Genomic DNA, 72,089 nt, shown 5'->3' with positions numbered 1-72,089 from the left:
AATGGCAATCTCTAGCGTCTGGTTATTCCAGTCTACACAGACAGTATTTATTGCGCATGTTCTCCAGATAAGAATATGGGGTCACCGTTTGACATGACTAGCGGAATATATCTAGCCTCGTTCTTCGAGCCCCTTGTTACAAATGGCACTGAAACGCATTATGGTACACGATTCGTGTATTTTACACTTAGACTGCTGGTTAAAATTCATAAAGATATTATCACCAAAACAAAAATTGAATTAGTTATTGTTCTTTGAATAAAGGTCATTTTGGATCTGAATAATCAATAGATATATTAATTGGCTAGGTCGACTGATTTTTCTTATCCCGGAGATAAATTAAACAATTTTGACAAATGGCTTTACAATTGGGGGTATCAATTAGCAATAATCCAGATAATTGGATAATCCACAGTAATTCAAACGGCTTAAGCAATCTATTATTGTTTAACTTTATGTCTTAGAGATCATAAAATAACGATGTCATTTTATATTTATATTGTATGTATGTCGATTGTCTCTTCTGGAGTGTGTCTATAGCAACCCTGAGTATTTGTATATAATATTCTTGACTTATCCTTCCTTTAAGAAGTTTATTCTCATAGTCCGTATATTTAGCCTAGATATAGCAGCATGAATTGAGACTGGACATGTAAGAAAATTCAAGTAAGTTGTTTCTACTCTAAATTCAACTACTGCATTACATGGACTAAAAATACCGATAGCAAGAATGTATCAAAAATTCTCCAAGCAAAACGCAATTTGTAACCCGTAGTAATTTCAGAAGACATTTTTTTTAATAAAGGGTGGTTGGTCAAGAAATCCAACACATAGACTATAACCTGCATTCATACCGAAATTAAATGGCGTAACAAATGTCCAGTCTAAGATGGTGGGTTGGGTGGAGTTGAGTGGGGTATTATGCATGTATTAAGGGTAGTTACTTGTACAAAGTTGTTTAGTGTCCGCGGGGTCCTCATTTATCAACAACGAATAAAGATTTCTGAATTTAATTGAGCTTGCAACACACACACTACTCCAGGATCATATTGGATCATCTCATTATCTGGTTTACTGTTAGGACAAGATTCTCAAAAAATGGTGTAGCGGCTGCTTTTCCTATCAATGAGAACTCCCCCCCCCCTCCCCGCCCCCTCTCCGCCCCCTCTCAAAAAAGAAAAGAAAACCAAACAACAGTACACGTTGAAATGCGAAATGTTATAGCTTCGCGAAAACCTAGAGTTTTTTGTTTATTTGAATTAATGGACGCCAAGCTTAAGAATTAGTATGTCGATTTCAGGTTGGTCCTATATGTCTCTTGTGACCCATGGAAACGAGTAACACCAACACGATTCCTTTTCCGTTTCTAGTCCATTCTTTTAATGCTAATCAATACTACAAGACCAACAAGTGAGTTGATCGATTCTCTACAAACATGAAGGCTATAAATAATTTTAATACAAAAGAGAATTAAGGTATTCGTATAAACAATTCATAATACAGTCTAAGGGTTTCTGGTATCCAACCATTAGTCAGCATTGATTCATAGATTTACTAAAGAAATCCCAACCTTAAGTCTTAAAGGAATAGCCCTTTTATTGTTTGACATCGATTAACAACGTGTAATTCCGTCTTGGTGCTTTGAGAAAAGTGGGAAGCACATGGTCTGTCGAGTGCCTGGTAAAAAACAATTTCGTTATGGTTCTGAATTTTAAAGGTACCTCCTAACCAATAGCTTCTGAAATTCAAGTCTAGTCTATTATTCTATTTTTCTCTCATTTACGTTAGTAAAATATACTCCCATCACTCATACGTTTCAATGTTGAGAAAATCAGGATTATAGCCTCCTTGGCAGAGTATATTTGTTCTTTGTACAACACCCGAATGTAAACCGATGCTACTAGAAATTTTGTTCCACGTTCACTGCAGTTGTTGTGCCCCTGTCACCAGGTATTCAGAGCAGACGTATTAGCGAAATGTGATGGGATTTCAAGAATGTTTATTAGCCCTTTGATGATATTGTGTTTAAAAATAGACCTAATAAATGGACTTTATTTTTAACATGACTATTTGAATGATTAGATTTCATAGTCTTTGTGTTCGCAATTAAGCAATTACTGGCCACGTAAGATAGATCAATACACACAAAAACTTTTTTTTTTAAATCCCCCCAAAACAAAGAGCATCGTCATTTGGTTGCGTAGATCACATTTTGAAACAACGTTGATATTTTTTTAACTGCTTATCATGCTTTACTTTAATGCATTCGGTGTAAAACGGATGAGTCTATTCTTCAAGGTTACCGCAATAGTCCAACATGTATTTCATTCTCTCTAAATGTAAATGAATAGGTCACCACGTATGAATAAATGATAATATAGTTAAATTATTAGTCATTACATGAAAGTCACACGGTCAGATTATTTGCGTTGTATGTATTATTAAGTCAAGTAGAGCGACATTAATATCTACATATAATATTATTGATTTCCTATGACTTTTCAACGGGATGTTTGTGCATGTCTATGTGTATTTCTTCATACATTTGACATAACTAATTTGTCATTTCATTTGCTATCAATTTAAATTTTGGGTCATATTCTAGAAAGCTGATTAGGGCTAAAAATGTTAAACGTTGAAGCGAACAAAACTTTAAAGTTATTTAACCGTAATCAGCTATCTGGAATATTTTGTCCCTTAATGACGTTTTTTGTTTTATAATCTTGCTAATAGGAGTTTTATAATACAGGTGTCTATATAACTAGGTGTATATTATAATATTATGTACATAACCTTGATCCTAAATACATAGCCTATACAAATAATTATAAAACGATTTGATATAGTGTGGGCTCAAATAGTTTGACCCAATTTTATTTGCCCACGATGTAGGCGGTATTTAAAAATGAACCCACCGAACTCCTCTTCACTTTGTACACATTCATGGCTTTCTTTTAGTACGTGTAGTTCAATGTGCTTTATTTACAAAAAAACCTCCTTAAAGGCACAAGAAGCCAGATAGAGAAACGCACGCACACACACACCCTCACACATATCACACGCTGTTTTAATGTAGGTAAGCATGCGCTAGCTTGTACGAATAAGATACCAATATATTTCTATGACTTTATTTTCTAAGACAAATAAAGATGATGGTGTGGAGTCAGTAGAAATTAATATAAAATTTAAACGAATAAAGACTTTTGATATGGTATTGTCTTAAACTCTGTGCTAAATTCTTTATATGACATGTTTATGCTTTAAGTGAGCAAAGGAAATTTAATTTATTGTACCAAACTGGAATATTAGTTTATATAGAAACATAATTCCCAATCGATACAGAATAGTAAGGCGCTAAACCCCATTTCATTTCACAAACATATCTACTTTTTAACAAAGGGTTTGCTAACGTATATGCAATAAACCGTTTGCAATATAATTACACAAATATTTTAGCCCGATCAATAAAACAAATAGCTTGCAATCTTTAATTACTCTGAAAAATGTCCTTCTCTAATTATTAACAGGAGCAAATCCAGTGGGTGGTGGGTGTGGGGGTATAACCCCCCTCCCCAACCCATACTCAGCTACATAAAAAACGGTAAAAACAACACTGTTTATGAGAAAAATGTAACGGTCGAGTGCCTTATCTTTTATCATCGGATAGTGGGATGGGATGGATATTCTAAGCACCAGATAATGATATAGACATATGTGTTATAATAATAATAATAATAATAATAATAATAGCGAGTTCTTATATTGCGCACAGATCCATTAAAGTTAATGCTCAAGGTGCATGACAATCGTTATGACAATTAATATTTTGCATCAATGAAATTGAATCACAGTGTGGCCCTATTAAATCATTATAAAAATTGACGTCAAACGGTGTTTTGGATTTCTCTCTTCAATGTGTATGTATATCTACGCAATTTGGAGACTATGATGGCATCATGCATTCGGGCCCGTATCTACAGGGGGCGCGGGGGGGGGGGGGGCATGCTAACAATCATTAAAGTATACACAGTTCCTTATATTGACCTAAAAAAAACTAGGATTCCCTAAGCAGGGGGAGGTATAATTCAGGCGACTATGCGCATATTAATCCCACGGTATCTCATTACTTTATAAACCATTTTTTTTGTACTAATCTAAAATAGTTTTAAATAAATTTAAAAAATCACGATTTTTTTTTTGTTTGAATACTTATTTTAAAATGCTTATTAGACGCCTAGGTAACTACATAGCATGATGATTACAACAGTCTGTTAGAATGACCTTTCCGAAAATTTCCTCAAAATGTTCGCCCCCCTACCGAAAGGTAATCCCCCCCCCCCACACTTAATGGTGTCTAGATACGGGCCCGCATGCATTGTCAACTGCAATGTCAAATTTCCATAACAGGACCCTGGCCATACCCCCACCCCCCTTGCAAAAATTCCTGGATCCGCCCCTGATTACTGACTTACATTCTGTCTTGCCAATGATGAATGTTCAGGTGAATCAATAGTTGCAACAGGAAATGATATTTCAGTACTTCACATTATACAAAAGCACAATGTAAATTGCGAAATATGCATACAGTTGTTGTCAGGATTGAATGAGACGCCCCATAAATCACGCAGCTGGACATAGCGACGAATTGTGTAGGCTATAAAGAATTTGGTATTTTTTACTACGCGACCTAGATAGATAAAAGTTTTATATTTCACAGTAGGAATCTGGTAAAACCTGCGAACCACTGGGATGAATCAGACATGCTTATAACCGTCCAGTGTATAGACAAGGATCTCAAATAAAAGAAGTCAACTCGACAACTATATTCTGTTTGTCATTAAATATATATCATATTTTTTACGGAAGAAATACAAACTGTGTGACTATTTATAAAGTGAATAACAAGACTGCCATTGAGGATGGATGTGTTAAACATGTTCAGTGATTTAACTCCATATACTTTACTACTTGGGTTGGTTATGGTGCTTCTAATTGCTGTCATCATGTCCCAGCAAGAACAACCTGGTATTCCTCCTGGACCATCTGCCTGGCCGGTTGTTGGTAATGTCTTCGATATGGGTGGTAAATACAAAGGAAAGCGGCACAAATACTTTGACGACATGCGGAAAAAGTATGGAAGTATCTATAGATTCTATTTCGGCAATCAGCTGTACGTAGTTTTGAATGATGCAGATTCCATTGAAGAAGCATTTGTGAAGCATAAGAGTGAGTTCAGTAACAGACCAGTAGATGCATTCTGGATAGTGAGGGAAAGCAACAAATCTGGAACAGGCATCATCTGGTCAAATGATGACGAATGGAAGGTAAAGCGGGAGTTGGCACTCCAGATTCTCGGAGAATCAAATCTTGAAGATATGGTGAGAGCGGAAACAAAAGTTGTGTTAGATGTTTTATCTCAGTCAGACGGAAAGCCATTGGCGAGTCAAGGCCTGTTCTTAAATGCGACGGTAAACATCATTAGTCGTATACTTTTGGGTTCCAGATTCGACGACAATGATCCTGACTTCCTCCGCATTATCGATGTAGTTTCAACATCTTTTACAAACGAGGGAACGTTTTCAATGCTCAACGTGTTCCCAAAACTACGCTTTTTACCGTTTATAGCATCCAAATTAAGAGTACTTTTTGACAAAGTTGGTAAAGTGCGAAATTATCTTTCTGGACAAATTAGTGAACACAAAAAGCAATACACAAAAGATAAACTAAACGATTTAATCGATGTTTATCTGTCCAAAAATGGTCACGATGACGGAATGAAATTGGTTAGCGAAGGTGATCTTGTAAAACTTATCTTGGAGTTATTCCCAGCAGCTTCTGTTACAACAATGATTTCTTTGAACTGGGCGTTACTTTATATGATTCTACACCCAGAGATACAAAAGAAATGCCAAGATGAGATTGGAAGCGTTGTTGGTACCAATCGAATGGTACATTGGTCAGACAGATCAAAGCTGCCTTACACACAGGCAACTCTTCTGGAAATTCAACGTGTTGCAAGTGTTACCGCAACATCTATTCCACATACACCAACCAAAGATGTCGTTCTATCGGGTTTCTTGATTCCAAAGGATTGTGTAGTTCTTGCTAATTTGTATAGTTGTCACTTTGACGAACAAATATGGGACGAACCCTTAGTTTTTAAGCCCGAAAGGTTTCTAAATGATGCTCGAAACCCGACAAAACCTCCTGCTTTCATGCCGTTCTCTACGGGCCCTAGAAGATGTCCAGGAGAAAGTCTTGTCGTATTGGAGTTATTTGTATTTTTTACTAATATTTTACAGAAGTTCTCTCTGACTGGTAGTGGTGAGTTGAGTACAGATGGTAATTATGCCATCTTCTTGTCGCCGCCTCCATTTCTTATTCATGCAAAAGGTAGACAGTAGTATAACATGTAATTAATAATGAGGTATTCAACATTCAATCAGCATTATATTGTGTTCTTAAACGTTTAAATGATTTCAGTTTCATCGTTACTTTCTATTGTTTAATATAATCCATGGTTTTAATCGCTTTAATATGTACTTTAACTGATAGTTAAACCAAGCTGTATTTGATGTATGTAAATGTTAAATAACTTTCTTATACCTTGTTAATATTGTAATCTGGATTATACATTGTTATTTAAAAAATACCATGGTTTATTGTCTGTTTGGATACATTTAGGTTTGATTTGTGAAGGCAATATAATTATCAGGTCACTGAAATTACCACATATTATTAAGTTTCTTACTTCAACATTTTTAACTCAAAGATACCAAATTCTTGTTTGTTACATTGGTGACGCTCACAAATTCAATGAAAAATAGATTAAGACTACATGAATTAAATTCTGAACACCGTCTTTTGTTACAGTATTGTCTATGGATTAGTTAGTTGTTCGTGGGATCACACCTTACTAATTATAATAATTCCCAGGATTATCGCGACCCACATTATTAAAAGACCTTAATGACTATCATTATTTGTATTCATAATAATGAAGCTAGAAGTTAAGTAACTATGGGGGGGGATGAATGAACACGATTTAAGAATAAATGTAGCGGTGCAGTTGTAAGAAGCACGCGGTGCTGGGATCACATTGGCACCAATTTAAACGCCCTTGATTTAAAGGGGGCAAGTCTTTAACTCAATATCATTCAGTCTTCGAAGTTGCAAACAAAACTTATTGGCCAGTTTAAATCAACAATGATGTTGTTATCTTACCGTGAAAAGATGGGCTGCTGATATCCAAAATGAACATTTTAAAATTGGCACACGAATCGCGTGTCGGGATGAAAATTTAAAATTGGCACACGAATCGCGTGCCAGAATGCGTTCGAGCGCCATTTATTATGAAGCGACCCGATGAACGAGATTAAACAGGAGAATGCTACCGGTGTAAACTGGAATAACCAGACGCTACAGACTGCCATTCAATTTGGACTCTTCGCGTATTTCGCCGAACATAACTGATTAGAAATTAAAGTGAAAACAGAAAAGATTGAATGTTAATCTGTTTATATGCATTCATATTACATTATTAAAGGAGCCAAGTCTCTTACTCAATATTTTCCATAATATTCGAAATAAAAAATACGAATTAGAATTCAATATTGACCAATTTCAATCAGTATTGATGTTGTTATCTTGCCGTGAAACTATATGATCCTAATATCCAATATTTAAGACACAATTAACATTTTATAACCAGTACACGAGTTGTGTACCCTCTTGTTTCAGGTGCCATTTTGTAATGAACAAATAAAAACATATCCTACAGCACAATGTGGAAGTAATTAGTAAAGGCTGATACACAAACGACAAAATAATAATTTAAAAAACGTGAAGAATGGACTAAGCAGGCGTAAACATTTTATAATCAGTACACGAGTCGTGTACCCTATGGTTTCAGGTGCCATTTTGTAATGACCAAATAAAAACATATCCCACAGCACAATGTGGAAGTAATTAGTAAAGGCTGATACACAAACGACAAAATAATAATTTAAAAAACATGAAGAATGGACTAAGCAGGCGTGAACATTTTATAATCAGTACACGAGTCGTGTACCCTATGGTTTCAGGTGCCATTTTTTAATGAACAAATAAAAACATATCCTACAGCACAATGTGGAAGTAATTAGTAAAGGCAGATTCACAAACGACAAAATAATAATGGACTAAGCAGGCGTAAACGACTGTCGTTCAATTTGAACTGTTCACGTATTTCACTGAACATAATTGATTAGAAATTATAATGGGTTTTTTTTTCAAAAATTCAATATAAATCACTTTACATACATTCATATTACATTAATATATGCTTTTGGAACCATTTTCGTCTATTTCAAGGTTCCCAAAAAATAAAGCCATACGCCCTTTAAACATAAAGTTTTACAAAATGTATTTGATTTATACTCCTACATGTCATAGATGAATTATCACCCAATGATTAAGATGACATCAATTTACCATCTCCCAGGTATACTTTTAAATGCCGGCCGATCTTTTAAAGATAAAAAAATGATGTATTTGTGTATGACGAATTAGCTATCTTTGATGTATACACGTGCACCACTGAATAATATGAATGTATTTCATATTTTAATAACATATTGCTTCATAACTGACGTAAACAATCCACCTAAGGTTTTATTTAAGTAGTGAATGCTCATATACCTATATTATAATATACCGTGATATTTGACCTTAACCACTGTAGCGTATCCATCTTAAGAAATCAACCTCGAGCTATGGTATGGATTATATTAATAATGTAAACCTTGGTAGTCTTTACACACAGGGCCGTCGCTATAAACACAACTTCAAATAATATCAATGAATTGACGGTAACATTACCTATAGCTATTTCTATACTGCTGTATATGGATAAAACGTAAGTAAACCTTGTAGATTTAATAGCATATTTTAGAACAGCTGCACATTTTTGTGACTTTAATGGCTAATCAGTCTTGGTTGGTCATTAATCTCTTAGTTACATGTTAAGTATGTTTCCATTTTTATAAATAACACAAACGTATTTCCATTTGTAGAGTCATAAATACTGCTTTATGCCATAGTTAAAGATGCGGAGCGAGAGAAGGTCAATACAAATTTTCCATATTTTTAATGTATCTCCTTGTAATCGATGTTTGTGGTTTGAAATGGGTTATTGGTCAGACAGAAGTATTGTTTTATTCCTTTAGTAAAGATATTACTTAGTTTATTATGTCTGAATTTAAACTCCGAGGTCCCGTGTATACATTGATGTGCACGTGAAAGATCCCTTGGCAGTTTGAATTCGCTATAAGAGTAGGCCATAGTGTCACTGTCCGGGCGAAATTTCCCTTATAGCACATTGTATGACGTATGCCTGTCTTCATTACCCCAGTCAGAGCAGAACAATAGGACGTTAAACCCCATTTCATTTCATTTCATTTCGTTATGAAGTTCCCATCTAAAAAATCAGTGGTGCAGAGAGATTGAGCACAACATCGTGTAATAAACTTATGCAGCCCCACTACCCCATCCCTCTCAGATTCGTGCACAGAGCCCCCTCATTGGACAAATTCTGATTACTATTTACTGCAAATGTACTTTGCCATATCATAACCTTGATTTTGTACTACTCACAGTCGTCAATCAAAAACTCTTAATAAGTAACATATACTTATATCTCCAAGCTAAATAATTAGTAAGGCAAAAAATATTAATCACGGGTTCAACCATTACAGTTGTATTTAACACAACTCAGCAGGACACATAACTTATCTTTCAGATAATAATATATCAATTAATAAAACACTACATAAGGAAGTGTATATTAAGACTTGTGGGCTATTGAAGATACATCATGTAAGATTTAGATAAAGAGCTAACCATTCTTGCTATACTAGTTCGAAACAGATAATGCAAAATGAATATGTTGAAAATTTCATTCAAATTACTCTACTGCGAGCAAAGATATTAACCTATGAAGGTTTGACAAGATGTGTGCAAAACATCGTACTGGTTGTTCGAAGCTAAGCCTCGCTTCTCCATTGTTTAAAATTAAATCAAAATATGGCTGAACCATTCTAATCTACTTAATATCGGAGATATCCGATGGCACCGAGAGTTGATTACGGTCTTGTCATGTTAATAAATGTCTAATTAATAGCCTATATAACATTTCAGGCTTAAAGAAAGACCTGCAATAGACAGATTTAGCTCTCGCATAATGCCTGTTTAATGGAGTCTCACATCCAACATCGTAGGTTTTCTTCGCGTCCCCCTGTTTCCCCCAGTGTTAAAGACCTCTGTTGAAATAAAATTTAACTCTCTCTCTCTCTCTAGAGTCTCGATAAGATGTGCCGTTAATATGGGTACATATAACTACAAATGCAGTCATAAACCATGACTAACAATACAGTGCACATGGGCGTTCCCCCGCTACAATTGACTAAAATATCACCTAAACAAGTATATATTATATATAAGACCCGTGGGCTATTAATGGAGTATGCCATTAAAATCATGTGTTAAGATATGATGTTAATATGGGTACATATTATAACTAATGCAGTCAAAAGCCATACAATGACGAACCATATAATGCACATGGGCGTACCTCTGCTAAAATTATTCAATATTAACGATAAGGCAGTTCGGAACCCATCATAAATTAATCATAAAACCTTTTCTTGTAGGCCGTGAAAGACCAGATTTTGTGAAATGGCGTCACCGAAACCAGCGAGACTTCGACGTCTGACCAAACAGACATCATTTTTTGTTTCTCCTGGCGATGCTTCAGAAGATGGCGATTTTGTTGCGTTGCGCAATATACGAGAGGTAAGAAATATGACATAAATATATTTTGTAACCATTAATTAGAGTTTTAACTCAGGTTTATTAAAATTTCAATTTACCGATTTAGATGAAAAGAGGCACTAGGATATTCCATTTATGAGGCCCCTCCCCACTCCACCCACCCCACCCCTCAACCCTACAAGACTAGAGAAAGGTGAAAGTGTGTACAGCAGGGAATGATGACGGATGTTTAAGACTACAGCGAGTGCAAGAAAGGCCTACACACCTTGGCCGCAAGCTTAAGCCTGCAAAGCCTATAGGTGAATTCGACACTGAAAAGAATAGGTCAGCACCTTATGTGTGGCACAGTATCTGAATAACTATGTAAACACAGAGCGTGTTATATTTTCTTTCATTTGTGTTTCAGCATAAACGATCCATCAAATCATCTAAACCAAGTTTGGATCAGATAGACGAGTCTCCTCTACCTATTAGAAAGGTATCCCAAAGTGAAATAACTTTAAAATCAGAAAGTCAGAACACTAAGGACGTATTAAAAGAAAAGCTGTTCAAATTCATCGAAGTTGGTAAGATAGAACAAGTCAAACAGTGTATAGAGAACAACGTTCCTGCAAATATATCTGCACTGTCAGGAGATGCTTACCGTAGAAAAGTTACAAAAGAAAACATTCTTCATGTCGCTCTTGCTAATAAACATATTGAAATAGCTCGTTATATAATTGATAAAATTAACGAAAGTCAGCCAGACTTACTTTTCCAGGCATGTGAAGTTTCACTGAAAACTACTCAAGGAGTTAAAAATGTTCTACACATGGTAACCGAGCTACACGATTTGCCCTTGGCCAAAATCATCATTCAGAAGATCCATAATAAAGAAAAGATTATGTCAACACTCCGCGAAGAAAGTCCTGTACAAATCCAGGGCCAGAGACCTAGAACCTTCCCGTGTCTTCATTTGGCTGCCTTCAATGGTTTCACAGATATGGTTGAGTTTTACTTAGATTGCGGAATGGATTGTAATTATCTGAACCAAAAGAAAGACACGGCTTTGTTATGGGCAGCCAGGTGGAATCATACCGAGACAGTTAAAGCTTTGTTGGCAAGGAAGGCGAATCCGAATGTTGCGAATGATAAGGGTTCTACTGCCCTTTATTGGGCTGTCAGATACGGTCATACAGAAACCGTGGAGCTGCTACTAACGCAAGGAAAAGCTAAGCCGGACCAAACAAGAAAACTTGGTTTAGTTGCTCCCATAGTGTTGGCGTCAGCACTCGGATACAACGAAATAGTTAAAATCCTACTAAGAAACGGAGCCAATGTTAATCATGTTATTAGGGGGAGGGAAATGCCAATACACCATGCTGCACGAGAGGGGCACGTGGATGTTCTAAAAACCCTGATTACCAGAGGAGCCAGTTTTGACAAACCCGATGAGAGAGGAGACACGGCGCTGCTCTTGGGAGCTAAATATGGGCATCCAGATATCGTTAAGACATTAGTGAAAAATGGTGCCGATATGAAGAAAAAGAACTTGCTAGGTGAAGATGTTTGGTTGAATGCAGTTAACAATTCCAACGAATTCTTCACTTTGCTTCTTAATACTTTGGTAGAAATGGATATGCTTACACCCACTGTGACAGACGATGGTGATAAACTCATTAAAATAGGTTGTTCCAAGTCACCACTCTTTCATGCAGCCGTACTGGGGAAGTGCGATAAGATTGAACATTTTCTTAATTCGAAGCTTGATCCATTGGAACTAGACGAAGATGGAAATACATTTTTGATGGTCGCTGCAAAGCACGATCAACACGAAGTTGTTCAGAAATTCAAAACCAAATGCCCTATTGATGCCCAAAATACAAAAGGTAACACCGCTCTTCACATTGCTTGTCTTAAGGGAAACCATGATACCATAACGACACTTGTTAATAACAAAGCTAAAGCAAACATAAAAAATACCAATGGCGAAACTGCGCTTCATGTGTCAGCTTATTCTAAAAATATTCGCGCCGATACAGTGAAAATATTAATCAACCATGTCATTAAAACGCATGCATGGGAGTGTTTAAATGTACCTGATAAAGAGGGTAAAAATCCCTTGCATATAGCAGCTATGTATGCATCCCCGGAAGTGCTTTGGGAGTTCCGTTTTGTGCGTTATAAGGATTTGGATAGTGATGGTAACAACGCTTTACAAGTTGGTGTTCGTCCAGGAGACGAAGAATCGTTTTTGGTAATGATGGACATCTTTGATACAATGAAGAGAGACGCTGATATCAATAACCAAAATTGCCGAGATGAATCGGTTCTTCATTTGGCCGCATCGGAGTGCTTTGGAGAAGGTGTTCGAAGGTTGGTACTGTTTGGGGCTGATTTATCGCTTAAAGATTCATATGGCGATACTGTGCTTCATCGTTTAACACGGGCATCGTTAGAGAATCCAGATACTTTACCCAAATATCTTGAAGTTTTTGACATCGTCATAGCCGAGTCAGTACGCTGGTGGTGTATCAAGAACAATCTTCATTACCCAGATGATAACAAGCAGGATTACCTAAAATACAAAAGATCTGCTGTGCTGGACCTTACCAAGAATTTATACAACAACAACGATCTAAGTGTACTAGCATTAGCTTGCACCTTGGGAGCTTCTGAAATCATCGAAAGGCTGACTCAGATGAAGGATGTTATGTGCTTTCACACTGGGGCGGACCGAGTGAGGTACGACGTTACCTATTTTACACCCCTGACCAACAATTCTCTGAGAGGGTTATGCAGTAACACTCGTGTTGTACCAAGACCGTCATGTGTAGAGTGGCTGCTGGCAACGGAAAATTTAGAAAAGGCTTCGCATGTGCTAGATCTTCCCCCGGTGTCATATATTGAGAAATCTTATTCCTCTATCGCTGCCTGGACATATGCTCTTCTTATAATATTCCATATCATTTACATGAGTCTGTTTAGTTTTTGTGGAGTGACATTACAAGATAAAATTCGCAGAAACGTCAATGACAGCGATGCTCAAGTTGCAACTGTACTTCTTTACGTGGTAGTCATAATAGAACCCGCTATTATTATAATTTATATGGTTTATGAACTTATTAAATATTTGTGCTGCGGGGAGCAGAAAATGAAACTGAAATTAAAAAGAGGGAAAAGCAGTGTATTCAATACTTCTGTAAGTTATATGGGAACATTTATCAGTTTGCTGTACGCTTTATTGGTTATTGTGTGGATGATCCTATATCTCAGCAGCAGTGTCTATCAAAATTATTTCCTTTCGGTTTCTCTGGCAGTGGGCTGGCTTTACACTATAGTCTTTACTCGTGGATTCAAACTCATCCATTATTTCTGGAGAATGATACAAAACATGATTATCAAGGATGTGGCCAAATTTTTGTTTGTTTATTTATTCGTTTTGCTGGCCTTCTCGTTCGCTTTTCATGTAATGTTTCAAGTCTCCGATGACATCGTTTTAAGTTTTTCCAATCCACTTCACACCATGTTTTTAGTGTTTAACATGATGTTAGGAATGGATGAAATATTCACAGACGAATTTGAAACAAACATGAACGCAGTCGGTTACACGACAGTCTTCACAAAGGTAATCTATTTGTTTTACATGGTTTTGGGGACTATTGTGTTGTTGAATCTGCTCATAGCTATGATGAACGATTCTTATTCCGCTACTCTAACTAAGCAGAAATTACAGTGGAGAATTGAATCAGTTCAGTTAGGAGTCAACATAGAGAAGATGCTGCCAATTGCTAGTAGGTTGTTTAGCCGCATTAAGATGCATCACGGCATAGTGGTTCCAGGTGATGGTGACAATAAAGAAATAGGCTGGTATTTAGAAGTATCGTCTAGTATGTCCACAACCAGTGCCACGAGTAAGACGAATACTGAAACAGAGCTCATCAACCATTTGAATGACAGAATTACGGCCCTCGATACCAAAATATCCGAAAATATGAAAATGTTCCATTCAACTCTACAGGACATGCATCATTTCTTGCAGAAACAAGCCGAACATACTGAAATACGGAAAACAAGCTGAACATACCCAATTCAAGTTCAGCATACCGAAATCAAACTGCACATCGTGGACGAAAGGTTAAACATAGTACAACTCGCGTAAACTAACGCAAACGAGACGTTGTTGGGGGGTGGGGTGGGGGTCAGTTAGGTATCTCGTCTCGTAATGTGCCGAGTGTGGGGTTAATCGTATCTTCATATCAGTCTATCATGTGTCCTCTCGTGGTATTCAATTACACGGTAGGGTTATAGGAGTATGCGGTTGTTTTCTGGCGATTCTGCTATCAAGCACATTTCTATAGCAAGTATAAATCAGTCTGTATTTAAGGTTTTAAAAATATATTCTAGCGAACCGTTGAGCGAGGATACCATTATCGTACTTCTCTAATTATCAACAAATTTTGTATATGGCAGGATTTTATCTACTTGTATATTAAAGCGCAAATATAGAGGACAAATGATTTTTAGGACTTCACGAGTCATAACACTTTGCGCCAAAAAACGTAATACTTTGTAAGTTTTCTGTGATATTTAATTCATTTAAAAACCTTATTTTCTGATTTTCTAACGCGTTTACTTGGAAATGCTGTATTTTTTTTATACCTTTATAGTATATTTAGTATCTGTTATATTGAATCTCAGGGGAAACTAGTGAAGAGTTTGGTCTTAAAAATGCACAGGCTTCGACCACAACGAACACTCTTAAAGTCGCTGATCGTCATTTTGGATTTTTCAGATTGTCTAATATTTCACGGTCTAATCTACGTTAAAATGTACCCAGGTTGATAATTGGCATTTAGATCATCCAAACAAATTACTGATTGTACATACATTTTAATATGAATAGTAACCCATTAACTAGACACACCCTATTACCTGGTCTTGGCGAATATTTTCCATAGGTTTCGTATCAGATTCAGCAAGTTTTGTCTTTTTACAAATATAATGCAATTTTGATGAACTGCTAATTTGTATGTTTGTATAAGATATGACACAAAAACCCCAACGAACAATCAAAAGTTTTTAACTTTTAAATTGATATATTTTGTATAAACAAATGTGATAACATATTTATAATTGTAATATATTTTATAACAAATTTTATAGAATTTGATTAATATGTCCTTATCAACGTTTTAATACGGATGGGCAATTTTATGGATAACAATATATTGATAGTACATAATGTATTCATATGAACATCATTATATTTTCCCATTGTTTTTATTTATTCATATGAACATCATTATATTTTCCTATTGTTTTTATTTCTTGTTGAGAATATTTGTTATTACAGTATTTTAAAACCTGTTAATAATATATACAATAAATAAAAGAAAACCAAATGTAGTTTTCATAATATCTGTTTCTTTACTCTTAAACACTTTTTGAATTTTTCTCAGCCTCTTATAAAGTTGACAGATGTCAGCCTCACCCTCACCTATATCTGATACAGGATTTATGATGGGCGGTGGGGAAAACGAACAAACTCAATTTAAGGTATGCAATGGGATTTAACATCTCGTCAATGCGCAATACTTCGTGAATGCGACAGGGCATACAAATGAGGTTTAACGTCCACACGACACAAATTAGATCATTTCGGCATGGATTTTATATATGTATTTCAATATTTCGCTTAAGCGTAGGGGTCTTTAGCAGTTGGAGGAAAACCATAGGACCCAGGGAAAATCCACGAGGTTGGACAGGCGACCATACTCCTTATCATTTACTATAGTGTGGGCTTAAAACCACACCACTTAGCCCAAAGACATACGGACGGATGGATGAACGGACGGACAGGGTCGACGACAATATACATCCGCATAAAAATGTTGGCGTATAAAATCCCCGGGAAAATGATCCGCATGCTTTACGTGGAAAAGCGAAGTTCTCGCAGTAAAAACCATATACTTGGACTCGTGGGTTTAATTCCATACAGTTAAAAGCTAGTTAAGAGTTATTTAAAAGTCTTTTAAAACAGTTCACAACTTCAGCGTTTAAAATCATTATATTTTGTAGTCCGTTACAGTTTTATCTCTCCACCCAGATAAAAGTTATATTACCTGAAAAGGTAAGAAGAGCCAACAGCAACACAGAACAGAACAGAACAATTAAAACAAATTGAATTAAAACATTAATATCGTATTCTGAATGATTGGGGTATATATACTAGTTTTGGCTGTCGTGTATAATATAAACTAATTAATCGTATAGAATAAGGTATGCTTATCTATGAAAAGGATTAAATAGATTTTTAACCCTGTCAATACTTCATTGCTAACAGAAGTATCCTGGGGATTAAGTAATTATGGTTTAGTTAACGGCTAATCCGTTGGTGTCTGATCATGAAATGTAAATCTGTCAGTGACCACTATATATGACACATACGGGGTGGGGTGATTTAACTACATATACTTTACAAGTTGGGTTGGTTATAGTTCTTCTAATTGCTGTCATCATGACCCAGGAAGAACAACCTGGTATTCCTCCTGGACCATCTGCCTGGCCGATTGTTGGTAATGCCTTTGATATGGGTGGTAAATACAAAGGTAAGCGACACAAATACTTTGACGACATGCGAAAAAAGTATGGAAGTATTTATAGTTTCTATTTCGGCAATCAGCTGCACGTAGTTTTGAATGATGCAGATTCTATTGAAGAAGCATTTGTGAAGCATAAGAGTGAGTTCAGTAACAGACCAGCAGATGCATTCTGGAACGTGAGGGAAATCAACAAATATGGAACAGGCATCGTCTGGTCAAATGATGACGAATGGAGGGCAAAGAGGGGGTTGGCACTCCAGATTCTCGGAGAATCAAATCTTGACGATACGGTGAGGGCGGAAACAAAACTTGTGTTAGATATTTTATCTCAGTCAGACGGAAAGCCATTGGCGAGTCAAGAACTGTTCTTAAATGCGACGGTAAAAATCATTAGTCGTATACTTTTGGGTTCCAGATTCGACGTCAACGATCCCGATTTCCTCCACATTATCGATGTAGTTTCAACATCTTTTACAAACGAGGGAACGTTTTCAATGCTCAACGTGTTCCCAAAACTGGGCTTTTTACCGTGTATAGCATCCAAATTAAGAGTACTTTTTGACAAAGTTGACACAGTACGAAATTATCTGTCTGGACAAATTAGTGAACACGAAAAGCAACACACAAAAGATAAACCAAACGATTTAATTGACGTTTACCTGTTCAAAAAAGATCAAGATGACGGAATGGAATTAGTTAGCAAAGGTGATCTTGTAAGACTTATCTTGGAGGTATTCCAAGCAGCTTCGGTTACAACAACGATTTCTTTGAACTGGGCGTTACTGTATATGATTCTACACCCAGAGATACAAAAGAAATGCCAAGACGAGATTGAAAGCGTTGTTGGTACCAATCGGATGGTACATTGGTCAGACAGATCTAAGCTGCCTTACACACAGGCAACTCTTCTGGAAATTCAACGTGTTGCAAGTGTTACCGCAACATCTATTCCACACACACCAACCAAAGATGTCGTTCTATCAGGTTTCTTGATTCCAAAGGACTGTATAGTTCTTGCTAATTTGTATAGTTGTCACTTTGACGAACAAATATGGGACGAACCCTTAGTTTTTAAGCCCGTAAGGTTTCTAAATGATGCTGGAAACCCGACAAAACCTCCTGCTTTCATGCCGTTCTCTACGGGCCCTAGAAGTTGTCCAGGTCAAACTCTTGCCATATTGGAGTTATTTGTATTTTTTACTAATATTTTACAGAAGTTCTCTCTGACTGGTAGTGGTGAGTTGAGTACAGATGGTAATTATGCCATCTTCTTGTCGCCACCTCCATTTCTTATTCATGCAAAAAGTAGACAATAGTATGACTTGTATCAATAATAAGGTATTCAAAATTCAATCAGCATTACATTGTGTTCTATCGATACTTTCTGTTTAAACATACATTATGCAAGAGCAAAATCTGCCTATTGCAGGTCTTTCTTAAGGCCTTAAATGTTACATAAATTATAAATTGGACATTAGCCCCTTTTACGCCGTGATAAGCGTGCCGTTCTGGGCAACGTACCAGGCCGCGATAAATTTCAAGAAATTGACCCGTTTACATTACTCTAAAATAACCGGTCTCAGAACCGTGCCAAGCACGCCAAATGTGAAACTCTTCACAGAAAAGTTAATTTCTGTATACAAATTACCCAGATGAAAACAATTATGATGGTGGATTTAGTTTGAGCAGCCATTTTGACAGAACTGATGACAGAACTGTCAAAGTTAGCGGGGGAAAAAGGGTCAAGGTTCTTTTCGCGCATGCGCAGTTATCCGTACTGAAACCGTGTTCAGACCGGATAGCGTTTACACTAAGAAAATTTAACCGCGCCGCGTCTGGTACCGTGCCGAGACCACCTCATTTCAGTGGGCTAGATTGGCAAGGTACTCAGTACGGCACGCCTATGTTGGACCCGTTTACACTACAAAAAATTAACCGTACCGTGCCGTGACAGGTACTGTTCCTGGCACGCTTAAAATTTGTAATGTAAACGGGGGTTATTAATTAACTTATCCAAATCATAATCATCTCCCGATCTTATCTTATGTGTCGGATTTTCACTGGATTGGAGCCCAATCAACTGCTCAAAGCTCATTGATGATTAAATCCAAAAATGGATAACCGAAACTATGGTTTTTATAGTACCTACCGACTTCAGTAATGATGATCGAGGCTAGGCTTAAAATTCAAAAAACTAATATCTCGTTTCAACGTGGAGCAATTTGACTGAAATTTTCAACACCTCTATTTACGTTATCTATTTTTTATCTATTACAGCGAGAACAGCCAATCATGTATTTAATGTACCATAATGTATCTTTAAATGATTTTAGTTTTATCGTTACTTTCTATTGTTCAATATAATCCATGGTTTTAATCGCTTTAATATGTACTTAACTGATAGTTAAACCAAACTTAATTTCATGTATGTAAATGTTAAATAACTTTCTTATACTTTGTTAATATTGTAATCCAGATTATATATTGTTATTAAAAAAAATACCATGGTTTATTGTCTGTTTGGATGCATTAAGGTTTGATTTGTGAAGGCAATATAATTATCAGGTCATCAAAATTACCACATATTATAAAAAGGTCCAAAGGCACATGATTTTTATACTTTTTATCACAATCGCGTTCTGTCATAAGACTGATAATTTTCTGTAATTCATCGATCAGTCAGTCATACTCTAATCCGAACAAAACCACAGCCCTATATACCGATATAGGCAATTTCATTGGCCAATATGATCACATGATCCGAACGTTTTTCTGGGGCCATCTATTAACAGCCAACATAAACGCGAGAGATTCATTAGTCCAAAGTCTGATTGGGTTGTCGAGGTTGGTGGGGGCACAGTGGTAAAGGCGTTCATTAAGCTCATTACTTCAGCTTTTTGAACTCAAAGATATCGAATTCTTGGTTTTTACATTGGCCTCCCAGAAATTTAATAACAAATAACGTGACACAACTTCTGAACAAACACCGTCTATAGTTACAACATTGGCCGTGGATTAGTTGTTCGTGGGATCACACTAATTATCCAATAATCCCCAGGATTATCACGATCCACATAAAACTATCATTAAAAGATCTCAATGGCTATCCTTATTTGTATTCATAATATAGAAGCTTGAAGTTATGGAACTTGGCGTTCATGTATATGGACACGACTTCTTTAAGAAATGTAGCGTTGCAGTGGTAAGAAGCATGCGCTGCTGGAATCACATTGCCGCAAAATTCTCGGAAAAATAAACGTACTTGATTGAAGCATAAAGTTTTAAAAGATAGGTTGCCAGGCGAGAACCAGGTATGAAAAATCATTAAATAACAAAATCAATCAATTTCTATATATCTAATATATCACACATGAATCTCTCATTAACAAAATTTAAATTTACTATAAAATTCCAAGACAACACACAACTTATAAAATGTTCTAAAATATTTCAATCAGCCACAACACAGATTTACACATATTAACATTGGATCGGTTTAAAACACCACATCCTACTTTCATTTTAGAAATCTTTTACACAAAAAAAAAAAATCTCCCTATAATACAGTGGTTTCTTTCCGTAGGTAAACTGGGGTCATTATAATAATGTACCCATTTTATTATGACAAAACCGGTTGATAGTGAGTTCGCTGAAACCAATGAATGATTTTCACACTTTTGTACCCTTTCTCAATTCTTCTTGAATATCTTTTGAGGATTCCCATGGTCTTGGACCTCTGATATTTTGCCAGGAATCTAAGTCCTTCTGTTTCATTTCCTGCAATAAGAGGTAAAGGTAAATACATGTTCACAGTGTTGAAAATGACATACATCTGATTCTTCTTTGAATCTAATATAGTAACTTTTTCATAGCCTGAAATACAAGAATTAAGAAACCGCAGCCTTTATAGCTCAGATGACTGGACTGATAATGACCACAATTTCATACTAGTGTTAATATTTATACTATTAAAAATGTGTCTAGCTTGAAATACTTTGCAAAATAAAATGTTTTTACAAACAAATATACTTTTCTTGGTACACTTATTTTGAATATATTTTTCTATTAATGGTTATGTATTAGGATGTATTCATTTTTGAGGTGTTTGGAAACATGTGTACAGTACTTCCACTGAAGCATGTGTTTGTTTGATCAATACACTGTACTTCATCTTGGGCATTCATAGAGAAAGAGAGAGAAATGGGGGTTAGCGTCCCCTTGACACAAACTATGTCATTTCGGGACTAACGTATGGTTTAATTTTATTTCAATAATTCACTTGCGCGTAGGGGTTTTTAGCAGTGGGAGGAAACCAGAGGACCCGGAGAAAACCCACGAGGTTGGACAGGCGACCCTACTCGTTATCACGTACAACCGGGGAATCGAAACCACACTAGCTGACTCAATGACAGACTTTATATTATAGCGCGTACACGCTAACCATTCAGCCATCTAACCCCCCTCTTGGGCCTTCAGGGTTAAACTTTAGATTGGTATGGTGTAGCATCGATGCTGCATATTAATTATACTGTTGGTATTTGTCATCTTGGGAGTTCAGGGTTACACATTATATTTGTATGGCTAAGCATCGGTGTCTGAATTTCGGATCTTACAGGAGATACAGAACTGTTCTTATTAATCATGACCTAACACAATATTGTCAATGCCTTTACTCATTTGCCGATAACATTAGCTTATAGAGCTCTACAAACAAGATTTTTCCAATTAACCATATTGGGAGTATTGGAAATCGTTGAAAATCAATAGGATAAACTTAAAGATACATTATGTAAGATTTAGATAAAGAGCTGACCATTCTTGCTATAATAGTTTGAAAATAGATCATGTAAAATGAATATATTGAAAATTTCATTCAAATTACTCTAATGCGAGCGAATATATTAGCCTATGAAAGTTTGACAAGATGTGTGCAATAATTTCAACCACCGTACTGGTTGTTCGAAGCGAAGTCTCCCTCCTCCATTTTTAGCGTAATTCATAATATGGCTGAACTGTTCTAATCTATTTAATATCGGAGAAATCCCATGCCATCGAGAGTTGATTATGGAGTGGATAAGTTAATTAATGTCTAATTAATAATTTAGAAAACATTTCAGGCCAAAAGAAAGACCTTCAATAGGCAGATTTAGCTCTTGCATAATGTATGTTTAAACACTGCATATAAATTTCAAATCAATTGGATGAGTTCTCAGTATCAAGGGACATAAATCTAGCAGTACATGTAATTAGAAGAAATTTCGATAAATTAATATCAAGAGTCATATTGGGAGTATTAGAAATCATTGAAAATTAATAGGATTCTTCATCTGTAACTTAAACACTGCATATAAATTTCAAATCAATTGGATGATTTCTCAGTATCAAGGGACATAACTCTAGCAGTAATTAGAAGAAATTTCTATAAATCAATAGAATTCTTTGTCTTATGGACAGGGGTGACAACATATATACAACCACATTTCAATGCAAGCGTATAAAAAGGTAATATTTTCATGAAAGTTTTTTCTTCATCAGCTGTAGGAATACTTACTTGATGAAGTGATTCTATTGAAACTGGAGTTTCTTTTTTCTTTATTTTAATACCAAGCTCTTTCTCCGCTTTTTCAAAATCTACCTATAAACAAATATGTATATCAATACATAATGTGTGCAAGCTTCAATTTAATCTATCCATTTCCAATTAGAAATTTTAGTAAAGTCTGCTCTGTATATGTGCGAGAAATGTCCTATCCTTGTAAACTGACATGACAAATAAATTTTTGAAAACATCGATTTCAAATATGGTAATCATCCAACATAACCAATAAAATCTTTCCATTAGAATTGATTTAATGGCTACCAATCAGTAAGCTCAGTAGTTAATTCTGTTTCATTTTATCTTTTTATGTAATACTACATTCATTAAAGATACATTATGGGATATGTGATAATGAGTTGGCAGTTCTCACTATAATAGTTAAAAACTAGATAATATAAAGGCAATTTGCTGAAAATTTCATTCAAATTGATCCACTATGAACCGAGAACAAAGCGATTGAATTTCTGCCTAGCCTTGATCATCATTACTAAAATCAGTCTGATAAACAGCATAGTCTCGATTATCCATTTACTCGTTAAATCGTGAATGAAAATTATGCAGTAAATCGGCTCACAATCCACTAAAGATCGCAGGCTAGCGATGCCATCTAGAGTTGATTGGTCTGGATAGGTTAATTAATGTCTAATTAATAATTTAGATAACATTTCAGGCCTAAAGAAAGACCTGTAATAGACAGATTTAGCTCTTGCATAATGTATGTTTAACATTAACGTAGCGACGTGTGTTTGATCACCAAAACTTTTCACCGGACCAAACTGTTGATATACAATATGTGCTGCATATCGTGGTGAATTATGGGAAAGATGGGAATGATTCTCTGTGTTTTTTATGGAATAGAATTTTCTGATATAAACTGTCACTCCCTCTGGATGAATCTCATGATGATGGAAAGCTTGTTTGAAAGGTAGTGTAAAAATCAGAAAAAAGTAAACAAAACAAAATTGTAACTGAACTGTAACTGGCTTTCACTTTCATTTAGTTCATCAACTCTTTTAACAAGATAGTAAATAATGTACTGATTATAAATTCTCTTACCTCTTTTCTCTGTCTAAATTCATATCTAAGTCTGGTAAGATTCTCTAAGGCAAATGAACCTCCAACTACCAACAGCTTTAAATATTAAAATTAAATTGCCATATTAATGAACTTTCACTGTTTTTTATCGGTCTATTCCATATTTTTCAGGGGAGGGGGATGGACTAATGGTTTAATAAGGCCTGTTGAGTCAAGTGGCACGGTTTGATTCCCCACTTGTACGTAACTAGGGGTAGGGTCGTTTCTTCCAATTCTATAGACGCCTATGTACAAGTGAATTATTGAACTAAACTTGAACCAAATGTTTGTCCCAAAAAGATGACCTACATGTAGTTTGTGTCATGTGGACGTTAAATCACATTTCTCTCCCCCCACACCCCACGCCCTCTCTTGTTGTTTGTGTTTTTCTTATTGTATTGTGACTTTTGTATTGCATTTCCATGAGATTAGTCCATACAGTCATCCCAATTAGCTAGCAGTATGTTAATTGTCAACACATGAGACTTACATGTATCGTTGCTGTCGTAAGCTTTTGACTTTATTGTGGATTGGAAAGGGTTTCCACAATTACTTTTTGACTTTTGCGCCAAAACAATTGACTAATTACCTCTTGATTTTCCCGACTTTGTGGACATACATTCTTTTGGATTTTTTAAGTTAATTAATGGATGAAGTGTACAATCACAAGGATCAAGGCATGAACCTATAATAATCTCTAATATACAGGTCCAGGGTCGACTATGATCCAGACGTTTCAGGGCAAGTCTTACATAGTGCATCACATACAATTACAACTTATTTCCACCCTGTGGTTTAACATATTCTGGTATCGATGATGTTATCTGACTTAATACCTCCATGATTCATGAATTAAATATACCGGTATATACTATATTAATTATTATATTATAATGTATCGGCGATGATAATGCATAAAGTTTTAAGAAAAAGACATTATTTTCGTAATTATAGTTTTTTGGCTGGTTAAAGAGAAAATACAATATTAAGTTCTCGTGATAGAATACATACAATAAATGGAAGTCCATGTTTTAGGAAGCGGTTCTTGGAAAATTGATTTCTGATTTGATCAAAATATTTATCTGCCATGTTCAATGGAAGCTGACATTTTAGTTCAAAGGTCAAACGTCAGTCTCTTACAATAGGTTTCATTGGATGAAAAAGAAAATAAGCCAATCAAATTCGTCTTTATATTTTTTTTTTCGTCTGCTACAAACGGAAGAAAATTACTCATAGGAGATTTAAAAGCAAACGAAGTTTAGTGATTTTGTTTTTGACGAAGTCATGGGAAACAAAATATTTAAATTATGAACAAACATGAGTAAAGAAATATTTCACACAGATCTATTATGGTGGATTTCTGTGCAATAATGTAATTTAAAAGGGGAACAACTCCATTTATTGATTTAGAGACTATGAGAGGCAGGCCTGCATGGATTACCCGTAGGCCTACCATAATAATTTCCCCATTGACTTCCAACGTTAATTTAGTTCTCTTTGCCCAGCTCAGACTTCTTCCAAAATTTTCGTTATGCTGAATGCTTTTCACTACAAACAGAGCAACAAAAATGGCAGTGTGTTCACTAAAAATTCCTATTCTAATGTCATGTTCTGCTCCGACAATTTTAAAACAAGCGGTTGCCATGCAAATATACACCCACATTTTCCAAGAAATGTATGGGGAAGAGGTAAAATATAGGGCCCATCTTCTCATTCAAGATATTTTGCAGTCCCTCTGGAGGACCTAAAAATTCATACATATTTCACATTTTGCGTAAAAAGCAGGGACATAACTCTAGAACTTTTGATCCTTTGCACATTAGTTTAAGTTTCATCTCATGCATCGGACAAAAATTGTTGCCTCATCCAAGACATAGTGATACTTGTTTTAAGTTCATCTAATTCGGATAAAAATTCTGACCTCTAGATGGTCAACAACCTTGGCATTACATGCTTTTATAGTATTTACGTAAAGGGGAGTGGCCATTTGACTGAATGTTTCGGATCACTAGAGAATTCATTTCCTACAATCAGGGGCCATAATCCAGAAAGTTACGACCCAATACGCGCCATATCGAAAGGAATCCAGGCCTTTTGGATATATCAACATTGGATGAAAATTCGAACCTCTGGGTGGCTAACACATGAGGCCTATTTCACGAAATTTTAACTAAGATAAAATCCAAATTTTAGTAATTTGATTGAATAATATTAGATTGATTTTAGTGCTTAGCCAATCAAAATTGAAGTATCTACTAAAATTTGGATTTTGTCTTTAGTTAAGATTTCGAGAAACAGGGCACGGTGTATTGCATGGTTTTAAGGATAGCGGCCATTTTGTCGGTCAGTTTCGGTCCGAATTTTGAAGTCAGTCGTAATATATGGTGATATATATGATCGGTTTTGACAATCAAATAAAAACTGTGAGGTCTAGAGGGTCCACAAGCTACATGTAAATATGCCGAGATATTTCGGTTATAAACATACATTGTCAGTTTCATCAAAATCGTATAAAAATTTTGACCTCTAGAGTGTCCACAACCATGACATTATTATATATTTATTCGTCTCCACAACCATGACATTATTATATATTTATTCGTCAAGTTCAGCATCACAGGAAACCACCATCGACTGTGATCGCTTGGTAAGAGGTTTAGAAAAGAAATAAAATTTCTCTTCATTATGCGTAATTTCATTATCCAGAAAGCGTCTCTGACGATCTAGATCTCCGGGAGCTTCGGGGGCCAGGGGCGTGTTGAGTGGTGACCCATGATTTTGCATGAGGAACAAAACTCAAAACCATGATGCAAATCTCGTCATTACGCCCCTCTCACTTAGCCTCTATCCGGGGCCTAGACGGCCCCTGCAACCTAGGAAGGTAGCCCCGGTCCCCAAATCAAGAATTGCTTCCGTAGGTCCTGAGACTTAAACAGTTCAAGTTCGTTTTTGTGGGATTGTTACTTATATGTATTTTTACTTTAAGGAGCTACACCTCTAACTCAGTATTTAATTTCCATAATATTTGGAATTCAATTTTGGCCCATTTCTATCAATATTGATATTGCAATCGTGCCGTGAAAATATGGGATCCTAATATCCAATATTTAAGACATAATAAACATTTTAAGATCAGTTTGAGGTATTTGATTGAAATTCAGTATAGTAGAGTGTTACAGATCTATTCAATTAAAATTCGGTTTGACAGAATTTATTGCATGTACTTATTTTGATATATTGACAGAAATCTATTCGCATTATCAGCCACTTATAAATACATATACATTGTAAAACTGTTGGGGCCAATACTCCTAGAATGCTTGTTAATGTGTAGTCGGGTAAATATAAGCCATATGGAGTGGATGCTAATTATGCTAATTACTCGAAAACCTATCTTTTTATTTTGGGCGAATTTTGTTTGGGAGACTTTCAGGGACCCCTCTACCAGATTCCGTCGAGAAAAATTCTGGTGCAATTTGTTCTAGTTTATTTATTATATTTACCGGACTAATGTCTGATATTTAATTTATCACGTATATTAAAGATACATTATGGGAGACTAGATACAGAACTGGCAGTTATCACTCTTAATAGTTAAAAACTAGATAATTGAAGGGAATTTGCTGACAATTTCCATCAAATTGATCCACCCTGAACCGATTATTTAGCGATTGAATTTTGGGCCTAGCCTTGATCATCATTACTAAAGTCCGTACGATAAAAAAAACTTAGTCTCGATAGCTTTTGATTTAATCAGAAGCAGCAGCCGGGTTCTAATCCAGTAAATACCATCGGCTAGCGATGCCACGGAGAGTTGATTATGGTCTGGATAAGTTAATTAATGTATAATTAATAATTTAGATAACATTTTACGCATGTTTAACTATTTTTCAGATTGGTTTCACCCAGAACCTTGCTCGTAGCTAGCCTAAATTCTGCTTAAAATTGTCTTCTGTCAGCCTATAGTACGAATATGTGTATTTCATAATTGGCAATAAGTTATTTATGCCGAATAAAATATCGTTTTACTTGTTGTCACCCATTTATTTGTGTTAAGTATATTTATCGTGTCAAGACATCACCATTATTTCAACAACATAATTCTTACATACCAAACCACATCCATTTGGAAAGGGGTCGTTTGTGGAAAAATATTTACTTTACCTAGATGCATTGTTGTTTTTGAGTGTGTTTCCTGTTTTCGTCGATGACCAACCTATAGTAGAAATTTGAGTGTACTTCTTTACCAACAGAATACCCCCCCCCCCCCCCCAAGCCAATTATTGCATTCCAAGGCGAAGAAGCAAAGGCGTCCATAGGTATTTTTTATTATATGAATGTCTTACTTCGTGCCTCTAATTTTTGTTATATGTCTTACTAGAGGCGAAACGTGTTAATATGACGTGGATATTGGAGATCAAAGATTGTCTATATACGTATAAGATGTAAAGATATAGCTACAATCACATTTTAATATCTGTATTATAATATTAAAATCTGTTTATTTAGTTCACAATTTTTGTCTAGTCCTCTGAATCGAACGAAAACAAATTTTTGGTTTCCGTACACACTGACGTATGGCCAGTTGAAGAAAAGTTGGCGGGATTCCAAATTCTAATTAACAAGCAAGATAAATCCGATTTATTCCATTCAAATTGAGAACCACCTATTCTTTGCTTTCCTGGTCACCGGTGTAGGGCGGGAGGCCTGGCAAAGGACCACGTATAGTCGTTTGGATATGACCAAGGTCCTGCGTACATAATATGCCCCATTTGGAAGAGAGAGAGAGAGAGAGAGAGAGAGAGAGAGAAATGGGGTTTAATATCCACTCGACACCAACTAGGTTGGGGCCACGGTGGCTAGGTGGTTTAGACGCTGGCTCGCTAGCTTGGGGGTTGGGTGTTCGATCCCTGCATTGGCCGAGAAAGTTCATCTGGATTTTCCGACGTGGTTTCCCCTTGTCAGTGGTACAGAACGGAAGGCCTGACAAGGACAGCTGTCTAGTACTTCGGATGAGACGAAAAACCGAGGTCCCGTGTATACATTGGAATGCACGTAAAAAAAATCCCTTGGCTGTTGGAATTCGATATAAGAGTAGGCGATAGTGCCGCTGCCCGGGCAAAATTTCCCTCATAGCACACTGTATGTCGTATGCCCGTCTTCTTTAGCCCAGTATAGGAGCAGAACAGTAGGACGTTAAACCCCAATTTTTTCATTTCATTTCCAACTAGATCATTTCGGAACCACACAGGGTTCAATTTTATTTCAATAGTTCGCTTGCGCAGGGTCTTTAGGGTCAGATCTAAATATTGATGCTACCTACAGATTCCGTCAAGGTCACGAAGTGTAAACAGGGTTAGGGCCTTGACGTTGTGATTTAGATCCAATCGGGTCTTTAGCTGTGGGAGGAAACCGGAAGCACCTGGAGAAAACCCACATGGTTGGATAGGCGACCATATTCTTTGTCACGTACAAGTGGGGAATCGAAACCACACTTTTTGACAGGCCTTATGATGTAACGTGCACTCGTTAAATCACCCCAATCCACCACGAGTACTATACCAAAGACATTAAAAGATTTAAGTTTTGGCGAAAAGAATATTCCCAGCCAACGGCAAATCGTTATAAAATTAACAATGCCTTTAACCAAAGAGACGCTTGATTACATTTTAATATGTAAACAACAGTCTGGAGACACACCTTCAACATACAGGTATATATAAATCAGGTTATTGAAGGTAGTTATTTTAAAGAATCAGATCTACAAGATGAATATCTTTATCCTGGGTGTTATATGTTTGTTGGTTGAAGTAGCGGCGGTGGCAGGTGATGGCGATACAGTATCGGGTTAGTCGAATTTCTTGATTTTTTAATTTAACAACAAATCATTGATAAATTTCTAAAAATACTTTTATATAGATCTGACACTATTCCCCTACTCGTTTATTGAGTCGGGTCATAATTATTTCAGAAAATGTATATTCATAGTTACGCTGTTGGTGTTTTATGAGTTTCGGTGCTTTACACATATTGTCTTCGTCAGAGTTTTTATTTTTTGTTTTTTTTAATTTTAGTCCAAATTTGCAGCCCAAAGTGTGCATGTAGCAAACATTCTACCAACGTAGATATTGTTGGCCTCCGTGGAACTATCAGGGCCGACGGAAGCAATTCTTGATTGGGGGGCTACCATCCTAGGAATTTAGTCGAGGGACCAGGAACCGCCTAGGCCCGGGGGCTCCTGGAGATCTAGATCGTCAGAGACGCTTTCTGGCTAATGAAATTTCTCAGCAATAAAGTGAAATTTTATTTCTATTCTAAATCACTGTAGATGGTGGTTTCCTGCGATGCATAATAATACCAAAGTTGTGGACACTCTAGTCTAAAGGTCACAATTTTTATACGATTTTAACAAATCTGACAATGTATGTTTATAACCGAAAGATCACGACATATTTAGCTTGTGGACCCTCTAGAAGTCACAGTTTTTATTTCATTGTCAAAACCGTTCAAATATATCACCGTTACACCATAATTACGACTGAGTTCAAATTTCGTGAAAATTGGACCGAAACTGGCGGACAAAATGGCCGCTACCCTTAAAACCATTTAATACCCAGGTTGTGGGCCATTTTCATCCAATTTTGATATATCCCAAAGGTCTGGGTTTCGAAATTAGCGCGTATTGGATCGTAAATGTCTGGATTATGACTACTGATTGTACGAAATATCACGTTTTTAGCCTGTGAACCCTCTTTACTGGTCAACATTTATTTTTATCTTATTTTCAAAACCGTTCAAATATATCACCGTTACATCATAATTATGGTTGAGTCCGAATTTCCTGAAAATCGGACCGAAACTGTCAGTCAAATGGCCACTCTCCTTTACGCAAATAGTATAAAAGCATGCAATGCCAAGGTTTTGAACCATCTAGAGGTCAGAATTTTTATCCCATTTAGATGAGCTTAAAACGAGTATCACTAGCTCTTTAATGAGTTCGATTTTGGTTCGCATTGTTTTAACTGGTGCAGTGAATTATTTGATAGATAAGGGACGCAGGGAAAGAGTGTGAGAAAAACTCCATCCCGTCGGTTTTTTAATTACCTAATTTGTCATAGATACAACGGAAGTGAGATGGAGTTGAAATAAAAATCGACTGGTTCGCATTGTTTTAACTGGTGCAGTGGATTATTTGATAGATAAGGGGCGCAGGGAAAGAGTGTGAGAAAAACTACATCCCGTCGTTTTTTTAATTACCTAATTTGTCATAGATGCAACGGAAGTGAGATGGGGTTGAAATAAAGATCGACTGACGCTGGGGGTCACTTTACCCAGGGATCTCACTTCTATGTTAAACTCCATCTCGTTGTATCTAAATCCATAATTGCTTGCGTGCAATAACCTGGAGAATAGAGTACTTACGGCCAAATCATTGGCGCCCCTCCCCCATCACACTACCGAGCTTGACTATTTATTAAATATAAATTGGGTCATTTTTGACAAATAGGAAGTGTTTACGGACACAAAAAATAATCTCACATTGCCCACATCTCGGTTATTCCTTCGTCGGGTTTTCATTTTTAGATTATTTGGACGAATCCCATAGAGGCTTTGGCTGACGGTTTTTCGAAATTTGGAAGTTCGTTCGATTAGTTTTGGCATCAAAGATTTGCGAAAGTTTCCTTTAGCATGTATTGTTCGACATTCAAGATGGCGTATCTCCGTTAGTTTGAGGTATCAAATTGAAACCTTGTAGAAATAAGATATTGATGCCTTCAAAATGGCATATTAAAATGACATGATATCTTTCATTTTCAGAGACCTTGTTCCATAACATTTCCAACCGTTTAGCCACCATATTGGATTTTACAAAAAAAAATTTCAAATCGATATTCAGCCGATATTCGAAAACTATTTTTGGGGTATTTGAACTTACTCCAAATGGCAACAATTCTTACGGAGCTGATATTTGAATTTCGATTATTTCCCGTTTCAATTTGACGGCTTGAAGTCTAACTTCCGGTTTTATTAAGCGTTCAAATGACACGTTTTTCCACTTTAATGGATATTGGATGTTACTATACTCAATAGTTCATGATGTAACTTTTGTTGGCGTGACAAGACGTGACCTGGTGTACTGAAGCACGTCAGTACAGCTTTTACGCAGTTCTAGTTCTACCTGTTTAATGTATTGATATTGTTAAATTTGTGTGTCGTTTAAAGTAGCTAAGTCTCTAACTCAATATCATCCAAAACCTTCGACAATGAAAACACGAATTATTTGTCAATTTTAATCAACATTGGTGTTGTGATCTTACCGGAAAAAGATGGGCTTCTGATATCCAATATTTAAGACAAAATAAACATTTAACGATTGGTACACGAATCGTGTACCATAATGCGTTTCAGCGCAATTTGTAACAAGCGACACGAAGAACGAGGTTAGACATATTCCACAAGTCATGTCAAACGGTGACCTCATATTCTTATCTGGAGAACATGCGCAATAAATACTATCGTTGTAGACTGGAATAACCAGACGCTAGAGAATGCCATTGGATTGTGACTTCTGGCGTATTGCGCCGAACATAACTGCTTTGAAATTAGAATAAAAACGGAAACGATTGAATGTAAATCAGTTTATGTCAATTTGTGTCAATTTGTAGGTCCCAAATATTAGCGATTTAGCTCCTTTAAATCAGTTTCATTACCATTCTGAATCCTGGGACCTAAATATACACTGTTTAATATTCTCTATCCCCAGGTAATGCAGGCGGTCATGGCATGGGTGTAGAGAGGGAGATCCGCAGGACCGGAAGGAATATAAAGCGGGAACTTGTTAAGTTGGCAGAGAGCCTTGACAAAAGAGCGACAAAACTTATGCGTACAGCTGGGCAGGAGACCGATGCAGAAGAAATAGCCAAAATACAAGAAAAGGAACAGGAATTCAGTGACGCTAGTAAACAACTCCTTGAGATAAGCACACAATTGGGCACATTTTTCAATAAAGGTGATATTGGATTTGAAGATCTACTTGACAAGCTTCGTCCAGTACCCGAAATACCAAGCGAACCACTAGTGGAAGAAGCAAAGAGAAACCTGAAAATGAACAATGACCCGCTTACAAAGTTAATCAATGCCTTAAAACTGTATACATAATTTCAACTGTACGTTGTGTTATATTAAAGATACATTATGGGAGATTTTTATAGAGAGTTGGCCATTCTTGCTATAACAGTTCAAAAGTAGATGATGACAGAAGAATATATTGAAAAATTCAGTCAAATTACTTTATTCTGAACATAGTTATCATCGTTGTAATATTTGCCTAGAAATGGTAGCGAATTGTGTCTTCACCTTCGCTGATCGTTTGATTGACAGGCGTTAACTCCACCTACATATCTCGATTATCAAGTAAAGTTCTCAATGGCATACCGAAACGCTTTACAGCGGCCTCGCTAAGTACACTCTATCATTTAGCCTCGATCTAACTGACGTATTTTCATCAGGTTACCCCTTATTTGAATTAATCAATTAGTGAAATCCTATTTAAATCCGAGCTGTAGCCGAGCCATCCGTGGGTCTACAGAGTTGATTTTGGTCTTGTTGTTTAAATAAAGATCTAATTTATAATTTCTATAACATCTGAAGCCTAAATTAAGACTTGCAATAATCAGATTTAGCTCTTGCATGATGCATGTTTAAATCATAGCATAATTTTTGATTTTTGCAACCGAACCTTTGATCCCCTTTGGATCGTCTTTCATGAAAACTTTCTGCACCTTAAGATAACTGCGGGAAATGGTATAATAATAGAAATGTGTCGGGAATCCAGCAATATCTGGTCGAGAAAGTTCCTTGGAATTCTCCGGCATGGTTTCTCCTTTACAGTGAATTATGGTGCAGGAAGGAAGGCCTGACGAGGCTAACCGGACCAAATTTTCCTGATAACACACCGCGTATGTCAGTCTCCCTACCCCCGGAATTCATTTCTGGTAAATATCTATGTTACATTGCTTTGCCTCTTCATATTTAGGGTTGATAATACGAGTACAAATGAACTGAAATGGCGGTCCTACTTTTCTGCAACAATATAGCAAAATTTATGTAGCACTGCTTATTGAGTTCAAATGAGGTTTTAATGAAGACGGGTTTACGCCACGCAGTATGGTTATGGGGGAACTGTGCCTGGACAGCGGCGTTCCCTCTTACTCTTCGTCTCATCCCAACTGTAGTATCGATGACTACAGTGGTGGAATTCGGTTTTACGTTCGATCCTATGGTGGCCAGAAACATTTTTATGTGTACCTAATTAGAATTCAATTTATGCAAATATCTCCAATCACCATGTATGTTGTGAGTTAACCACATTATTGCTTTTTACACATACAAGTCACATAGTGGTTAAAGAAAACATTTTGATTTATTTGAAGCTGTTTATATTGGGGAAATGTTGGTAATAACTTTATTGTAGCACTAAACAATTATTAGAGTTATCCGTTAAGCTAATTGTTGCTATTGACAACAAATCCTTGTCTTCTTCTAACTTTGACATAGTTGCAACATTTGAACAACGAATGATCAATGCCAGACGCGGATCGGGGGGGGGGGGGGCGCATCCGGCGCACGCCCCCCCCCCTATTTTTTGCGGTGGCGAACAATTTTTTGCCCCATATATTCTCGCGTGAAAGGAGAACAAAAATATTTAAAAATGATAGTGATCTCCGTCGTAATTTACTCCGAAACGAGCCGGTTGGTGACTTGGTTGATTGCCCGTCAGTCCGCCCACCGAGGGCCGGGCTTCGCACTCCCAAGTGGGGGCAGCACGCCCCCCCCCCCTTCTGAAAATCCTGGATCCGCCCCTGAATGCAGTCAGTTTTATTTTCCAGTTATTTTCAAACCTTGGATCACGTATTAGTCCAAAGTCTTGCTCAAATATTCCTAAACAGTCATTTCCTCGAAGAATCGTTCCACAAACAGAAATAGCTAACAGACCGTGTGGATCTTTTTGTGATCTAACACCTTCAGCACTTACATTTGGATTAAATAATATTAACTCATCTTTTGTAATGGCTAAAAGTCTACCAGAAACCATTTCACATCCTTCAAATTGTTCAGTAGAGTTACAGAATTACTAGTAACCGTTAACAGTCGTAACCATCTGACAAATGTTTCTGCTAATAGCTGATCGGTAGCAGATGAACTATTGGTCATGAATTTATCACTGGTTGGTTGGTTTATTTGATAACCACTTTAATTATTTTGATATACCGGTACTGGATCTGGCAAAGTTAAAAGCGAACCATCTGTTATATTTGATCATGACCTTGTACTATATGTACGTGTATGTGTGTATTTTGTATAAGAGTTACTGGTTGTAATGGAGGGGTGGTGGTATGTCTCCTGAGTTATCTCCTTCTCCTGAATTAGAATCATCATCCTGCTTAAATTAATAATTTTAATGTGTGTGATAAGATTACTAGTCATCAACATCCCATCCCCTTGCACCTGTTTGGAAGGCATATAAGCAAAACAACTTCTTTATGTTGGTAATCAATATAAAAATATATCAGATTTCTCAAACAGTGTCCAGCGCCCTTATTCACGAAAACTTAAACTAAGTAACAACCGAAATTTTAAGAAATACTGCAACTTCATTGGATATATGCAAATTGATTTTACTGGTCAGCCAATCGAATTGCAGTATTTCTTAAAATTTCGATTGTATCTTAGTTTAAGTTTTCGTGCATAAGGACCCTGTTTAAGAGCTATTGCTCTCTGTACATATATAAACCAAGCAATGTCAACTACCTTTGCTTGATTGTTACTTACTTGTCAAATCTAGATTTGTAAGTATGTGAACATTGTCATAAATTCACATTTCAACACATGGAATAACCCAATCTGTTTTACAGACCTAATGCGACATCCGCAGCGAATATTCACTGCGGATCAGTGTGGGAATAACCATGGGACTAGCCAGAAGATATCACAGTAGCTAAGCGAGTCAGTATCTTGAATACTTTCTGAGATAGGCTCTAGAATAATGATTACATATCAAAAAATAATTCAAAATAAAATAAGTTAACAATGATCAGCTATGACCATGGGCGTCACACATGGAGGGGTCTTCGGGGGGGGGGGGGTGAATATACTTGGCCATAGTAGGCCCTAACCCATATTTATTTACAACAATTATTAGGATTAGTTAAGATTCTATCTGTATAAAACAATGTACAAATTAAAACACAAACACTTATCTTTACTTTTTGAAATCCATTTATAATACACAAAATACTTTTAAATATCTATACAACTTTCTTGTAAATGTCCACGTGTATATGTAGTTAACAGGGTGATTGTCAAATATGCATCCTCATAAACTAAAGTTATGTGATCAAGTTTTGTTTCATTTGGATCCTCCTCATAAAAATTCCCCTACTAAACTCTCTTTGTCGTGTTGTTCATAACTCAAGCGTAACATTCAATATGTAAAAGTGGTGAAAAAAATATGAATACGGCACCTCCTGACTTAAACATGACTAACATTGTATTGGTGTGATGTTTTAGTTTAACCCCGTAAAATATGCCAAAACAGTGTTTACAGAAGACTGAAACTTTAAACAAAAATTATGGGGGTGCTCTCCCCCCCCCCACAGTGGAAGGGTGACCCTCCCACACTCTCCCTATCGCACTACATCGGCTGTTGCGCAGCCTCATGCCTCCGGCGTCACAGGTTGTCAACTTTTTATATGTAATTTCATTTGCGCCCCCCCCCCCAATATATATTTCACAGCTGCGCCTATGGCTATGACAGAGATTATAGTAGTAATGAGATAATCTGTCTATAAACATTACATAATCAAGGCCCAGTTAGTCGCCTATTATTAAAATATTATTAAGTTTAAATATTTATCATTACTATTTATTGATTATTGTCACCCGGTAACCTCTAGTATATTACTATTAGAGGAAAGATTGTAGGCAGTTGACCACAGGCAGCAGGACATACTGAAGGTCAGGTCTCTGATAAGTTATTCCTTAGAGACTGTTCCTTATTAAGTCACCTAGCCTGTGGGTTATTATTGTATATTGGGATCACGGTGGCTAAGTGGGTGAGACGCTGGCTCGCTAGCCTGGAGGTCGGGTGTTCGATCCCTGCATTGGCCGAGAAAGTTCATCCCGATTTTCAGGCGTGGTTCCCATTGTTTGTGACGGAGGGCCTGACAAGGACAGCTGTCTAGTCGTTCGGATGGGACGAAAAACCGAGGTCACGTAAAAGATCCCTTGACAGTTGGAATTCGATATAAAAGTAGGCCATAGTGCCGCTGTCCGGGCAAAATTTCCCTCATAGCACACTGTATGGTGTATGCCCGTCTTTATTAGCCCAGTTCGGAGCAGAACAGTAGGATGTTAAACCCCATTTCATTTCATTTATTGTATATATTATTATCAAGTATTGTTACAAGAATAGAGAACTATACCAAGAAGAAGTGAGTTGTTCAATTATTGTATGTTCAATCTTACACCCCCAACTAGATTGAACATACACCCCATTGTCGCAGGTTGGACTTATAAGTACATGCAGGTCCATAAACCCCGGATGATAATACTGTGATATTCAAAGGTTTTTAAACTAATAATCCATACTGAATGAACGATAACAAACGTCAAGTTTTAATAACGAATTACAATCCCACTTCGGTCCACATCAGTAAGATCATTAAAGATCATTGGCATATCCTCCACAGCTCCAACGACTGCCTTGTTGCTTTCCCCAAACCCTGTCTTACAGCTTACCAAGTCCATCAAGAACCCCACCGTGAAACCTAAAGTTAGTGGGAAAAGTTACTATTATTTAGACAACCCGAAATGCCCCTTATTCAGTGCCAATATTGCAATACGTTAAAACTCAAGAACACATTCTGTTCTAGTAAAACTGGCAAATCTTATAAATGTTCTACCAATTGGACCTGCCATAGAAACTAGCGGCTGTCAGGCAGGATACGCCCACATTTTGCAAGAGATGGATAGAGAACAAGCTAAAAACAATCAGGGGCCATATATTTTCTAAAATGCGAAAATATCAAAAGGCACTGAGATTTTTGGAACATAAAGATATCTTTTAAGTTTCATCAAAATTGGATAAAAATTGTGACCTCTAGAGGGATCATAACCTTTGTATTACATACTTATACACAATTTGCGTACAAAGAGCGGCCATTTTGTCGGGCAGTTTCATTTCGATTTTCCCGAAATTCCAATTCAACCTTCATTGTGGTAGAATGGTGATACATGTATCTAAACGGTTTTAAAAATCGGAAATAGAAATGTGACCTTTAGAGAATCCACAAGCTAAAAATGCGATTTTCGACCAATAGGGGCCATAATCCAGGAAGTTACGTTCGGATATGCGTGATTATCAAAAGGATCCAAGATCTTTATTATAAAAACATATATTTAAAGTTTCATCCAAATCGGATAAAAACTGTGGCCTCTAGAGGGTCCACAACCTTGATATACCATATTTTTACACTATATGCGTACATTTTGTCAGGCAGTTTTGGTCCGATTTTCACGAAATTCGAACTCAGCTATCATTAGGGTGTAACGGTGACATATTGAAACGTTTTTTTAAATCGGATAAAAATTATGACCTCTAGAGGGACAACAATCGGGGGCCATAATTCAGGAAGTGACAATCCGATATGCGCGAATATCGAAGGGAACAAAGATCTTTGGGTTATAAACATGCATTTCAAGTTTCATCAAAATCGGATCAAATTTGTGACCTCTAGAGTGTCCACAAGCTAAAAACCTGATTTTTCGTACAATCAGGGGCCATAATCTATGAAGTTATGGTCCGATACATGCTAGTATCAAAAGGAACTGAGATCTTTGGGAGATAGACCTATATATTTCAAGTTTCGTCAAAATCGGATAACAATTGTGACCTGTAGAGTGTCCACAAACAAATTGTGGATGGACTGACGGACAGGGGCGATGACAATATTTATATTTTTATAAAGCATCGAGAAATCAAATTGATTATCACTCTGTCAAAAATGCTCAATATCGAACTTATAGTCAAGGGATTGATGTAATGAAACTAAACACCAAGTTTCGTTACTCTCATTCAATTTAAATCATGTTCCAAATCATTGACACATGAAATTGCTTATTATCTCTGCATACCCTAAGCATATAATTCGCATCATCTAACTTAGTCAAGCCATTCACTTAATGAGCATTAACATGCTTCCAAATTTTTAGAACATTCTCTCTTTATTATGTTCCAAAAGGTGTGTCGGACTAAGGGACAAACAGGAAGAAAACCCCTTTTTAATATTTAAAAAAAAAAACCCAGACAAAATAAAACCATTTATATTAATACAATTTAATTATCCTAATTTTACACACACACTTCAGTCATAAATATTACATTACATAATCTGATATCTACTAATATGCATCATTTGCTTTTCCACATTTTCTTCATTTTTTGAGAAGAATATTTGACTGATTTGATTATACCAGCCGTGAAGATACCCTTAACACTTTGATTCCAACTAGAAGATTTAACAATATCTGATATAGATGCAGCTACATGGTCTGAACAATTACTATCATGAGCAAATGCACGTAATACTTCTTCATAGTCGGGATAACGTCCAGTGCTATATCGAGAATGTAATAAATTTCTCTGAACAGTGGAGGGTAGTAAATTAAGGTGGTGCCACTGTGAAACATAATTAGGATACTGTTCAAATTTACCGGTATCTTTATGCCAGTATACATGTTCTTCATTATCTAGTATAGATTGATACAATTTACGGAAATGGATCACATTGGGCTTAACTATTTTCTCAATTTTCTTTTTGTCTTCACCTATAGTCATTCTAAAATCCCCACTATACGATAAACCTGTTATAGTCTGATAAAGTTCCTCTTCTGTAAAAGTTTCTGGAAGAAGCAGTAAGGCACAGTGAACGGCGCTCATTAAATTAATCTGCATGGCATTCTTTAAGTCTTGATTATTTGGAAATTTAAGAATATGAACAGGTTTGTGGAGACGACCACTTACATATAAGGTGTCCCAATCCAAGAGATCAGTAATAAGTCGATCCGTACTAATCACACCATATTTGATTATTCTATTTTCAAAAGGAATTAATGTATTGAAATAAACACCTGAGCCTCTTTTGTCTTGAATATTAGTTATAAATCTTGCACCTAGATATTTTAAAAAAGAATAGTGTTTTTTGTTAAGAACTAAATTTTCTTTATGCCATTTTACAGGTTCATCTACAACAAATATAAAGTCTAACATATTCTCATCTTTGGACGGGTGATCTTCTTGTTGAAATACTGCCGAACCATAAGAAAAGGCCATTTGCAATCCACTGGGGAAGGATGATAATATTCTACTATATAAAGCAGCTGCTGATTGGGTATCAACCAATGATGAACAATAGCGTAACAACCTAGACATTGTCATGAATAAAGAGTTAATATATTCACTTAGAATATGACAATTTTTTACAACAAAAACAGATTTCACTAATATAGTTTACAAAACTAGCATCCAGAAATCTAATTTGAATCCTTTTCATCCTTTTGAAATACACCCATACCAGTAACTGATGAACTTTGAAACATTTCTAATTTCCTTTGGCCTCTTCTGAAGATTGATTCTATTCTTATAACATCTGTTTTAGGGATCGTGGCATTTTTACGAAACTCTTGCCTAATATATCCCTCAAATCCTGGTTTGTCTTTAGTTGCCCTAAGAAACTGCTTGTACAAATTTAAAACTTGTAGTTGCAATTTACTGTGTCTTGGCATTTTTGGATTTTACTCCTAAATCACTGTTAGTACTTCTTGAGGTCATTACCATGTCAATATTCTTGTAATTATCAATCAATCTGCAAAGAAATTATAAATACTGATATAAAATTTACAGAATAATCACAGACAGGAAAATGAATGTTAATTGCCAATCTAAAGCTAATATTGTAAAGATTAATTACAATACAAGCTCATTCTTCGCATGACAAACTTTAACTCCAATTTGACGTCATTTGATCTAAATAATCAATTGACATTGAATTCATATAGAATTTCGTTTTTATAAAGTTAGTTCAAAGTATCCAACACCTTTGATCTGATTATTTCAATTTGATGGCTTGGCAAAGCGGAGAGTCATAAGATGGGACCCAGATTCTTGTCAGTCTTTTGGGCAATAGAAAGGTTACATTGACAAGTCTCTAAATGATCAGATGAGCATCTTAACTATGAGTTGTTGTCTTATACAAATACTATTTAGAATTAGAAAACTCGGACCATCAACGGCATGATGAGAATGCTGTGGTGTCACAAGAAATCATATATAATATATATTCATAAGATTTTCTGAGAGGGATTCTAAAAATAATGTATCCAGATACCCAAAGGCGTTCAATTACAGATCATTCAGACTTTATTATATTTTTTTTTTATCTTTTTTTATAACCGCAAATTAAAAGGTAAAGCGCCAGTTCAATCTACATTTTATCACATTTGTGTTATGATCAATCTGACCAAATCCGAGTCAAATAAGAGTTCCTTCCCTTGAATCATTCCAGTCGCAGTGCCAACCCAATAACTTTACTTAGCACAACCAGTGTGTTTTTGTTGAAGAAATAATTAGTCAGACAACTGACAAAGCAAGAATATGTCTCTACCAGGTTGTTTTGTAGCTGTACATGCTGGTAACTAAAACAATATACCACAAGTATATCTAATGGAAACGTTTTCAACCCTCAAAAAACACTCGCCAGGAAAACACTTCTGGGTGTGTGGAAATTTCGGTTTCCACAATCTCATAATATTAACGAAACGAAATTATTAAATACTTTATATTTAAAATTTAATTCTTTTTACCTTTTTAACAATATGAAAAATTATTTTTTTTTAAAAATTCAGGTGCTGGTTTTCATTCTCCACGTAAAGAGGAAGAATATAAAGATGTTTGTAAAACAGCTTGTTTACAGGTGAGGTTGCAATTGCCATTGTAATTGTAGTCTGGAGGCTCAGTGCGGAGGGGTGTCCATCAAATGGGCACAAACGAGACCCAACTTTTCTAGAGTAAAATTTTGCGTAGAATACGATGCCGAGTGGTAATCAGTTTGCTGTTTTCGCGATATTCGGAGTCAAAAGTCAAATGAGGTCATTTGGACTGAAAGTGAATGCGCAGCCATTCTTGTATCACGAAAACATGCTGAAAATGATAGAAAGTAACCAGTCTTTCAATAAAAATGTTAACTTGCTAAATTCACCTTTTTTCTTGTGACCTCGGAGGCCAAAAGGTCAAATTGTCTGTTTTTTGCACTAGTAAGATTTAAAGCAATAAAATATCAGCGCAAAATATAAAAACTAGAGCGAAACCTGTTCTAATAAATAGTAGGAACATTTAAGACTTATCTTTAGGTGGTCTTAGTACCGTACATTTACTTTAGAACGTCGAAAAAAAGGTCCTGCAGACTGATTACCACACAGCATCGTATTCTACACAAAATTTTACTCTAGCTAAGTTGGGTCTGGTTTTTTGCCCATTTGATGGACACCCCCCGGCTCTGAGCCTCCGGTCTATTGAGAACATCATTCGCATAATATAGCATAGAGGCTATTCTGAGTATTCGGTTCTCCAACACTGCAACAGCATTTTCAGAAACAAAAATTTTTAAAGGAGCTAAATCTCTATTCTTTGGCACCTAGAAATGGACACAAATGTGCTTATTCATTTGGAATGTTACCTCAAGCTTATATCCTTTGAACAAATTTACAGTGAACACTGGACGTATTCCTCGTCAGTTGGAATTCACAAGGGAAACACCAGACCAAATTCCCCTCCATTGCATTGTCCAATTAACCATCTAGTGCCAATGTTAAATTGTTAATCTCAAAATGGCCTATGCGTAGACCTACAGTGTTGATGAGATATAACTTAAAATCAGCTGTTTTATTTTTAAATCTATACCAACATGATTTCTTATTGCCACATTTTTTTTAATCTCATTGACATGAATTTGAATCTTACCTTATGACAATGATTTTGGCTTGTTTCTGATCCAGTGATGTATGAATTATTATGATATACATGAATCATAAGAGTTAAAGGGATTTCCAAGCATGAATATTTTGCAATATTAAACTTAGGTACAGGTAGAATTATTCAAGATACCTGGTGTTAGTATTCTCAAATGATTCAGCTGACTTATATTGGCCAGGTTTGCCCCAACTTTTTCTGAAAATAATTCAAAATGTGAATTAAATATTTGCATTTCTGTCGCATATGTTTTTTTCTTTTCAGGCAATGCAGTTACTTTTAAAAGGAGAATCGACCCTTTCTGCTGTAACTGCTGCCACAATTTCATTAGAGGTATTATACATATTATCCACTTTTTTTTTAAAAAATCCCTCCACTTTTCCAAATAATGCCTAGGTAAATGTTCCCCCTCAGAAAGATGTTGTAGAATTAAGTCAGTGAACTGTGTTTGAGAGAAGAATTTGTTCTGGACAGATTTATTCAAGTTATTTGAAATTTTAATTTAAATGTATATATACCGTATTTAAATGCATTAAAAAAAAAAACAATTTTTAACTATACACGATTCATAAAAACTAATAAATTAATCACAATCTGCCAAGTACTTTTGATCATTACGGCAGAATGTGATTAATTTATTAGTTTTGTGTTTTTTTAAATATTATATACTGAGAGAAGCTTTATTTCGTTTTAATTTAAAGGAGCTAAATCGCTAATATTTTGAATCTAGAAATTGACACAAATGGGCCGCAACGCATATAATAATGTAATGTGAATGTATATAAACTGATTTACATTCAATCTTTTCTGTTTTTATTGCAATTTCTAATCAGTTATGTTCGGCGAAATACGCCAGAAGTCTCAATCGAATGGCAATCTCTAGCGTCTAGTTATTCCACTCTATACTGATAGTATTTATTGCGCATGCTCTCCAGATAAGAATATGGCGTCACCGCTTGACATGACTTCTACGAGTCCCTTGTTAAAAATGGCGCTGAAATGCACCATGGTACACGATTCATATACCAACGGTAAAATGTTTATTTTGTCTTAATTATTGGATATCAGAAGCCCATCTTTTCCCCATAAGGTCACAACACCAATGTTGATTTAAATTGACAAATAATTTGTGTTTTCAATGTCGAAGGGATGATATTGAGTTGGAGACTTAGCTACTTTAAATGTGTATATAAGAAAATAAAACACATCATTTTTTCAGGATGCATCATGTACAAATGCTGGTGTTGGTTCAAGTTTAACTATGAATGGAATGGTTGAATGTGATGCTAGTATCATAGATGGACAGACATCTTTATTTGGTATTGTGGGATGTTTACAAGGTAATTCATGAAGGCAGTTCAATTTATTACACTATTACAACTACAACCACACTACAAGTATAATTTTGTTACATGATCTCAGATAATATCTTAATACATCTTTTTTTTTCAGAATCATGTAGTGAAAAAAAAAAAATAGAACATTCATTTTAAGGAGCAGGGCTCTCATTTAATTCTTTTAGTCATTGTCTGGCTAAAAAAAAAATCAATGTGCGGCATCAATTAATTCCCTTAATTAAACTTATTGACATTTTCAAAAAGCTTAGTATACCATTTGTTAGTTGCAGTTTGGTTTCTAGAAAGCAAAATTAAAAAAAATGTGACAGTGATTTTTTTTAAATATAGATTTTCTGATTCTAAAAATGTCTAGCAAATTTTTTAAGAGAGATCTCTGCTCTTAAATTTGAAGTTCACTGAGGGAATGCTCAGTTGAGTCTTGAATGCTCTAAAATAAGAGAATTGCAATCACTTGAAATCGATTGAGTATCCTTTAAGAATCATAATAAATCTGATTAGGTACATGATATATGGGAGTGTAATTGCTTAAAGATACATTATGGGAGATTCGATAACTAGTTGGCAGTTCTCACTATAATAGTTAAAAACTATATAATGTAAAGGCAAGATGCTGAAAATTTCATTCAAATTGATCCACTATGAACCGAGAACTAAGCGGTTGAAATTCCCGGCTAGCCTTGATCATCATTACTAAAGTCGGTACAAAAAACAGCACAGTCTCGATTATCCATTTAATCGTTAAATCGTAAAGGAAAGTTATGCAGTAAATCGGCTCATAATCCACTAAAGATCGCAGGCTAGCGATGCCATCTAGAGTTGATTATGGTCTGGATAGGTTAATTAATGTCTAATTAATAGTTTAGATAACATTTCAGGCCTAAAGAAAGACCTGCAATAGGCAGATTTAGCTCTTGCATAATGCATGTTTAAGTATGTGATATATTAAGGTCATATTGTTTTTGTCCCAAGTCCACTTTATGATGTTTTTCTTTCAATTTGTGTATAGGTGTTAGGAACCCAATAAAAGCCGCAAAGAAACTGATTGAAAAGCAGCAGAGTGACAACCTATCCCATGGTAGAATACCACCAAGGTAAATTTTTATGTCACAAAAGTTTCATTGTATCGGAAATGATGCCATTGATTTATTAAATGAAAGTCATAAATAAATTTGATCCAACTATTTATCCTTACAAGGGGCTGAAGTTCACTCTTTTACATGTGTGTGATCGTAATAGAGGTATAGAAACTTTTATTGTTCTACTACGAGACATTCATCATTAATTATAAACACAACACTCAGTATAATCCTCTGTTGATAACTATGTATATATCTCTTAAACACCGATCATGGAATAATGTGGCTTCTATATTCTGTACCAGCCATATAATTTTAGGGGGATCACGTGGCTAAGTGGGTAAGACGCTGGCTCGCTAGCCTGGAGGTCGGGTGTTCGATCCCTGCATTTGCCGAGAAAGTTCATCCAGATTTTCCGGCGTGGTTTCCCCTTGTCAGTGATGCAGGATCAAGGGCCTGACAAGGACAGTTGTCTAGTCGTTCGGATGGGACGAAAAACCGAGGTCCCATGTACACATTGGCTTGCACGTAAAAGATCCCTTGGCAGTTGGAATTCGATATAAGAGTAGGCTGTAGCGCCGCTGCCCGGGCAAAATTTCCCTCATAGCACACTGTATGGCGTATGCCCGTCTTCATTAGCCCAACTTAGGAGCAGAACAGTAGGACGTTAAACCCCATTTCATTTCATTTCATATAATTTTAAAGTTACATGGTTAAGGTTGATCGTAGCTATGTTTGAAAGTTGGGTTTTGAAAAATATGCTATTTTTACAGCGTGCAAAATGACCAATGGGTCAGGTCTAGTTTCGGTCATTTTCCATTGCCCTTGGTCATGACCGGCAAATACGGCCAACATGGAATCTAGGGGGGTTGAATGGTTAGCACGTGCGCACTGGGCTGTATCATACGGTGAGTCATTGAGTCAACTGGCGGGGCTTCGAATCCCCGGTTTTACGTGACAAGGATTAGGGTCGCCTGTCAAACCTCGTGGGTTTTCTCCGGGTCCTTCAGTTTCCTCCCAGGGCTAAAGACCCCTACGCGCAAGCGAATTATTGAAATTAAATTGAACCATGTGTTAGCCCCGATATGACCTAGTTTGTGTCTAGTGGACGTTAAACCCCATTTCTCTCTCAAACATGGAATCCATGGGCTGGACAGTACAAGCTGTGTATTTTTGGAAATTTTTAATATTTTGGTGAGAGATTTATTGTTTATAAAATCATTTATTGCAGTGTTTTAGTTGGACATGGTGCGAGAAAATGGTGTGAACAATCTGGTATAGAAACTTGTGATCCAGCTCTTCTAATAACAGGTTAGTAATACAGGCTTATTTAAAGCCTCGGATTGTCATTGAAGTGTTTTCAATATTTTCTATTCTTGGCTTAGGAAGTGTTTTCAATATTTTCTATTCTTGGCTTAGGACAGTTGCTCATGCTTGCTGATTTTGCATCCCATTGGAGGGTTCGCACTGCTCTTGTACTTATATAACCATATTCTTTTCATTTTATTTATTTGTGTAATATGCTTGATAACGACTTGTGAAATCTTGTTGAAAAGTCGCAGTGAAATAAACCATAGTAATTGTTATCCATAAATAGTGTGTTATTTGATGACTTTCAATATTGTTCAAGTTGGATCTCTCAAAGGAATATCAGTCCAAAATGGTTCAATTCATTCTGTATTTACAAAGACATAATGAAAGGAAACTTTTTCAAGATCAATGCTCATCTGAAGATGGTGTAAACAAGCCAGTGCCACCTATAAATGTTGCTTAAATTTTTTATTTGACTTATTTTTAATCCATTTGAATCCAAGCTAGGAGATTATCTACCCTTGACATCTAGGTTTTGTTTTCTTCATTAAATGTTAAATAATCAACGGGAGTACATTTTGAGGGGATTAAGACGTGAAAAAGTAGATATTGTCAGAAACATGACAAATGTCCATGAGTGACTTTAAAGGGACAATAACACTCTTGCTGACTTGACAGCTCCAGAAAATAAAAAAATAGCCTTATTCTAAGTACTAGATGTGTTAGTGTCCTACCTGTTGTGTAAATTATCCATTAAATCCTATTTTACTTGTCCAAAGGGTTCAAAAATATTTTTAAATCCAAGTAATATTTGAAAAGCTTTACGTCAGGCTTTTCATATCATTTAGTTGAATATTTCCAAGTTTTTAAATTAGGTGTGTTAAGATGAAATTTGTATCATCAATTAACTGGAATATTGTATAATAGTACAATTTGTTGACCAGAATAAAGATTGGGACATATTATTCAGTTACAACAAGGGTGGTATTTAACATTATTGTTACATTACAAGTACATGTAGTCTGATTTTGATTCACTAACTCATTCATCATTATCACATTATTATAAGTATGTGTCTTAAATTTGTACCAAGTGTATAAGGTTTGTATTTGTATTCCAGAATCTTCTAAAAGAATGCATCTTAAATATAGAAGAAAAATTGAAGGTTGTTCTTCTAAACATGAAAAAGCCCATGAAGTAAAGAGAAGCAGGGTTAGTGAATTATCAGACTTTCATTGAGAACTGTGTCAGAATGTAATAGATGTATAAACTATAAACATGCTTATAGAAAACAGCTACCGATTTATTTAGGCGACGTTTCGAAGAGTATTCTCTCAACTTTTTCAAGCTAATAAAATATAACAATGTTTAAAGTAACATATATAGACAAAATTACAATAGTTTATTTATCTGCCTAGTTACTAAATGCCACTTAAAGAAAATGTAATTAATTGAATTTACAGTCCTTGATAAACAATATGTCTACAGTATACTTACCTTGATTCAACTTTAGAATAAGTTTAGTCTAAAGTGTAATCATGGGTAGACGAAGACCACAGAAATGGAAATACTGGTCTTCACCATCTTGTGTCAGATTTAAAGTCGCTCTTCAGCCACAATCAGTTGTGGTTATTGCCGATGGGTAGGGTTATATTTCCCTGGCTGCTTTAAAATTTGGGGGTGCTGCATTGGATTAGTTATTTTGATGTAAACATTTAGATTTGTTTGTTAGATTGATGAAGACGATATAAATGGTAGTGTACAGGATACTGTTGGTGCTATATGTATAGATAATAATGGTAATATAACTGCATCATCTTCTAGTGGAGGAATATGGTTAAAACATTCTGGTAGAATTGGACCGGTAAATAACTTTATTCATCATAGTTAATACAGTGAAAATTCTAAATTTGAATATATAGCCTAATTATTTGAAAGAAAATTATTTTTTTTTTACTGTTGTCATAAGGTTTTGAAAGAAACTGAAGTAAGCTATTAGACATGCATTGCATGTAAACCATAACATTGATATTAATTCGTTTTGTTAAAAAATAAGAGCAAGCCTGTTATTTTCTTAATCCAAACAGTGATATATTGACTACTAGTTGATTTTAAGAGCTCAAATTGTCACAGATTGATATAACAGACTGCAGTCAAATAAAAGTTTGCAAAATATCAGCTCACAATTATTTAAATGAATATGATCACTCTTATTAATAATTGTACTATTTCTGTCAAGGTCATTTGCAAACTAACCAAGATTTGGAATTGGAATGAGATACAACTTTTCATAAATCATTATTATTGTAGGCGGCTACTTATGGAGCTGGATGCTGGGCTAAAAATAAAACAAAGGACAGATCTGGTGTAGCCGTGACAACTTCAGGTAGAATTTTTAGTCAAAATCCACTCTATACAAAATGTGGTTTTATCATAATGCAAGTTTAAAGTCAACAAATATATTTTGTTTTTTATATCATGACTACCGTTCTCTTTGAATAGGTTCAGGTGAAGATATTATAAGAAGTTTATTAGCTAAAACATGTGCTGATCATATACAGACAGTTGATAATGTACATCAAGCTATTAATGAAGTCTTCAATAAAGAATTTATAGGTAATATAGTTTGTATATTAGGCCTATTTACATCAGGGGAGTGGTCTAATTATTAAAATAAAATTGTATCATTTAGTCCCAAAATGACCGAGGTTATGTCAAGTGGACGTTAATCCCAGTTTCTATCTCTCCTTCCTATTTACATCAATTTTCTTTTTTTATCTCATTAAAATTTTCAGTAGTTAAGCGGTTGTAACCATTCATTGGTCTTTATAGATATATGAGATCTTAAACAACCATAGATAAGCTGTTGTAATCATTCATTGGTTTTTATAGATATATGAGGTCTTAAAGATCCATAGATAAGCTGTTGTAACCATTCATTGGTCTTTATAGATATATGAGATCTTAAAGCTCCATAGATAAGCTGTTGTAGCCATTCATTGGTTTTTATAGATATATGAGATCTTAAAGAACCATGGTGGGGAGGGGGCAGAATGGTTAGCACGTGTGTGCTGTATCGTAAGATCTATCATTGAGCCAACTGGTGTGGTTTCGATTCCCTGGTTGTACGTGACAAGGAGTAGGGTCGCCTGTCCAACCTCCGGTTTCCTTCCACTGCTAAAGACTCCTACGCACAAGTGAATTATTGAAATAAAATTGAACCATGTGTTAGTCCCGAAATGACCTAGTTTGTGTCGAGTGGACTTAAATCCCATTTCTCTCTCTCTCTTTCTCTTAACAACCATAGATAATAAGCTGTTGTAACCATTCATTGGTCTTATAAGAAATCTGAGACCTTAAACCATGTCATTTTTAGGAGATGATAGTGAAAAACATGGAGGAGTTTTAGTTGTTAAAACAGAAGATGTTGATTCAGGTAAATATGAATATACTATTCATTTTCTCTTTTATTATTTTTGGCCGTGTGAGTCAAAAGTGACAACTTTAGCTAGTGGATTTTCACCATGAAAGCAACCATTTAATGAGTGTGTCATTCAAGAAAATTAAAATATTGAATTCACCAGCAGATATAAATTTATTCAAGTCTCATGCAAATTGGATGAAAATGTAAACTCAAATGCTTCACTGGTTAAACATACATTATGCAAGAGCTAAATCTGTCTATTGCAGGTCTTTCTTTAGGTCTGAAATGTTATCTAAATTATTAATTAGACATTAATTAACCTATCCAGACCATAATTAACTCTAGATGGCATCATTAGCCTGCGATTTTTAGTGGATTATGAGTCAATTTACTGCATAACTTTTCTTCACGATTTAATGATTAAATGGATAATCAAGAATATGCTGTTTATCGTACTGACTTTAGTAATGATGATCGAGGCTAGGTGGAAATTTCAATCGCTTAGTTCTCGGTTCATAGTGGATCAATTTGAATGAAATTTTCAGCAAATTGTCTTTACATTATCTAGTTTTTAACTATTATAGTGAGAACTGCCAACTCGTTATCGAATCTCCCATAATGTATCTTTAAGGATGCCAGTTCTTATGGAGAACATTTATTATTTAAAATGGTATAAATTATTATATTTTAGTTGAGTTGCTGTGGGCGCATACGACTGACAGTATGTGTATTGGATATATGTCATCCTTACAGAAAACACCAAAGGTAATTAGCATGTATCTAACTATGGTCTGCTGCATAGGTTCCAAGTCCGGCATATATGCCGGTCATGACCACTTGAGTTAAAAATTGACCGAAATGTCTTGAGACCCATTGGTCAATTTACTGGCATCACAACTCTTTTTCTGGGGAAAGTTGTATTTTATTAAAAGACAAATTTTAGCATTAAGTTTAAAAGTATATGGCATAGAAATTAAAACCTATCGATAAATACTGAACGTGAAATTTTTGTATTTTAGAAATGTAACATTTCACAGTATAAGTAGTTATTTTTATAGGTTTCATTTCTAAAAAATTAATATTTCTAAAACTGCACAATTCCATATAATTGTGTCATGTTCTCTTCTCACTCAGTTACTAAATACCGCATAAACAATTTGCTCAATTATAGAGAGTGAAATGGGGTTTAACGTCCACTCGACACAAACTAGGTCATTTCGGGACTAACATATGGTTTAATTTTATTTCAATGATTCGCTTGCGCGTAGGGGTCTTTAGCAGTGGGAGGAAACCTGAGGACCCAGGGAAAGCCCACGAGGTTGGACAGGCGACCCTGCTCCTTGCCATGTACAACAGGGGATTTGACAGGCCTTATGATACAGCACGCATGTGCTAACCATTTGGCCATCCAAACCCCCTGCTCAAGTATAACTAAGGGATTAAAATATGAGAGGTTCCCTTAGCCCTATTATTTAGATCATCTTTGATCTCTTAAGAATTGGCTTTTGAGTTTTCCTGACATAATTGTAGTAAATAACATTTGTACATTGGGTTATTGGCTGATGAACTCCAGTTTCTACATCCATATCACTGAGTGTGGCATAATGACCCTATTGGTCTTTAACTATTATCGAACATCTGTCTCAAGAGATTATTTTAGATATGGAACACATATTTACAGTTATTATCTTTTGTTTAATATTTCAGACATTTATATCAAGGTTACCTAGTGACAGCCAATCAGGAGTTTCACTTAAAATGGAGGGAAAATATATAAATTTTACAAATAAAAAATAAATAAAAACTTTTCTGACTATTTTTTTTTTTAATTTTCTACTCTATACAATCATTGTAAGGATGATGTCTGGAGGTTCGTATAGCTTACTGCTGAATTCACTTTGATGATTTGAATTTACTGTGTCATATTAATGTACTATATGTTCTGTCTTTTCTTGAGTAGTTAGTCTGTATTGCACACAGAAATGCACTGTATCATACATATAAATGTACCATTCCACTTTGAAGTCTTCATAACATAGATACACAAGACAGATTGTGCTTACTCTTCCTAAAACACCCGATACCATTTCTCATTTGGCAAGGTTCCTTGGCTAAAATATTTTAGTTGTATTTTCATGATTAATTAATCATCACACACATTCAGTTTTATTATTTTTTTGGATCCTGAGAATTATCTGAGTTGTCATTTGGATCTTTGGGGATATTTTTTCGTGCTTCTTCTATTTGTTTGGAAAGTTCATCTAATTTATCAATATTTTTCAATGAAACTTGACCTGATCCACGTGCTGCTGCTTTAGGCTGCAAATAAATAAAATTATAAATTATTCCAAACTATATACCAGGGTTTTTAATCCATATTGAAACGAGCGAGTCTGGATTGGTTCAAAAGGGGTCCAGGGAGAAAATAGGGTAATTATAAGCTTTCATTCCCTTTAATATAACCAGATATCAACAAAAATAATTTTTGGTCATTTGTGATGTAGAATAGTATTGTACATTTCAATATTTGAATAAAATCAGATTTTAGATATATCAGTAAAACCAAAATAAAATCCACATCCTTCATTAATTAGTTTTAATGCAGAGATTTTCTTTTAATAGAAAATAATATTAATATTTCAAAACAAGTTACACTACTTTCCCCTGGTAAAGCCTGTTACTTTCCTATATTCTCCTATCAAAGTCCACAACTGTGAAACAAATTTGTCTTACTGCATTTATGACCTGTGGGGATATTGATATTTTTGCGTATAGTTTACATAATACATATTCTAATAAAGATAAATAAATTAAAATGATTTTAATATTGGACTGAACACTTTAACTTTACACTTATCATGTAGGAAACTATTTATATGGTTTAAAGAATTGACTCGGACAAACCTGTGTTGGATCTGGTTTCCAACCAATAAAATATAATATCTGATATGTAGCTGGTACTCCATGTTCATTTCCATACATTTCTGTAATAAATGATAAGAATCTTGACATTGAAACCATTGAAATATTTTATTTTGGTAACTTTTAATAGTCATAGTACAGAGGTAATATCAGCTTAAACTGCCATATTTAAAACAGGTTGTATTAAAATTCTCATAAACTTTCCAATCTTTTGGAGCTATATAAGTTCGGTATTGTCCAAGAAAAAAAATAATTTTATTCATGTGTCTCACTATGTATTAAAACAGGCCTCCAAAGTCCAAACAAATATATGATACACACGAAGATAGTAAATTAAAACAAGCTTTTTAATGTTCCACTCTTTTGTTAATTTCTGCATTGATATTTATTTGTCAGACACACAACTATATCTTGATCAGTACTATACTATGGCTAATGGTAATAGGGAGGTTGGATGGCTGAATGGTTAGCATGCGCGCTATATAATACGGTCTGTGATTGAGTCAACTGGCAGGGTTTTGATTCCCCGGTTGTACGTGACAAGAAGTAGGGTCGCCTGTCCAACCTCATGGGTTTTCTCCTGTTTCCTCCCACTGCTAAAGACCCCTACGCACAAGCGAATTATTGAAATAAAATTGAACCATGAGTTAGTCCCGAAATGACCTAGTTTGTGTCGAGTGGACGTTAAATCCCATTTCTCTCTCTCTGTAATGGTAATAATATTACCATAAATATAGATGGTAAAAACCCATCATATTTGAGTTTTGGCATCATAGACTAGACAATCGGATTAAATTACAGATCTATATTTCATTTCGTTGTTTATTTTATACTTTTGATGGCTTCTTCCACATGAAGATCAGTTGTAGTGGGACGATGCGTCAGAGGTCATACAAGTGGCTTTCGACCCTATGATGTCAGACATTTGATTAACCAATCAGCATTGATGTTTCTAGAGGGTGACCCAGGTTAAATAACAACTCTTCCAGATTGTAGAGTAGTAAAGACAAGTAAAACGAAATTTTGAACTAAAAAAAAATGAAACAAAATGAAATAGGATCTGTGTTTTAATCAGATTGTAGTCTATACCAATTACAATTGGTCATTCCTACAAAAATAAATTGAAATGTTTACCATTATAAATAGCACTAGCAGCTGTCATTGTATCTCTATGTAATTGTGGCTTTCTTGACCATGAACAATTATTTTCTCCCATACCTGGAGGTAAAACAAAATGGAGCTTTAAAATACAGTCACTAAAACTGTGTGAAAATTATAGTTTGTATTGATTGTAAAAAATCTAGAGAACTGTTAATAATATATCTAAATACAATTAAAGTAGCTAAGTCTCTAACTCAATATCATCCAAAATCTTCAACATTGAAAACACGATTTATTTGTCAAATTAAATCAACATTCATGTTGTGATCTTACCGGGAAAAAGATGGGCTTTTGATATCCAATATTTAAGCCAAAATAAACATTTTACCATTGGTACACGAATCGTGTACCATAATGCGCTTCAGCCTCAGTTGTATCAAGAGACTCGAGGGACGAAATGAAATGAAATGAAATGTGGTTTTATGGCACGCCAGCTCCAACCGGGCTATATTGCACCAAACATATGGTGAATATTACAAGACAGGCTAAATTATATCACAGAAAAACATTATATGCATAAATAAAAACAATATCACAGTTAGTAAAATTAAAAATAAAATACAACTTTTATGCATATAAATATTAAATACAAAAATGAAATGATATATATACAATTAAAACTTATGATAAAATCCTGTCTCCTTTAAAAAGTCTAACACTTTACCATATAAACCCGGTTGGGCAAACATGTGATGTAATGACTGACAACGGTAAAAATTTGATCTAATATCCTTGAAATGCTTGCACTCAATCAAAATATGCTTAACTGTCAAAGGGACATGACAGTGTTCACATTCTGGTTGAGGCTCTCGCTTTAATATGAAAATGTGTGTTAAAAAAGTATGACCAATACGAGAGCGACACAAAACAACTTCATCCCTCCTGTTGGTTCTATAGGAACTTGGCCAGTCTCCTAAGAGAGGCTTAATGTGATGAAGTTTATTTGTGCCTGCAAGATCCCAAGACCGTTGTCAACGGTCATAAATAAAAAAGTTAATACAAGATTTAAAATCTGTAAAAGGTAAAAGAAATTTTGATATGGGAAGATCTAAAGCAGACTTGGCAGCTAAGTCTGCTTGATCGTTCCCTTTAATATCAACATGACTGGGGAGCCAGCAAAGGACAATGTCCTTGCTGTTAAACTCGTGTGATAGTAGCAGACGATAAATGTCTGCTACTAATGGGTGTACAAGCTGCTTATTGTTTATTGCTTGCAAAGAGGACAAAGAATCAGTAAATATACCGGTAACGTGTTTTAAATTAGAAGATGATTGAATGAACTCCAATGCCTGAAAGATGGCCTGGAGCTCAGCAGTAAATATGGAAGCAGCAGGTGGAAGTCTGACAGACATGGTTCCAGATGGCGTGACGGTAGCCGAAGCTACCCGATCACCATCTTTGGAACCATCTGTGTAAATGGGAGCATAATCACCATATTTAGACCTCAACTCTCGAAAGAGAGTCTGAAAAACCGTGGAACTAGTATCTCTCTTTTTGTTTTTCGTCAGATCTAAATCGATCTTTGGAGGCGATATAGTCCAGGGTGGAGTACTAAACAAAGGGGTATTCGCAATACTGTCATGACTGATCCCAGCCTCTGACAAAAGGGGTTGGATGCGAATACCGAATGATGGAATAACGTTAGTTTTCAGTAAATACAGATGTTCGTGAAATGGTCTAAATATGGTGTTATAAGAAATATGATGAGGCAGAGATGCAATTTTTGTAGCATACTGCAGTGCAAGTTTATCACGTCTGTCGTGCAATGAGGGCTCGTGCGCCTCGACGTATAAACTCTGCACTGGAGATGTTCGAAATGCTCCTAAACTGATTCTAAGTCCTTGGTTGTGTATGGTGTCAAGCTCTTTGAGATAAGACTCACGGGCAGACCCATACACAATACACCCATAATCGAGTTTAGATCTTATTAAAGCTCGATATAATCTGAGCAAGACCTTATGATCTGCTCCCCAGTCAGTGTTTGATAAGACTCTCAAAATGTTGAGGGTTTCAGACATTTCTTCTTCAGGGTTTTGATATGTGGGATAACTCGAGGGACGAGGCTAGACACATTGCACCAAATCAAACGGCGTATGTAGACTGGAATAGCCAGACGCTAGAAATTTGCACTCGCTTGAGACTGCTGGCTTATTTCGCCGAACATAACTGATTTGAAATTGGAGTAAAAACGGAAACCATTGAATGTAAATCAGTTTATATACATTCATATTACAGTATTATACGCGTTGCGACCCACTTTTGTCATTTTCTAGGTCCCAAATGTTAGCGATTTAGCTCCTTTAAATTACAATTTTACTTTATCTAATATTTACACTTTGTAATCATACAAACTTTCTATCATAATGTTCTGCAGCAAAGAGTTGCATTTATATTAGACAATTCTATTGTAACCCCATAACAACTCAGAACCATTCGTAATATACACTTTCCCATAATTCACCACACTATACAGTCGGCAAAACATCAAATAAAACGGAAAGGAAGTAGCATCCGAATTTAATCCAATCGGCACTGATGATACTGAAGTGATTCTGCTTATATTTCATGAAAAACTATCTTGCATTGGTCTGAAATTAGTCGAAGAGCTGTGAAAAATCTTTTGTTTCCTTTAACTGGTACTGGGGCAAAAAAAAGCTGTGATGGTGAATGTCCATCGCAAAGATCAAGTGAAAGCAAAAGTAATTTGATCAGTCTTTCGGGTTTTAATGTGTCTTTAACCTACCTTTTAAATCATACATCAGTTCATACGTAGATGGATAATTAATAACAACTTCATCTACATCCTGAAACATACAATAATAACAACTTAAAACATAGACTATGTTTACAATTATTACAAAGCCGCACCCCAATTTCTTTAGATAAAGTTTATTATTGTTACCAATTTATTCATTATACTCGTAAATTTGTTGTAGTTGTGGCTTTGAACCGTTTCCAATATGTACTATGTGTGACAAAACATGACTGTTTATCCCGTAATAAATGCACTCAAGATAATATGGCTAGAAACAGACATGCTTAATAACAGAATCCAGTACAGTATAGGAAACAATGACGATTATGGGCTTATGAAAAGGGGTATATGCCATGCAGTGTGCATGAGGGGAATTTCGACTGACATCAGTGTTTATGTTTATTCTACTATTAATTCCAACAGAAGCTGAACCTCGTTAGTGAGACATAGCGATCCTTACTGAGCCAACATCACTTCCAATGCTTATTGGTATTTATTCTGTAGAATAATCAGATTTAATAATACTTACTATAGTTAATAAATTAAATCCTGCCCTGTTTAATAAATTACCCAAATCTCGGATCTCTGTAAAAGGTGAAATATGAGCAGCAAATCCCTGAAACAGTAATATGTTGGTCAGAATAAAATACTCTTGTATAACCAGCAAACAATACTAGTGGTTCTTTTTCCATTTAGATATAAGATGTCAACACAACAATTGTTAGTCTGATAAAACAAGAAAGCAACATTGCAGTGCCCACAATACATCTTGTCAACAAATGTCACAGAAACTCGGGGACTGAGTGGTCAAAGGGTCAAATTTTGAAATTCTGGTCCATATCATCAACCCATTTGGCCAATCAAGTACACGGAAATTTGAAAGATTCACATAACTAACAAATTTTTATTGTTCGAAAAAAGAAAGTATATAGACATAATTATTTTAGTCTATCAATATTGCCATGGTAACCACAAGTAAATATCTCACCCCTTCTCTCTCTTGTTCTGCTAATTGTAAAGAAACCCTGAGTTCGTATAATGTCTCTCCTCCAAACATAGAACCAATGAAAGCACCATCATTCTTTAAACAATTGTAGACCTTGAAAAAAAATAGAAATATTTCAATTATATTTATTCTTTGAGCTAACGATGCCAGATTACTGCACATTACCCAGGTATTTATCATTGAATACTAACTTTTCTTTAAAAAATAATTTTAGATTCTCACCTGTCGAAAACAACCTGGTAAATCATTAACCCAGTGTAAACTGAAAAAACAATATTGATAAAAATTAAAGGGTGCTATAAATAAATGCAATATTTTGAGAGATGTTAAAAAAAAGGCCCCTGTATTATGTGTATTTCTTGTTTTTTATAGCCTGTCAACATGGAAAATCATGTTTCTCGGTGAGTATGGCGCTATCTCACCATTTATCTGGAAGGTTACATGTTGGCTGAGATAGTTTATCTGGATTTTCCAGCTTGGCTACTTTCGTCAGTGGTGCAGTGTGGAGGGTCTGGCAAGGTAATCTGGCTGATTGTTTGGATGGGACGAAATACCGTATGACACAATTGACAGCATGTTAAATATTTAGTGACCATTGGAAATGCTAACAAGAGTAGGCTGTAGCACTGCTAAGATATTTAGCTCATAACACACATTAACCCACAAAGTAAGATGCTAAAACCAACTTAATTCATTTCCAAGATCTCGAGACTGCAATGTTAAATAATTGTTTTAAAAAAAAAAATTTTATGATGCCTAATGATAACAAGAAAGAAAGCTAAAAAAACTGTGTTGAATTCTTGAGAATATATTGGTGAATTTACCTTAAACTACTAACAACAAGATTTAAAGATTTTTCTTTAAAAGGTATAAATTCTTCATCAGCTATAATTTTATATGTTGGTACTTCTGGAGATATTTCACTCTGTTTCTGTATTATATAAAATTAAGATAAATTATATATTCTTAATGTAGACAATTAGTTGAAAAGAATACAGTAACAACTCATTGTAACTTTGTAAGATGGTTCTGGAGTATTGATAACTCTTGGATCCTTTTCAAGTTCAATTTTGTAATACATGCTGTGATTTGGGGTTTCTTGTCATTCTGTAATGATCAAGGTTCATTGGATACTCCTACTCTAGAACTGATCTACATGTGAAGTGAATATTTGAGTCCGAATTTGTAGCAATTGATGACTTCCACTTCACAGACTTGGTTATGATCACTTAACTGTACATCGCAGTGGACGCTTACGGCTAGCCCCCCGATCCATTCACTTTGTCTGAATTTTGCGTTTGTCATTTCTGCGTATTATGTCTTGTCCGTATATTTGTTTTTGTGTAAATTATCTGTGGTGCAGTACCTCTGCACTTACTATTAGGAAAAGCATACACTACATGTATGGAATGGAAATTGAAGGCTTTATACTTTTGACTTACTAAAACTTGATCAGCTAGTTCACACTGATACAAAGTTGACACCATATCACTATAAATATGTTTTGATACATGACCTCGACCACAACCTAAGTCTAATGCAACACCAAACTTTCTGTAAGAAAAATACATACATATAATATACAAATTAGACTGGTTACTTGACAACTGTCAAGGTTTCTTTTACGTGCAATCCATCATATACACAGGATCTCATTTTTGTCCTGTTCGAATGATGAGAAACTGACTATACATGTAGGGAACCACGCTTAAATATACCATGGAACTTTCTCAGCTAACACCAGGATTAAACTCGGGACCTCCTGCTTAGTGAGCCAGCCTCTTACCTGTTTACATCAGAAATCCTGTCGGCTAGTCTATAACCAACCTGAAATATAATGTGATATAAAAATAAATGGTCTAAACAAACGTGGTCAACTTTAAAATATAGCATACGAAACGTTTTAGAATTTGTATATGTTAAGGTTTTATCGAGAACTTAAAACATGATAATTTGAATATTATCATTATCACCAAGATTAAGCAAAGCAAGAGATATCACAAATGTAAAATACAGGTACAGGGCTCATAATAATAACTTTACATTAATTGCAATTTAAATGACACATCTTTTTCTACCTCATCTTTTACATAATTATATAGCTGATAATCTGGCATCAAAGCTGTTCTATTTCTTTGTATTTTTTTAGCCTTTCTATCGAAGACATTCATTATTGTCTCTTTTCGTTGATCGGCAAAATACCTAACGCCCGCTGTCGTTATCAACAACGGTGAGTTTATTTTTATGGATTCTCTAACTCTTTGAAGGTGGCTCACTTTTTGACACCATGTCATTTTATTCGATTTCAAAAACATAAATCTAAACATTTTGTGGATTTTTCAAATATGTCTACATATTATCTACCAAAAGAGTATAGGCATTTTAATAATTCATTCTATTTTAAGAGTTTGGGGCGATTTTCAATCAACAAAATGCACAGAAATCACATTTTTTAGTAAACCGGAAGTGTAACTTTTATTTCCTCCATCATGTAAGAAAGTCGATAGGGGAGTAACTCTTCCGTTTCTCTATTTGGTTTCAGACCACATTTCTAAGCCCACTATTGAACCTATATGACTTTCCTGCATGGAATTATTGGAACAATAAATAATGGACAGGATTGGTTTTCAATATAATTAAAATCTCTTTGTCATCCTTCCAGATCATAAATATTTACCAAGTAGGCTGATATCATATCACAGAATTTCACTGTATGACCTTTACCAAAAATACATAATATATGGAGGGTAATTATGCTGCAGTGTTTTACCTAGTAGTTTGCCAGTTGTAATTGCTGTTCCAAGTTCCTACCTTAAATAAAGGACTTTAAAACAGAATGTAAATATATGTATTGTAGTTTTGATAATTGATTCTGCTATGTGAATACCCATGATAAAGCGTAAAAAGATATACATAACATTTCTTCTTTTCAAATTCCTCCTGAACTGCTATAATTCTCTCCTTGTTAAATATTGATTTTCAGATGATTAGTGGATGGGCATGTCTGTGTTCCCGAATGTAAATGACAATAATATATTGATAAATTGATTTACTCAATCTCTGCTTATCTTTAATATAAATGTGAAAGCCATTGTATATTTACAAATGTTTAAGTCCTTGTATATTGACATATGTGAGCCCTTGTACATTTACATGAGGGTTCAGGTGACCGAATCCTCTAAGGCACATGCTTTAGATCATCAGATATGTCATTGAGTCAAGCAATTTCACTTCAATGGAGATCAGTCGACTGTGCAACCTTGTGGGTTTTCTCAGGACCTCTGATTTCTTCTCACAGCTGAAGACCCCTAGTATACATCTACGTGAATTATTGAAATAACATTGAACCGTGTTATTCCTGAAATGACCTAGTTTGTGCTGAGTGGAAGTTAAATCCCATTTCTCTCTGTATACTTACATAAAGAAGTTTAACTGTTCAGGTATATTTTGCATACCAATAATAATAATAATAATAAAAACTTTATTTAATGAGGCAACGTATTTAGTTTGCAAAAAAAAAAAACCTAGTCTTCCATAGGTCCCTCCTAAACTACAAAGACATATATACATGTAATATCAGGATAAATTTAAAATCATTAGAAATGCAATAGCATTTTAAAGTGGAAAGTTTGATAAGTCACTCCCAAACTACAAAACATATACATTATACAAGTAGAATATAGGAAGAACACTATAATTACACACAAAATAAAATAGAATGCAGTTGCAAGTTAAAAATAATAAGTATGTCATCAGTTGAATATTATGGTTCCTTCTAACAACACAAGGATTCATTTCAATAAACACAATTAATACCTTTTTAAATAACAGAATTTCATTTTTAAATAACAGTGACATAACATATCAGTTTAATAACCAATTTTAATCAGAAATATTATTAGTAACAATAATGCCCACAATATAAAACACTTCTGTATATTATATTATATAAATTGATTTCTCATTGAATATTTTAATTAGCACCATATAGTATCAAAACTGATATTCATAAAATTGAATCAAAACAATGTTAAAGCCCAGTGAATAGAAAGACAATTTCACGTGATTTTTTAAATCTTCTACACGAATAACAGTCAAGCAGTAGTTAAAATTGAAAATAAAAATAGAGGAATTTGACAGTCTTGTATATATGTTCACAGGTGCCTGTAACATGGAAGCTAACAGAACACAGTTAATTTGTTCCCTGATCGCTAAATGCCACTTAAAGAATAAACATGGAAGCTCTCTTTCAAAAATAACATTAAACTGTGACTAAGTATAATGCCAATAGTCTATTACGTTTATGTTTAAACTGTCTGAATCCGATTCCCTACTTCAAGGGCAAATTACTCCTTGGCCAACTGTTTCTTACTTTAGTATTATCATGGACCTTTATAAATCCATGGCATTATATCTACTGAATTGGCTTTAGATAAGTTATTTGCCCCTGAACTAGGGAATCGGATTCAGACTGGCTATTTGAACATGAATGTAATAGTAGTCACAGCTCAATGTTATTTTTGAAAAACATTTTCCGTGTTACATGCATTTCTATATGTACACATCCATAATCCACAATTTTACCACAATTGACTTCATACAGCCCATCGTGATTTGTATATCTGTAATGGCAACCATGCAGTTCATCAGTCAGTGACTCGAACTATTAAATTAAATATCCTTCATGTTCTTTGGATTCAATATTTCTATCCAATAACCATCAGGATCCTGGATAAAAGCCAATCCTTTCATTTTCCCTGAAAATAGAAAAATTTGAAATATTTTTATAAGTAATATGGGAGTCGTGGTGGCTTAGCCGAGAAATTTTATCATGATTTTCTGGTGTGGTTCCCTCTTGTAAGTGGTGCAGGACGGAGGACCTGCAAGGGACAATGTATAGTCGGTCGTATGGGACAAAAAACCATGCCCGTAAAGGAACTCTTGACAGTTGGAATTCAATAATAAAAACTTGCAAAAAACTCCATAAGTCCCTCCTAAGCTACAAAGACATATATACATGTAATATCAGGATAAATTCAAAATCATTTGAAATGCAATAGCATTTTAATGTGAGAAGTTTGGGTTAGTAAGTCACTCCTCAACTACAAAACATATACACGTAAAATATAGGAAGAACACTATAATTACACACAAAATAAGACAGAATGCAGTTGCAGGTCAGTTAAATTAGTGAAGTAATCATTCATCACATTAGCAATCGCATTTAGATCATTAACTGTTGTTTTACCATAGTTAATACTATTGGGATAAGGGCAATTATTGGGTTTATTCTGTATGTCATGAAAATATCTCCATGTTTTTAGATTGCTCTTCATTTTCAAAAGAGTCTCTGATGAAGTTTCTCTAGGCATTAGTAATGAAATTTTTGGTTTTATTTCTCCATATTCCATATTCAGTGCCGCTTTCCGGGGACAAAATTTCTCCCAATATACACTGTATGGTGTTTGCCCCTCTTCAATAGCCCAGTTAGTGCCGAACGGTAGGACGTTAAACCCGATTTCATTAGTAATATAGTAGTCCTGTGTCTAATGGGTGTCCAAAAACATTTTGGGTAAATGTTTATTGAGGTAGAAGGTTCCTACCTTCACTTCTAACTCATAAATCAATATATTAAAATGTTAAAGCTTTTAAAATAAATACCATCATCAGGCTTCTTCTTAAAGGGCACACCTAAACTCTCAAATCTTTTACAAGCGTCATATACATCTGGCACACATATTCCAATATGTCCTACAATAATACAATTAAAATCAATACAGCGGTGGCTAAGTGGGTAAGACACTGGCTCCCTAACCTGGAGATCGGGTGTTCGATCCCTGCATTGGTCAAGAAAGTTCATCCAGATTTTCTGGCGTGGTTCCCCCTTGTCAGTGATGCAGGACGGAGGGCCTGACAAGGACAGCTGTCTAGTCGTTCGGATGGAATGACAAACCAAGGTCCTGTGTACACATTGGCATGCACGTAAAGATCCCTTGACAGTTGGAATTCGATATAAAAGTATGCTGTAGTGCTGCTTTCTGGGCAAAATTTCCCTCATAGCACTCTGTATGATGTATGCCTGTCTTCATTAGCCCAGTTTGGAGCAGAACAGTAGGATGTTAAACCTCATTTCATTTCATTTAAAATCCAAACACTCTTCATAAACGATATCAATTGATTACGCAAAGACACAGATTCCACTGACTTTTCGAAACTGTTTGACAGTCAAAACATTAAGGCCAAACCAAATCAATTTTTAGTTACTGTTTGATCAATTTTAATTTTGAATTTTCTGTTCCTTACTACTAGCCAAACAATCTTGGCAATCTTTTTTTTAAAAATCTGACCCCATAGTGTTTATAAACATGAAAGACAGACAGACTGACTGGGGCGACATCAATTTAATGATTGAAAAATAGATTAAATTCAATAATTATTTTTCAGATGATTATGTGCAAATCATAACAAATCAATACTGAGACAGTAATATAGGACAACAATCACTGGTTTATTATACACAAGCACAATGTTTCGATAATTATTCTCTTATCGTTATCAAGCACAATGATAAGCATTGTGCTTGATAACGATAAGAGAATACTTATCGAAACGTTGTGCTTGTGTATAATAAACCAGTGATTGTTGTCCCATATAACTGTGTCAGTTTTGTTATGTTTCCAATTGCTAAATGCCACTAAAGGATCATAACAAATCAATAAACATTTTCTTTTAATAAGTGTTAAATAATGAAATCATAATTATTTACCAAATCCACGAGGATCCTGATTTCCATTGTGGTATTGTGTATCATCTGACTCTGTTCCCCAGTTGCTATAAATAAGAAATTGATTCAAAGTTATTTATTACTAATTTTTTAAAAAAGGCATTCTGAATGAAAGATAGTGATGTTAAATATGTACAATTGTATCAATTTTCACAATATTAAAACTTCTTCAAATGACAATAAGTGGATTTAAATATGGAAATTGTCCTTCAGTCATGTCCATTAAAGATGACTTACTGAGTCAGCTCTAAAGTTGCTTTTTGTGAGAAACAATAACTTGTTCGTTCTTTCTCATCTTTAGGTATGTTCGAACCATCATCATAAGCGAGAAAGAATAAGGAAAACTTCATGCTCTCGAAGTCAAATTTCTTTATTAATCTGAAAGAAAAACAATTTTGATTAACATCTTTGAATAAATTGGACAGTTTCAGTTTTGTTTGCAAAACAAAACCCAAGCTTAGCAATAGTGGACAAGTGGGTTATCCAGGTATAAGAATCACAGATGCTACTGGCATTATAACAGTTTGATTATAAAAAGTGTTTGTAAATAAGCCATTTAAAATGGTGTATACCGTAATTGCATTCAGACAGTCAGTAGTGCACGTTTATGACTGACTGAAATTCAATATTGAGTATACCCAATTGGCATTCGGTTAGTATGGCTGACTAGATAGCGTGTACGATTCCAAACTGAAGGTCGCGGTTCTGAATCCAAGCAGAGAGAGAGAAAGAGAAATGGGGTTTAACTTCCACTCGACACAAACTAGGTCATTTCGGGACTAACATTTGGTTCAATTTTATTTCAATAACTTGCTTGAGCGTTGGGGTCTTTAGCAGTCTGAAGAAACTGGAGACCGGAGAAAACCCACGAGATTGGACAGGCGACCCTACTCCTTGTCACATACAACCGGGGAATCGAAACCGTGCCAGTTGACTCAATGACAGACCGTATGATACAGCACGCATGTGCTAACCATTCGGCCATCCCCACCCCACCCACCCCCTGGATCCAAGCAGCAGCTATACCTTTCACATCATTTTCTTTGAAAGTCATTTGGTTTTTTTCGCTTTTCTTCAAGCCTTCTGACATGTTTTTTCCATTTTCGTGACTCTGTCACATCTGATCTCTGATCACTCCGGATTGCTGTGACATCCGGTATGATTTTCATGTCCCGCGGATTTATTTCCTTATTACTTCAGCCAAAAAATCGCTGGTAAATCTGAATTCTGTATGTTCCGGATCCCGTCACATAATTTCCATTGAATCGACACCGTATAATCCGTACTTCAAACGGTGGGTGTGAAGCATCCAATTATCGGTGAGATTAAAACTCAGTGGGTGTGAAGTCAGAAAAGATTAACAAGTAATCGCCAATCAATTATCGGTGAGATTAAAACTGTGTTGATTACTTTGATCGGTAAAGCAGTGAACCCGAGTTGTTTTAAGGGAGTGGACAAGATCTACCTGCCAGTCGATTGGTCGGCCAATCGCAAAGCTTGGATGACAGGTGCCGTTTACTTTGATTGGCTTCCAAAACTGGACATAGAACGACAGATTATAAATGACAATTGACTGAAGACGGGGACGATTGTCTGCGATATCACTTATGTGGAAGCAGACGTTAAACACCAAGAACTACTACTACGACGGGGACGATGAAGAATATACATTAACGACAGTCTTGACCTATTCAAAATTCCTACGCATGCTCAACGACATTAAACACTTCGCACAGATAAAGGACGAAAAGATGATCGCATCAATTCATTTGTTAGAAGATGTTGCCCAGGACTCCGCCTTACGATATGCTTCCGGTAATCTTAACTAAGCAAACTACTTTAAACGATTACATGCATTGATATTTATAAATATATTGTACGCATGCATTGATATTACATGTAAACGATTTATGAATATATTGTACGCATGCATTGTTATTTATTTAATATAATAAAATTTTGAAAGTACAGAAAAGTTTATCATTTATAAAGGGAATAGCATTCTGGTGATTCGAAGCTACAATATAAAAATACTTCCGGTTTTCGAAGTTACAGTATTTCAGGTTTTGGAGAAAACTAGGTATTCCGAAACGCTGTGTGATCCGAATTACTTGCATTTTCTAAGTTATACTCCGTACTCGAGTCTGTTAGTTCAAGTTATATTGTGCATGTTCTACACGTCAGGAATAACATAACTTTATTTGGATTTTGTGGCAAAGGGATATATGTACCTTTATGATTAATTAAACTGAGGCTGCAGATGAAAATTAATTACCTCATTCCTAATACCTTGGAGTAAAATTCAAGAGATTTTCTAGGATCTTTTATTCTCATCATAGTTTGTTGAAAAAAGAAACCCTGAAATACACAGAAGGCATCCTATTTAAAGTTGATGCAATATGTATGATTGTTTAACGCTTTTATCTTTAAGCCTCTAGAGATCGCACAATTGTCAGAGGTAGTATAGGCCTTATTGGCGGGACTGCAGACAAGGAGATGAAAAACTGATGGACTGCAGAGAGAGAGAGAGAGAGAGAGATGGGGTTTAAGGTCCAGGTACACAAACTAGGTCATTTTGGGACCAACACATAGTTTAATTTTATTTCAATAATTCGCTTGCACGTAGGGGTCTTTAGCAGTGGGAGGAAACCGGAGGACCCAGAGAAAACCATCGAGGTTGGACAGGCGACCTTTATACACAATAATAATCATCAGGATTGTTATCCTTTCTGTCTTGCAGTATGGCAAAATTAGGGTACATGATGTACAGGGAGCTGCAGTGGCTCAGTGAGTAAGCTGTTGGCTCAATTTAACCTGGGGGTACCGTATTCGATCCCATTGTAATTGGCAGAGAAAGTAAATCAGGATTATCCGGTGCGGTTCCCCCTAGTCAGTGGTGCATGACGGAGGGTCTGGCAAGGGACAGCATATAGTCGTTTGGAAGGGCCAAAAATATGAGGTCCTGTCCTATGTACATATTCATTGGTATATGCACGTAATGGAAGTGTGCATATAGTACACTGTATGGCGTATACCCGTCATCATTAGCCCAGTTGGAGCAATACATAGTAGTAAGACTTAAACCCCATTTCATTTCAATTCATTTCCATCATGAAAATGATGTAGTACTATGTATATGTAGCAATTGAATTATCCCATTCTAAATAATCCCAAGCCTTGCCAAGCTAACAAATCCATACATCTGTTTCCGTAGCTGGTTGACCACATATGGCATAGGCTTCTTCTGTATTCAAAGCCATTTCAGAATAATTCTGTCTTGCACAAAATTATGATATTGACTAGATCTGTTAAGTAAACTATTTAGAATAGCAGGCCTATTGCTATTCTAATAATGTTTCGGTATTGTTACCGAACTCAAATTGGCAACCTATTCGGCTAGCGAGCTATTCGACCGATCCAGCTGGCAACCTGTTCGTTGGCAACCTATTCAGAATTAAGACAACAATCGCCCAAACTCATCTATTTTTACCAACCAATAAAATCCAACGTTACGTCTATCAAATGAAAGTAGTATAATATATTATTTTTTATCCATTCCTTTAGCTCAGAATGGAGGTGTAATTTCGCATTATCGTCCAAAATTCTAGACATCCAACTAAATATATTCCGAAAGGTAATTAAATAGGCTTTCCAAATATTATCAGTAAAAGTTGGCATGGTCATATTAAAGGGGTGCACTCTCTTCCTAAACATGACCAATTTTTTTAAAAATTTTAAAGGGAAAAACTGTTAATAACCCATGTCAAAATTCGGACCATCGTACAAAATTCTGATGATCCAACTAAATATATTCTAAAAGGTAATTGAATAAGCTTTCTAAATGTCATTAGTAAAAGTTGGCACAATCATATTAAAGGTGTGCGCTCTCATCCTAAACGTCGCCAATTTTCTATATGTAAAAATAGACCGGTATTTTTTTCGAAGTCCAAATTCGGACCATCGTACAAAATTCTGAGCAACCAGCTATATATATTCTGAAAGGTAATTGAATAAGCTTTCTAAATGTTATTAGTAAAAGTTGGCACAATCATCTTAAAGGGGTGCGCTCTCATCCTAAACGTCGCCAATTTTTTAATATTTTAAAGTGAAAGAACGGTAATATTCCGAGTCAAAATTCGGACCATCGTACAAAATTCTGAGCATCCAGCTATATAAATTTGGAAAGGTAATTGAATCAGCTTTCCAAATATTATTAGTAAAAGTTGGCACAATCATATTAAAGGTAATATTCCGAGTCAAAATTCGGACCATCGTACAAAATTCTGAGCAACCAGCTATATATATTCTGAAAGGTAATTGAATAAGCTTTCCAAATATTATTAGTAAAAGTTGGCACAATCATATTAAAGGGTCGAGCTCTCAACCTGAACATAGCCGATTTTTCAATATTTTAAAGTGAAAGAACAGTAATATTCCGAGTCGAAATTCGGACCATCGTATAACATTCTGAGCATCCAGCTATATATATTCTGACATAAAATTGGATAAGCTTTCCAAACATTATTAGTAAAAGTTGGCACAATCATATTAAAGGTGCGCGCTCTAAACCTGAACATAGCCAATTTTTCAATATTCTATATGTAAAGATAGACTGGTATTTTTTTTCGAAGTCCAAATCCGGACCATCGTACAAAATTCTGAGCATCCAGCTATATATATTCTGAAAGGTAATTGGATAAGCTTTCCAAATATTATTAGTAAAAGTTGGCACAATCATATTAAAGGGGCGCGCACTCAACCTGAACATAGCCAATTTTTCAATACATGTATTTTAAAGTGAAAGAAAGGTAATATTCCGAGTCAAAATTCGGACCATCGTACAAAATTCTGAGCAACCAGCTATATATATTCTGAAAGGTAATTAAATAAGCTTTTCAAATATTATTAGTAAAAGTTGGCACAATCATATTAAAGGGGCGCGCTCTCAACCTGAACATAGCCAATGTTTCAATATTTTAAATTGAAAGAACGGTAATATTCCGAGTCAAAATTCGGACCACCGTACAAAATTCTGAGCAACCAGCTATATATATTCTGAAAGGTAATTGAGTAAGCTTTCCAAATATTATTAGTAAAAGTTGGAACAATCATATTAACGGTGCGCGCTCTAAACCTGAACATAGCCAATTTTTCAATATTCTATATGTTAAGATAGACCGGTATTTTTTTCGAAGTCCAAATTCGGACCATCGTACAAAATTTTAAGCATCCAGCTATATATATTCTGAAAGGTAATTGGATAAGCTTTCCAAATATTATTAGTAAAAGTTGGCGTAATTATATTAAAGGGGCGCGCTCTCAACCTGAACATAGCCATTTTTTCAATATTTTAATGTGAAAGAAAGGTAATATTCCGAGTCAAAATTCGGACCATCGTACAAAATTCTATGCAACCAGCTATATATATTCTGAAAGGTAATTGAATAAGCTTTCCAAATATTATTAGTAAAAGTTGGCACAATCATATTAAAGGGGCGCGCTCTCAACCTGAACATAGCCAATTTTTCAATATTTTAAAGTGAAAGAACGGTAATATTCCGAGTCGAAATTCGGACCATCGTACAACATTCTGAGCATCCAGCTATATATATTCTGACATAAAATTGGATAAGCTTTCCAAATATTATTAGTAAAAGTTGGCGCAATCATATTAAAGGCGCTCTAAACCTGAACATAGCCAATTTTTCAATATTCTATATGTAAAGATAGACCGGTATTTTTTTCGAAGTCCAAATCCGGACCATCGTACAAAATTCTGAGCATCCAGCTATATATATTCTATAAGGTAATTGGATAAGCTTTCCAAATATTATTAGTAAAAGTTGGCACAATCATATTAAAGGGGCGCGCTCTCAACCTGAACATAGCCAATTTTTCAATATTTTAAAGTGAAAGAACGGTAATATTCCGAGTCGAAATTCGGACCATCGTACAACATTCTGAGCATCCAGCTATATATATTCTGACATAAAATTGGATAAGCTTTCCAAATATTATTAGTAAAAGTTGGCGCAATCATATTAAAGGCGCTCTAAACCTGAACATAGCCAATTTTTCAATATTCTATATGTAAAGATAGACCGGTATTTTTTTCGAAGTCCAAATTCGAACAATCGTACAAAATTCTGAGCAAAATTCTCGGAATATTACCTTTCTTTCACATTAAAATATTGAAAAAATGGCTATGTTCAGGTTGAGAGCGCGCCCCTTTAATATAATTACGCCAACTTTTACTAATAATATTTGGAAAGCTTATCCAATTACCTTTCAGAATATATATAGCTGGATGCTCAAAATTTTGTACGATGGTCCGAATTTGGACTTCGAAAAAAATACCGGTCTATCTTAACATATAGAATATTGAAAAATTGGCTATGTTCAGGTTTAGAGCGCGCACCGTTAATATGATTGTTCCAACTTTTACTAATAATATTTGGAAAGCTTACTCAATTACCTTTCAGAATATATATAGCTGGTTGCTCAGAATGTTGTACGGTGGTCCGAATTTCGACTCGGAATATTACCGTTCTTTCACTTTAAAATATTGAAAAATTGGCTATGTTCAGGTTGGGAGCGCGCCCCTTTAATATGATTGTGTCAACTTTTACTAATAATATTTGGAAAGCTTATTCAATTACCTTTCAGAATATATATAGCTGGTTGCTCAGAATTTTGTACGATTGTCCGAATTTTGACTCGGAATATTACCGTTCTTTCGCTTTAAAATATTGAAAAATTGGCTATGTTCAGGTTGGGAGCGCGCCCCTTTAATATGATTGTGCCAACTTTTCCTAATAATATTTGGAAAGCTTATTCAATTACCTTTCAGAATGTATATAGCTGGTTGCTCAGAATTTTGTACGATTGTCCAAATTTTGACTCGGAATATTACCGTTCTTTCTCTTTAGAAATATTGAAAAATTGGCTATGTTCAGGTTGAGAGCGCGCCCCTTTAATATGATTGTGCCAACTTTTACTAATAATATTTGGAAAGCTTTTTCAATTACCTTTCAGAATATATATAGCTGGTTTCTCAGAATTTTGTACGATGGTTCGAATTTGGACTTCGAAAAAAATACCGGTCTATCTTTACATATAGAATATTGAAAAATTGGCTA

General features: G+C 35.4%; 6 protein-coding genes and 1 non-coding gene across 10 annotated transcripts; 4 read left to right on the top strand and 3 right to left on the bottom strand.

Moving 5' to 3' along the window:
- Nucleotides 1-4,693: 4,693 nt before the first annotated feature.
- On the top strand, nucleotides 4,694-6,938 carry LOC130013008 (cytochrome P450 2J6-like). Its single transcript, XM_056101341.1, has one exon. The coding sequence runs from the start codon at nucleotides 4,920-4,922 to the stop codon at nucleotides 6,402-6,404; it is 1,485 nt and encodes a 494-aa protein (XP_055957316.1). The 5' UTR covers nucleotides 4,694-4,919; the 3' UTR covers nucleotides 6,405-6,938.
- Nucleotides 6,939-8,789: 1,851 nt separating this feature from the next.
- Nucleotides 8,790-16,187, top strand: LOC126820557 (transient receptor potential cation channel subfamily A member 1). Its single transcript, XM_050548586.2, has 3 exons — nucleotides 8,790-8,896; nucleotides 10,689-10,830; nucleotides 11,216-16,187. Exons 2-3 carry the CDS (start codon nucleotides 10,714-10,716, stop codon nucleotides 14,867-14,869), a joined length of 3,771 nt encoding a protein of 1,256 aa, XP_050404543.2. The 5' UTR covers nucleotides 8,790-8,896; nucleotides 10,689-10,713; the 3' UTR covers nucleotides 14,870-16,187.
- Nucleotides 16,188-17,731: 1,544 nt separating this feature from the next.
- On the top strand, nucleotides 17,732-18,709 carry LOC126821374 (cytochrome P450 2D3-like). Its single transcript, XM_056101031.1, has one exon. It carries the CDS (start codon nucleotides 17,888-17,890, stop codon nucleotides 18,707-18,709), a length of 822 nt encoding a protein of 273 aa, XP_055957006.1. The 5' UTR covers nucleotides 17,732-17,887.
- A 2,025-nt stretch (nucleotides 18,710-20,734) lies between these two features.
- LOC126820587 (uncharacterized) lies at nucleotides 20,735-25,205 on the bottom strand. The gene is made up of 4 exons (XR_008788230.1): nucleotides 25,078-25,205; nucleotides 24,049-24,123; nucleotides 22,945-23,028; nucleotides 20,735-21,170 (listed from the first exon to the last, which is right to left on the bottom strand). It is a non-coding gene; the product is annotated as an uncharacterized LOC126820587 (transcript).
- A 14,237-nt stretch (nucleotides 25,206-39,442) lies between these two features.
- Nucleotides 39,443-40,663, bottom strand: LOC126820575 (phosphatidate cytidylyltransferase, mitochondrial). Its single transcript, XM_050548621.2, has one exon. The coding sequence runs from the start codon at nucleotides 40,562-40,564 to the stop codon at nucleotides 39,539-39,541; it is 1,026 nt and encodes a 341-aa protein (XP_050404578.1). The 5' UTR covers nucleotides 40,565-40,663; the 3' UTR covers nucleotides 39,443-39,538.
- A 1,013-nt stretch (nucleotides 40,664-41,676) lies between these two features.
- LOC126820574 (threonine aspartase 1) lies at nucleotides 41,677-52,138 on the top strand. The gene is made up of 13 exons (XM_050548620.1): nucleotides 41,677-41,816; nucleotides 42,031-42,098; nucleotides 43,418-43,486; nucleotides 44,373-44,493; nucleotides 45,518-45,602; nucleotides 46,819-46,898; nucleotides 48,019-48,110; nucleotides 48,631-48,762; nucleotides 49,209-49,284; nucleotides 49,401-49,514; nucleotides 50,275-50,334; nucleotides 51,014-51,087; nucleotides 52,030-52,138. The coding sequence occupies exons 1-13, from the start codon at nucleotides 41,780-41,782 to the stop codon at nucleotides 52,117-52,119; spliced, it is 1,098 nt and encodes a 365-aa protein (XP_050404577.1). The 5' UTR covers nucleotides 41,677-41,779; the 3' UTR covers nucleotides 52,120-52,138.
- On the bottom strand, nucleotides 52,128-62,834 carry LOC126820573 (arginine-hydroxylase NDUFAF5, mitochondrial). Of its 4 annotated transcripts, XM_050548618.2 has the most exons (11): nucleotides 60,245-60,816; nucleotides 59,953-59,993; nucleotides 59,609-59,720; nucleotides 58,991-59,097; nucleotides 58,389-58,428; nucleotides 58,149-58,259; nucleotides 57,690-57,776; nucleotides 57,149-57,209; nucleotides 54,379-54,462; nucleotides 53,227-53,306; nucleotides 52,128-52,641 (listed from the first exon to the last, which is right to left on the bottom strand). In XM_050548618.2, the coding sequence occupies exons 1-11, from the start codon at nucleotides 60,491-60,493 to the stop codon at nucleotides 52,492-52,494; spliced, it is 1,122 nt and encodes a 373-aa protein (XP_050404575.1). In that variant the 5' UTR covers nucleotides 60,494-60,816; the 3' UTR covers nucleotides 52,128-52,491. The 4 variants fall into 4 exon arrangements, with proteins under 4 accessions (XP_050404575.1, XP_055956748.1, XP_055956747.1 ...); XM_056100773.1 differs by lacking the exon at nucleotides 60,245-60,816 and adding an exon at nucleotides 60,844-62,834 and having other exon boundaries at nucleotides 59,609-59,993; XM_056100772.1 differs by having other exon boundaries at nucleotides 59,953-60,810.
- Nucleotides 62,835-72,089: the final 9,255 nt, after the last annotated feature.

The sequence above is a fragment of the Patella vulgata genome, chromosome 5 (genome assembly GCF_932274485.2).
Source record: "Patella vulgata chromosome 5, xgPatVulg1.2, whole genome shotgun sequence".
NCBI lineage: Eukaryota > Metazoa > Mollusca > Gastropoda > Patellidae > Patella > Patella vulgata.
The sequence above is the reverse complement of the archived record's forward strand: the minus strand, read 5'-3'. Positions and strand labels throughout refer to the sequence as shown.

Coding starts and splice junctions, on each gene's coding strand:
- LOC126820573 (XM_050548618.2), bottom strand. CDS start 60,493: ATGTTTAGATTTATGTTTTTGAAATCGAATAAAATGACATGGTGTCAA. Junction 59,721..59,952: donor AGGATTTCTGATGTAAACAG/GTAAGAGGCTGG, acceptor TTTTTCTTACAG/AAAGTTTGGTGTTGCATTAG. Junction 57,210..57,689: donor GATTTAATTTATTAACTATA/GTAAGTATTATT, acceptor TGTATGTTTCAG/GATGTAGATGAAGTTGTTAT.
- LOC126820557 (XM_050548586.2), top strand. CDS start 10,714: ATGGCGTCACCGAAACCAGCGAGACTTCGACGTCTGACCAAACAGACA. Junction 10,831..11,215: donor CGTTGCGCAATATACGAGAG/GTAAGAAATATG, acceptor TTTGTGTTTCAG/CATAAACGATCCATCAAATC.
- LOC126820574 (XM_050548620.1), top strand. CDS start 41,780: ATGTCTCTACCAGGTTGTTTTGTAGCTGTACATGCTG. Junction 44,494..45,517: donor TATTGTGGGATGTTTACAAG/GTAATTCATGAA, acceptor ATTTGTGTATAG/GTGTTAGGAACCCAATAAAA. Junction 49,515..50,274: donor CTTCAATAAAGAATTTATAG/GTAATATAGTTT, acceptor TGTCATTTTTAG/GAGATGATAGTGAAAAACAT.
- LOC130013008 (XM_056101341.1), top strand. CDS start 4,920: ATGGATGTGTTAAACATGTTCAGTGATTTAACTCCATATACTTTACTA.
- LOC126821374 (XM_056101031.1), top strand. CDS start 17,888: ATGCTCAACGTGTTCCCAAAACTGGGCTTTTTACCGTGTATAGCATCC.
- LOC126820575 (XM_050548621.2), bottom strand. CDS start 40,564: ATGACAATGTCTAGGTTGTTACGCTATTGTTCATCATTGGTTGATACC.